Source organism: Lithobates pipiens, unplaced genomic scaffold (assembly GCF_037356315.1).
Source record: "Lithobates pipiens isolate NorthernLeopardFrog02 unplaced genomic scaffold, aLitPip1_a1.2 Scaffold_8, whole genome shotgun sequence".
Taxonomy (NCBI): Eukaryota; Metazoa; Chordata; class Amphibia; order Anura; family Ranidae; genus Lithobates; species Lithobates pipiens.
The window spans coordinates 608,260,665-608,332,753 of record NW_027507903.1 but is presented as its reverse complement, the minus strand read 5'-3'; the positions used below and the strand labels follow the sequence as shown (position 1 = coordinate 608,332,753).

Below are 72,089 nucleotides of genomic sequence, written 5' to 3'. Positions count from 1 at the left end.
TTGGAGGACTCCATTCAACACTCTGTAACAATTGGTATTGTGGTTCATGCATATGGACTCACTGTTTAACCACTTCAATACAGGGCACTTTCACCCCCTTCCTTCCCAGCCCAATTTTCAGCTTTCAGCGCTCTAGCGCTTTCAGTGACAATTGCGCGGTCATGCTACACTGTACCCAAATGAAATTGTTATCATTTTGTTCGCACAAATAGAGCTTTATTTTGGTGTTATTTATTCACGACTCCGGTTTTTTTTTTTTGCGATATAAGCGCAAAAAAAGCGGAAATTTGGGAAAAAAACAATATTTTCTTTTTTCTATTTGAAAAGAAATCCAATAAAATCAAATTTTGTCATAAATTTAAGCCAAAATGTATTCTGCTACATGTTTTTGGTAAAAAAAATTCCGTTAAGTGTATAATAATTGGTTTGTGTGATCACGGACATATGTACGCAAATGATCATGTACATATGTGTGCAGGTGATCACGTACATATGTGTGCAGATAATCATTGGGACATGTGATTTTAGTGGGACATATGTGGGGGACATGTTTTTATTATTAGGGACATGTGTTTTTATTATTTGGGGACATGTATGTTTTGGGGACATGTGTGTTTTGGGGACATATGTGGGGACTGTGTTTTCACTGTGTGGTGTGTTGTGTGCTTACACTACACTGATGATCAGTGAGTAAAAAGCTGTGAAAAGCAGCCCATACTCACTGATCATCAGCCGGCTGCAGCGTTCTGCTCTCCTCTTCTCAGCGGTGACTTCCGTGTGAGGAGAGGAGAGCCGATTGCCTAGCAACCGGCTGTTTGTTTACATCACATGACGGCCGTGATTGGACACGGCCGTCATGTGATCAGGAGGGCCAATCACAGAGCCCTCCTGCCGATCTGAGATGTGCCGTGTCCGGGTGACACGAGCACATCGGGATCGCGCCGCTGCGCGGGCGCGCGCGCGCGCGATCCCGCTGCTCCTGAATGACGTTCCTGAACGTCCTATCAGGAGCAGGCGGCTCCCACCCGGCCGTATATATACATTGGCCGGGTGGGAAGTGGTTAAATACTGGGTGTTTTTGTTTTATCCTCTTTTATGCTGATAGAGGTTTATATAACGGAAATTTATATTGTAAGGGTTAATGTTTATGTTTCAAGTCTTCTATATGTGCTTTACACTATGCACACTATAAATGTACACTAATTTACATATGGTTATTATACTGTGTTTACAATTTCAATTTTGTGCACAATTAGTTGTTTGTATAAGTTAAGCGCGGCTTAGTAGTATTTTTTTCATTTTTTCTGTATTTATGTGACACAGTGAAGCCGCAGCTAAACGTTCATTCTCAAAGGTATCACCTTAGAGTACATATAACTTACACTTTTTCTTTTACCTTAGCGCAGTTTTTTCACATTTTTCTTCTCTGATTTTTTTGGTGGACAGTGCTGATCCAGAGAGGTTTGATGAAGCCAGGACTGAACTCAGTGCTATGCTGGGGGATGAAGAAACGAGAGGTGCACCCTTGCTATTGATGGCCAATAAGCAAGATCTCCCAGGTGCCAGGAAACCTATGGAGGTGGCAGATGCGTTTGGACTGGCGAAGATAAAAGGACATCCATGGCACATCCAGGGGTGCTGTGCAACCAATGGAGAAGGACTGGTGGAGGGGCTAGAGGTCTTCACCAACTTTGTGAAGCGGTTTCAAAAGAACAAGACTTACCAAGAGGGCTAAATTCATGTCTATCCATCTTGTCTTTTCTTGTCTAAGGAGCTGGAAGAGTGTACAGTATAATTACACTGTTATCAACTTGTTCTTTGTAAGCCAAGGAGTGGAGGAACCGTGCAACCCAAAGATTTTCACACTTGTCATCCAGCTCCCCCTGTTGTCTCTACCATTTAAGACCAAAGGAAAGGTTTTGTGACTTCTGACTATCTGGTACTGTGGAAAACCCCGTTTAAAGGACTAGTTGTAGGTTCTGAAACAAATTGTAGTGCAAAAATGTAAACGTTAGTGATTTTGCTGACAAATTTGACAATAGAGGGTCTTACTGAGTAAGTAGAAAATTATTTCTGCTATATTTGCATGTAAAAAAATGTCTATTGTTTTAGACATTTTGTTTATACACTGTATTTCAATAAATATATATATATATTTTTTTAAATAAAACAAGATATTTCTTGAGCAAATATTTGCTGTATTATCCATCCATACTCCACAAATTTTTTGGGGCTCCATGTCTGACAGGCATTCCAGAGCTACATTTGCTACTCAACAGAGTGTTACCAGGGTCTGCTGTTAAAATATTTACACCTGCACTCATGTACTAGGCCAATTTAGGCAGTAGCCAAATAACCTATGGCATATCTTTAGAATGCCGAGTACAAAGAGAACATACAAACTCCATGAAGATAGTGTCCTGGCCTATATTTGAACCATTGCCACAAGCCACTGTGGTTAAGATATCTAAACCCAATATAAAAATATTATATAGTTCAATGTGTGATCACAGATTTTTTTTTTAATTACTGTATACAGGAACACACATATTTAAAAAAAAAATATATATAATATAGGAACTTACATACTAGATTACATAGACCGAGAAAAGCAAGGACGCCACCAGGTGTGTAGGGTGCTGTGGCTTAGTTGGTTAAAGCGCCTGTTTAGTAAACAGGAGATCCTGAGTTCAAATCTCAGCAGTGCCTGCCTTTTCTTAAACCCTTGGCGCCGGCCATATGCAATTATGTGGCCTCTTGGTGCCTGGTCCTTAGCGCAGAGGGGCCGCATATTTGCGTGAATTGTTGCCAAAACACCTTAGCCGAGAGAGTGCACCCTCCCGAAATAGTTACCGTCATCTAACCCAAAGCTTGTGATGTATTTGGATCACGTGACGTGACAGCCAATCATGGTGGTCACATGATATTAAGCCGCGATCCTCCTCCCGGTGTCATAAAACTCTCAAAGGGCCAGGAGGTGCTGGTGCTATGAGGTTAAAAAGTTGGTTCACCACTGCAGATAAAAACAAACTGTGACCCTATGAACAATAGCTAACAATTTACCTGTTACTGTTGTAGGTTGTTTTCACCCCTCATCCAGTGTTCCCTACATCATTACTGAGCTCTGCTGTACAGAAAATCTGGTGCAGCTGTGCCAATCAACCAATCAGCTTCTAACTTCAGTTTGTTCTATGAAGCTTTGACAATAAAACCTGGAAGCTGATTGGTTACTATGCGTGACTGCACCAGATTCTGAGTGCCCCAGTTTTAGTACATCTCCACGAGTCCTATACCAAATGAGGATCTTCGCGTTGGAAGGTCAGCGTTCATCGTTATTGATGATGGATTCGCATTGCTGAATGATGTAACTGACATTGGAATTACATTGGAGCCTCCTTGGTAGGAATACCAACCTTTTTCTTTAAGCCAAACCTGAACACTTTAGCGGCTGCATTTTTTGTGGGGGGGGGGGGGGTATACGCTATAAGATTGTAAAAGATCCAGGACACTTTTGGTAGCCCGAAAGAGAGTAGTAATATGGCGCATAGCGCCGTGGCGAACAGAGTGCATGGCTTAATTGTGAGCATTATGCATGGAATGCAGGGGTCAGAAATATTTAATGTACAAAATGCAGGGGTCCGATATGTCCTGGGGAGAGGTCTAATGCTAGCAGAGGGTGGGGGAGTCTTTGGGAGGGGAGAGGGCTAGTGCTTGTAGGGGTGTTTGGATGTGTGCTCGAGGGATGCTTTGGGAGGGGAGAGGGCTAGAGCTAGCAAAGGGGTGTGTGGAGGGCTTGAATATGTGCTGGGGGTGCTATAGGAGGGGAGAGGACTTGTGCTAGCTGAGGGGGGTCAGATAAGTGCTAGGGGGATGCTTTGGGAAATGAGAGAGCTAGCGGGGGGGTCAGATAGGAGGAAGCTTTGATTCACTGACACTCTGCTGTGCTGAACCAGGCTGCCATCGGGGAGACTGTGACATCAGATGTCACTCTCAGTGCAGTCTGGTGTGAATAATGTGTCCGGGTTTCGGGCAGATGAAAACACGAAGACATCATTTAAAAACCGGACTGTCCAGGAGAAAACCAGACAGGTGGCAACCCTACTCCATGGGCAAGGTACTCTCCTACTGTTGATGGTATGTGGCCCCTTATGGTTCAGGAGGGGATGGTGTGGATGCTCACTGTCCCTCCTTTTCCTGGGCAGCCAGGCTGCATGGCTGGATAAGGGCCTGGTATAGATTTTTTGGACACCCACATCATTTTTTTGTGTTTTTGTCTATAGCAGAATGATGTCCAGGCGGTGGCTTTACCATTCTAAGTGGACATCATCTGAAGTCCTCTCAGGAAGCGTGGCCTGGCAGCGTCACGATCTGTCACTGGCTGTGTCCACGAGACACAGACAGTGACTGATCAATGTACAAGCTTACTGTCGGTACCATGTGAACGCTGTGACCAATCACAGCAGATCACATGACAGTTGTAAACAATGGATGGCTTCCTTTAATTAATTTCATTTATTTTTTTATTCGCAAATTTTTTTTCCCCCACAAAAGTGGAGTCACCTTTAAAGTGGTATGAAATCTAAAAGAAAATGCATAATATATCTTAGCTTACTAATTCTTGAATGTGATGGCTGAATTTATTTTCTTTTTTAGGCTTTCTTTCTTATAGTTTCATCTGGTGTTCTGGCCAGTAAGTCAGTTTTTCAAGAAAACAGATTGTATCAGTTACAGCGATGAGACAAGCCATTCAACAATAGCAGGGGTGCTTAGAGTGATCAATTTTATTTATTTATGTGAAACCTTTATCCTAAAAGGAAAAAAAACAGTTAGCTGTAACTGCTTATAAATAGGGATGGTCCCAATGTTCGAACCAAACGGAAGTTCGACTCGAACATCGGGTGTTCGTTTGTCCGCAGACGAACCAAACATATGGTGCCTTTGACCCATCATGGCTCGGGGGGGTTGAGTGAGCGCCCCCACCCTCCTGAACCATACCAGGCCGCTTGCCCTGAACCTGTCTAGGGTGCTTTGGGATCCCGGCCCCCCTATTTGAATGTGTATCGGGTACATTGTACCCCTACGCATTCACCACAAAAAGTGTCAAAAAGTAAAAACCACAACAGACAGTTTTTGACAATTTCTTTATTAAAAAAGAAAAAAAAAGCGTCCATCCATCTTCAATTACGCCGCCTGACGGACCCGAAAAATAGAAAAAAAAAACTCTGCCTTGATGGGAGGCCTCCCGGCGTCTGCTGTCTCTTGGCTGTTCCAGCTGTTATATAGGCAAGGTGACGTAACCAAATGACCCAGCCTCCTTCTGACATCATGTCGATGTCATCCAGAGCTTTTTCATTTTTTTTCTATTTTTTGGGTCCATCAGGGGCGACGTGATTGACGATGCATATTCATCAATTGTCAAAAACTGTCTGTTGTGGTTTTTACTTTTTGATACTTTTTTGGTGAATGAGTAGGGGTACAATCTACCTGACACCCATTCACATGGGGGAGCGGGATCTGGGGGCCCCCTTGTTAAAGGGGGATTTCAGATTCCAATAAGCCTTGGGGGGACACTATGCTGTTTTCTTCCTTGATTTATCATCTATATTGCCAGGAGCTGGCTATACATTACAGACACGAAAAGGTTTACTGAAATGTTTTCCATTGGGAATGTTATTTTGCTGTGGCACTGTTCTACACATTGTACAGATGTGCCACTTTATAGGCAACTAAGGGGACCCCCCAGGCACAATATTTAAAGGAATATTTCATTTTTATTATCTCACTTTAAGCATTATTAATATTTGTGTCATTCTCAAAACGTTTGGCCACGGCTGTATAGCTCCCCCTGCGTGGTTCCTGGGCTCTCCTGCAACATTTATAATCTGAAAACATTTCAAACCTTTTACCATTTAAAAAAAAAATGGTTGAATAACACATCTAATAAAATGCTGAAATGAATTTTATTCATAATACAATGAAATCTGTTTTACCTAAATATGTATTGTACTTGGTCTTTGCAAACAATATTGTTTCACGCTCTTGTATATGTCAATGGTTGCTTTGCTTATTACTTAAAGTACTTCTTTACAATAAAGTTGTTTCTGGTTTGAATGCTGTGCTAACAACATCACTTCACGTGCTGCTGTCAGTTTTGTCACTGTCATAATGACTTCAGAGGAATCTTCCAACGTAGTACGGAACTGAAGAGCAACCAGGAAATTGCTGGACAACTTGGGTTTGGCTAGATAAGAGATCTTGTGTATATATACGGCAATCATGCTTACTCTGAGTATGCAAAGCTACAGACACCAGAGTAGACAGATTTCAGAAGGGACAGTTAATCTACATCTGCAAATATGGGTGCCCTCCTCAGCAGCCTTTACCAAGTTCTTATGAGCTTCTCTGGCACCAAGGCTTGGATCTTGATGTTGGGTCTGGATGGAGCTGGAACCACCACCATCCTCTACAGGCTGAAGTTAAATGAAACAGTATGTACAATCCCAACCATCGGATTTAACGTTGAGACTGTGGAGCCCATCCGTAATGTGACCTTTACTGTCTGGGATGTAGCCTGTCATAGCAAAATTCGACCCCTGTGGAGGCATTACTATGCCAATACAGATGGGTTGATTTTTGTGGTGGACAGTGCTGATCCAGAGAGGTTTGATGAAGCCAGGACTGACCTCAGTGCTATACTGGGGGATGATGAAATGAAAGGTTCGCCGTTGCTATTACTGGCCAATAAGCAAGATCTCCCAGGTGCCAGGAAATCTATGGAGGTGGCGGATGCGTTTGGACTGGCGAAGATAAAAGGACATCCATGGCACATCCAGGGGTGCTGTGCAACCAATGGGGAAGGACTGCTGGAGGGACTGGAAGTCTTCACCAACTTTGTGAAGCGGTTTCAAAAGAACAAGACTTGCTAAGAGGGCTAAATTCATGTCTATCCATATTATCTTGTCTTTTCTTGTCTAAGGAGCTGGAAGAGTGTACAGTATTATTACACTGTTATCAACTTGTTCTTCATAAGCCAAGGAGTGGAGGAACCGTGCAAGCCAAAGACTTTCACACTAGTCATCCAGCTCCCCCTGTTGTCTCTACCATGTAAAGCCTCATACACACGATAGGACTTTGTACAAACTTTCCCTTGGATTTTTGTACGAAGGGCGTCGGCCGAGAACTTGTATTGCATACACACAGCAGGACTTTTTCAGCCAACTTTCACCAAATCACGTGTTTTTTTCTGCTCTTTACCGCCACCTTTGGTCAACTTCTGTATTGTTGTCTGATCTTTTGCATTGGTTCTGAGCATGCCTGTTTGTACTTTGTACAAAAGTCCTATGGTTTTCTGTACACACGATCAGACTTTGCTGCATCAGACTTTTGTTGCCAGAAAGTTTGTCCGTTCGCACAGCCAACAAAAGTCCGATGAAAACCCAAAAAGTTTGTCCGATGGAGCGTACGCACGGTCGGATGTTGCTCCAAAACAGCTAATTTGCATGTTTGTTGTCAAAAAGTCTGATCGTGTGTACAGGCCTTTAGACTACCAAAGGAAAGGTTTTGTGGCTGTGTTTAAGAGATCGAGTACTGTGGAAATCTCAATTTAAAGAACTGGTTGTAGGATCTGAAACAAATTGTAGTGCAAAAATGTAAAAATTTGTGATTTCGCTGACAGATTTGACGATAGAGGGTTTTACTGACTAAGTAGAAAATTATTTCTGCTATATTTGCATGTAAAATCATGTCTATTGTTTTAGACATTTTGTTTATACACTATATTTCAATAGATATATATATTTTTTAAATAAAACAAGATATTTCTTGAGCAAATATTTGCTGTATTATCCATCCTTTCCCCACAACCTTTTTGGGGCTCCATGTCTGACATGCATTCCAGAGCTGCATTAGCCACTCAATAAAGTGTTACCAGGGTCTGCTGTTATCATTTTCAGACCTGCACTCATGTACTAGGCCAGTGATGGTGAACCTTGGCACCCCAGATGTTTTGGAACTACATTTCCCATGATGCTCTGGCACTCTGCAGTGTAGCTGAGCATCTTGGTGAATGTAGTTTCAAAACATCTGGGGTGCCAAGGTTCGCCATCACTGTACTAGGCCAATTTAGTCAGTAGCCAAATAACCTACTGGCATATCTTTGGAATGGCGAGTACAAAGAGAACATACAAACTCCATGAAGATAGTGTCCTGGCCTATATTTGAACCATTGCCACAAGCCACTGTGGTTAAGGTATCTAAACCCAATATAAAAATATTATATAGTTCAATATGTGATCACAGATATACAAAAAAAAAAAAAGTATTGTATACAGGAACACACAAATAAAAAAAAATAGCAACTTACATGCTAGATCACTTAGACAGAGAAACGCAAGAAAGTTGCTATTCTCATAGGGTGCTGTGGCTTAGTTGGTTAAAGCGCCTGTCTAGTAAACAGGAGATCCTGAGTTCGAATCTCAGCAGTGTCTGCTTTTTCTTGACCCCTTGGCACCAGCCATATGCAATTATGTGGCCTCTTGGCACCTGGTCCTCAGCGCAGAGGGGCCGCATATTTGCGTGAATTGCTGCCAATACACCTGTGCCGAGAGCATGCGCGCTCCTGAAACAGTTACCATCGTCTAGCTGAAAGCTTGTGATCAGAAGCATTTGGACCATGTGACAGCCAATCATGGTGGTCACATGATATTAAGCCGCGCTTCACCTCCCGGTGTCATAAAACTCTTAGCCCCTGTACACACGGTCGGAGATTCTGCCAACCAAATCCGTCGGATTTAGTCCGACGGATTGTGTCTGAAACTGTTGCATACACACGGTCGGGCCAAGTTGGCGAAAAATCTGATCTTTCAGAACGTGATGACGTAATTTCGTTACGATGGGACTACATTCAGGCTAGTAGCCAATAGCTTTGATGTGGGAATTTGATCTGAGCATGCGTGGCACTTGGTCCGATGAAAATTCTCTACACATGATCGGATTAGGTCCGTCCGGCCCAGTTGGTCGGGAAATATTTCCAACATGTTGGAAAATTGGGTCGGACGGAGATTCGGACGGAATCAGTCAGATGCATACCACACACAGTCGGATTATCTGACGACACGGTCCAATAAGACACATTCCGACAGATTCTCCGACCGTGTGTACAAGGGCTTAAAGGGCCAGGAGGCGCCGGTGCTATAAGGTTAAAGAGTTGGTTCACCACTGAAGTAAAACTGGAGTTTGAAAAATCTTATGCAGCTGTGCCAATCAACCAATCATTTTCTAACTTCATTTTGTTCAATGAAGCTTTGACAATAAAACCTGGAAGCTGATGGTTACTATGGACGATTGCACCAGATTCGATGTGCATCAGTTTTAGTACATCTCCACGAGCAGTGGTGGCTGGTGACATCTTAGAATGGGGGGGGCGCCAGACCCCGCTCTTCTTTTTTAAGCCCTCCCACTTCCGCATAAGCCCCGCCCCTTATATAATCAACCCACTCCGTTCCCTGTATTCAACCCATAGTGTCAGGAGTATACAGCTCAGCATCACAGGACAGAGTATACAGCTCAGCATCACAGGACAGAGTATACAGCTCAGCATCACAGGACAGAGTATGCAGCCCTAACATCACAGGACAGGAGTATACAGCTCAGCATCACAGGACAGGGTATACAGCCCTAACATCACAGGACAGGAGTATACAGCCCTAGCATCACAGGACAGAGTATACAGCCCTAACATCACAGGGCAGGAGTATACAGCCCTAGCATAACAGGACAGAGTATGCAGCCCTAACATCACAGGACAGAGTATACAGCTCAGCATCACAGGACAGAGTATACAGCCCTAGCATCACAGGACAGAGTATACAGCTCAGCATCACAGGACAGAGTATACAGCCCTGGCATCACAGGACAGAATATGCAGCCCTAACATCACAGGACAGGAGTATACAGCTCAGCATCACAGGACACAGTATACAGCCCTAACATCACAGGACAGGAGTATAAAGCCCTAGCATCAGAGGACAGAGTATACAGCCCTAGCATCACAGGACAGGAGAATACTGCTCAGCCTCACAGATCAGGGTATATAGCTCAGCCTCACAGATCAGGTTAGGTAGGTATACATCATCTGTCCTCTATACAGCTAGCTATATACACCCACCTTCTTTTCTGTAAATAGAGAGCTTCCTCCATCATCACTGACTGCAGATATACATCATCTGTCCTGTATACAGCTATGTATGCAGTAACAGGACATGCTGGTAGGGTAATTGGATCCTGTCTAAACTGGCCCTAGTATTAATGTGTGTTAGGGACCTTAGACTGTAAGCTCCTTGAGGGAAGAGACTAATGTGACTGTACTATGTATATGTAAAACTCTGCGTACATTGACGACGCTATATAAGTAACTGACATGAAATAAATAAAGTAATAATGATGTATATCTGCACAGTCAGTGATGATGGAGGATGGTCTCTATATACAGGAAGGGTAAAGGTGGGTGTATATAGCTGTATACATTACAGGACAGATGTACTCACAATTTTTGACTATTATTTAGTGTAATGTAGTCAGTACATGGCATGGCAGAAATCCCCAAAATCATGTATTGCAAAGCAGCCAGTGAGACATGATGTGGCACTCGCTGACACTGTCTGACACCCTCCAGTCATTGTATAATACACCCATCATCATCATCCCCATATTATACACCCGTCATCACTGTCCTTCTCCCTATATTATACACCCATCATCATCATATTATACACCCCTCATCACTATCCTTCTCCCCATATTATACACCCGTCATCACAATCCTTATCCCCATATTATACACCCTTCATCACTATCCTTACCTCCATATTATACACCCGTCATCACTATCCTTACCCCCATATTATACACCCGTCATCACTATCCTTACCCCCATATTATACACCCGTCATCACTATCCTTACCCCCATATTATACACCCGTCATCACTATCCTTCTCCCCATATTATACACCCGTCATCACTATCCTTATCCCCTTATTATACACCCTTCATCACTATCCTTACCCCCATATTATACACCCGTCATCACTATCCTTCTCCCCATATTATATACCCATCATCATCATATTATACACCCGTCATCACTATCCTTCTCCCCATATTATACACCCGTCATCACTATCCTTATCCCCTTATTATACACCCATCCTCACTATCCTTACCCCCATATTATACACCCGTCATCACTATCCTTATCCCCTTATTATACACCCATCATCACTATCCTTACCCCTATATTATACACCCGTCATCACTATCCTTCTCCCCATATTATACACCCGTCATCACTATCCTTATCCCCATATTATACACCCGTCATCACTATCCTTATCCCCTTATTATACACCCATCATCACTATCCTTACCCGCATATTATACACCCGTCATCACTATCCTTATCCCCATATTATACACCCATCATCACTATCCTTACCCCCATATTATACACCCGTCATCACTATCCTTATCCCCATATTATACACCCATCATCACTATCCTTACCCCCATATTATACACCCGTCATCACTATCCTTATCCCCATATTATACACCCATCATCATCATATTATACACCCATCATCACTATCCTTACCCCCATATTATACACCCATCATCACTATCCTTACCCCCATATTATACACCCGTCATCACTATCCTTACCCCCATATTATACACCCGTCATCACTATCCTTACCCCCATATTATACACCCGTCGTCGTCATCATCATCATCACACTCCTAATCATTGTATAATACACCCATCATCATCATCGTGATATTATACACCCATCATCCTTATCCTTATCCCCATATTATCTGTCATCATCATCATCATCATCATCATTGTATAATACACCCATCATCTTCATCCCCATATTATACACTCATCATCACTATTCTCCCCATATTATACCACCATCATCATCATCCTTATCATTGTATAATACACCCATTATCATCATCCCCATATTATACATCCATCATCACTATCCTTATGCCCATATTATACACCCATCATTATCATCATACTCCTCATCATTGAATAATACACCCATCATCGTCATCCCCTTATTATACACCCATCATCACTATCCTTATCCCCATATTATACACCAATCATCATCATCATCATACTCCTCATCAAACCCATATTATACACCGTCAATGGCATCCCCATCAATATTGAGTTGGCCCACTCTTCTAGGAAGGCTGTCTACAAGTTTTAGGAGTGTGTCTATGGGAATGTTTGACCATTCTTCCAGAAGAGCATTTGTGAAGTCAGGCACTGATGTTGGACGAGAAGGCCTGGCTCGCAATCTCCGCTCTAATCCCGTTAATGAAGACAGAAGGGCTTCAGATGCCCACAGCTAACATGGAACCTGCCTGCTTCCGAGATCAGTAAGTAAAAAAATATTTTTTAAAGAAAGTAAAATTGCAACACATACAGTGGGTATGAAATGTTGTAAATGTTAATGTACACAATTTGGAAAAATGCAAAGCAGTTTTTTTAAAAAAAAGTGTTTGGGGGGCTGGAACTCCGCTTTAACCACTTAAGGACCAAGCCTCTATCTGAGATTTGTTGTTTACAAGTTAAAAACAGTTTTTTTTTTTTTGCTATAAAATTACTTAGGAAAAAAATGTATAATGTTTGGGGGTTCTAACCCCCTAGAGCAGGGGTGCTCAACCTGTGGCTCTCCAGCTGTTGCAGAACTACAAGTCCCATGAGGCATTGCAAGGCTGACAGTTACACAAGCATGACTCCCGAAAGCAGAAGCATGATGGGACTTGTAGTTCTGCAACAGCTGGAGAGCCACAGGTTGAGCACCCCTGCCCTAGAGAATAAAATGGCGGTCCTTGCAGTACTTTCTGTCACACCGTATTTGCGCAACGGTATTTGGAAAAAAATACATATTTTTTCATTAAAAAATAAGAAAACAGTAAAGTTAGCCCATTTTTTTTATATTGTGAAAGATAATGATACGCCGAGTAAATTGATACCCAACATGTCACGCTTCAAAATTGCGGCCCCTCGTGGAATGGCGACTTTTACCCTTAAAAATCTTTATTGGCGATGTTTAAAACATTCACCAGGTTGCATGTTTTAAGTTACAGAGGAGGTCTAGGACTAGAATTATTGCTCTCGCTCTACCGATCGCAGCGATTCCTCACATGTGTGGTTTAAAACACCGTTTTCATATATGTGTTCGCTTCTGCACGCGAGCTCAACATATTTTTCTTATTTATTTTATTTTTATTTTTTATTTTTTTGTAAAATCCCTTGTAATAGAAAAAAGCATGACAGGACTTCTTAAATATGAGATCTGGGGTCAAAAAGACGTCAGATCTCACATTTACACAAAAATGCAATAAAAAAAAAATTTGACATTAAAAAAGACAAAAAAAAAGGTCCTTTAAGAGCTATGGGCAAAAGTGATATTTTGACGTCACTTCCGCCCTGCAATGATATGGACATGGGTGGGTAGACATGGGCAATTCGTTTAGTTCCAAATTATTTTTTTTAACTAATTTTGACAAATTCGTTAATTCCGAATTTCCGAATTTTTCAATTTCCGAAATTTCCGAATTTCAAAATTTCCGAAATTACGAATTTCCGAAATGTCAGAATTTTCGGATTTTTGAATTTCCGGATTTCCGAATTTCCAAATTTTTGAATTTCCGAATTTCGAATTTTCGGATTTCCGAATTTCTGAATTTCGGATTTCTGAATTTTGGATTTTCGGAATTCCGAAATTTTCGGAAATTCGGAAATTCGAAAGTCACAAAAAAAAGAAAGACAATCTGTTTAATTCTAAATAATAACTATTAAATTATAGGTATTGGAATTCCCTTTCAAATTTGTTAGTGAACATAACGAGTACGAATTTATTCGAAGTTACAAATTAAATTATCTGAAATAATGAATGCCACTTCTAACCAAATGGAACGTAACGACCTAATAATAATAAAACCTTTTTATTATTATTAATTATTTATTATTAATTATTTATTATTAATTTGTTCCATTCCATTTGTTTAGATACGCCATTTGTTATTTCAGATAATTCGTAACTTCGGATAAATTCGTACTCGTCTATTTAATAGTTAGTTATTAATTAAACTGATTTTCTTTCGTTTTTTCAGATTTAAACATTTTTGGACTTTCAAATCTTTAAATTCCCGAATTTTTGGAGTTCCAAAAATCCGAAAATTTGGAACTCCGAAAATGCGAAATTTGGAAATTCGGAAAATTGAAAATTCGTAAATTCGTAAATCTAGAAATTCGTAAATCCAGATATTCGTAAATTCGTAAATCCGAAAATCCAAAATTCGTAAATTTGGACAATTTGAAAATTCGAAAATTTGTAAATCCAAAAATTCGGAAATCCGAAAATTCGAAATTCGGAAATCCGAAAATTAGAAATTCAGAAATCCGAAAATTTGAAATTTGGAAATTCGGAAATCCGAAAAAACGAAATGTGTAAAATTCCAGAAATTTTTTAATTCCGAATTTTCCCATTTCCGAATTTCAGAATTTTCGATTTTCTGAAAAAATCAAAAAAACGAATGAAATGAAAACGAAAATGAACAAATTTTTTGTCAGTGCACATGTCTATGGGTGGGGGCCATCTTCCCCTCACTCATCTCCATACCAAGCCAGGAGAAGGATCCGACCACTTCCGCCGCTACTGACGGCTCTGGTAAGTGGCGGAGGGCACCGGAGTGAGGTGGGAGGGAGGGGCCCTCTCCCAACGCCAATAAAAGTGATCTTGCGGCGAATCCGCTGCAGAGACCACTTTTATCTTGAAGCGGACCGCCCGCTGAAGAAGAAGATACTGGGGTTATGGCAGCTAGCTTCTACCAAAACAAAGATATTCCTCTTCAAAGTAGTGACGTAAAACTGCGACGGGCGGTCTGTAAGTGAAGTGATTAATATAGTATATACATAATTTTTTTTTAATGTATAGTATAAATATAGTATAAAGAGAAAAGCAATGACCATTACACCATTGCAGGGCGCTGTGGCTTAGTTGGTTAAAGCGCCTGTCTAGTAAACAGGAGATCCTGAGTTCGAATCTCAGCAGTGCCTGCCTTTTCTTAAAGGGTTAATTCACCGTTGCATTAAAAAGTGCCTATAGTACAGTTATAGGGGCCACAAGATGAAACAAAACTGTGCTGCTATTTTCACTCTTCTAGAAGCCTGCCAGAGAAAGTGCCATAGCCGGCGTTTTCCTTTCCTGTCCATAATGCTTCAACCGATGCTCCAGCCATTAAACTGTTCAGATGCAAATGACGGCTACAGCGCGGATCTGCTTTGCCAGTGTTCTGCCGTATAGTGTCCGGCCATCATAAAGTGTCCGCCCCGTACTGCGCATGCGCAGTACGGAGCAGATAAAGCTTCGGAAAATCCGAAGCTGAACGGCGCCTGCGCCGTGAGTGGAGGTGGTAGCCCCACCATCCAAGCGGACATAGGGTTGTGAGTATTAAAGGGCCCCTCGCGGGCGAGCTTCGCTCGGCCTCGCTGCGCTCGGCTCTTTTTTATTCCAACTCTATGTCCACTTGGATAGTGGGGATAGAACCTGGACTCACGGCGCAGGCGCCGTTCATCCTCGGCAATTTTCGGAATCTGTGTTGCTGTGTACTGCGCATGCGCAGTACACAGCGGACACTATCCAATGGAGGACGTTATTAGACAAGACACCGGGAGGCATTCTATTGATGTCCTCCCCTTTCAAAGCTGGCCACACCCCCCCTGAAGGGGTCGTGCGGCGCGTGCTGTGATCCCCCGAGTCCATGAGCCGCGGTTGACCACCGATCCGAGTAAGTGGCTGATCCCGGCCCCTTACCATGTGATCAGCTGTCAGCCAATGACAGCTGATCGCGTGATCTAAACAAAAGCTTGGTAATCGTTTTTTTTTTTTTTCTTCTCAAACTGTAGGGTGAGAAGAAAAAAAGCCGTCCGCCAGTACCATCTGCCAATGCCAGCAATCAGTGCCCACCAATCAGTGCCCACAATACATCAGTGCCACCTATCAATGCCCACCAGCAGGGTTGCCAACCTCCCGCAAGCATTTTTTACTGACAAAACATGGAAAATTTACTGGCGGGGCACATTTTTTACTGGCAGCCTGAGAAATTACAGAACTCATATTGAAAACTAAAACAGTGAATATTTGAACAGTATAAACATATTATGGAAACACTGACAATACCTAGAACAAAGTCATTTGCTTGATTTAAAAAGTCAACACTGGCTGACATTATTAGCCCCTGATATTTACTGGCAGTTGTAAAACAATCACTGATTTTTTACAAACTGTCAGTAAATTTACTGGCGGTTGGCAGCCCTGTCCACCAGTGGTGCCAATCAGTGCCACCTAGCAATGCTGCCTATCAGTGTTACCTATCAGTGCCCATCACTGCCACCCATCAGTGCACATCAGTGCCAGCTATTAGTGTCCTTCAGTGCCACCTATCAATGCCCTTCAGTGCCGCCCATCAGTGCCACCCATCAGTGCCCTCCAGTGCCGCCTATTAGTGCCCATCAGTGCAGCCTATCGGTGCCCATCAATGTAGCCTCATCAGCGTAAATCAATGGAGGAGAAAAATTACTTGTTTGCAAAATGTATTAACAAAATATAAAATGGTTTTGTATTTTTATTTTTTTTAACCACTTCAATACCAGGCACTTTCGCCCCTTCCTGCCCAGGACAATTTTCAGCTTTCAGCGCTGTCGCACTTTGAATGACAATTACGAAGTTATACAACACTGTACACAAACTAAATTTTTATCATTTTCTTCCCACAAATAGAGCTTTCTTTTGGTGGTATTTGATCGTCTCTACGGTTTTTATTTTTTAGTAACTGCGCAATTGTCATTCAAAGAGTGACAGCGCTAAAAGCTGAAAATTGGTCTGGCAGGAGGGGGGGGGGGGGGGGGGGGGTTAGGTGCCCGGTAAGCAAGTAGTTAATGCTCACCTCCGTAACACAAGAACAGGTGATCGGGTCCTGTCTCCTGTCCTGTCTCTGCCCATACCTCTTAAAGGCACATTTTTTCTAAATACAATTTTATTTTTTTATTGCATTTTAGTCAAAATATGAGATCTGAGGACTTTTTGACCCCAGATCTCATATTTAAGAGGACCTGCCATGCTTTTTTTTTTATTACAAGAGATGTTTACATTCCTTGTAATAGGAATAAAAGTGACCCAAATTAGTTTTTTGTAAAAATAAATAAAATCAAGTAAAATAAAAAAGAATTGTTTATTTTTTTTAAACGCCCGTCCAGATGAGCTCGCATGCAGAAGCGACCGCATATTAAAATGGTGATCAAACCACAAATGTGACATATCACCGGAATTGGTAGAGTAGGAGCAATAATTCTAGCCCTAGACCTCCTGTGTAACTCAAAAAATGCAACCTGTAGACGTTTTTAAACGTCGCCTATGGACATTTTTGAAGGTAAAAGCTTGACGCCATTCCACGAGCGGGCACAATTTTGAAGCGTGACATGTTGGGCATCAATTTACTCGGCGTAACATTATCTTTCACAATATAAAAAAATTTTGCTAATTTTACTGTTGTCTTATTTTTTTATTCAAAAAAGTGAATTTTTTCCAAAAATAGTGCGCTTGTAAGACCGCTGCGCAAGTACGGTGTGAAAAAAAGTATTGCAATGACCGCCATTTTATTCTCCAGGGTGTTAGAAAAAAACAATATATAATGTTTGGGGGTTCTAAGTAATTTTCTAGCAAAAAAAAAAAAGTTTTAAACTTGTAAACACCAAAATCTCAAAATGAGCCTGGTCTTTAAGTGGTTAAAAATATGTAGATACATACTGTATGTACTAGATTACTTAGACAGAGGAAAACAATGATACCCCTGCCTGTGTAGGATGCCATGGTGTAATAGGTGGAAGCACCTGTCTAGTCAATAGGAGAGGCAGGGCCTCATATTAATTTACTCTAGTTATTTACTCCAGCAATATTTACCTCAGGTCCCACTTCATGGCTGGTGAAAGGCCTTTAAAAAAAAAATTGAGGCCCATCAGTAGGCTCCTTGCAAGGTCCCCTTAATTGTTAAAGAGGAAGTAAACCCTTACAAACGACTTTGACCTACAGGTAAGCCTAGATTAAGGCTTACCTGTAGGTCCAAGAAATATCTCCTAAACCTATATGGTTTAGGAGATATTTGCCCGAAAACGGGCACCGCTGTCTACGGCGCATGCGCCGTAGACAGCGGCGCGCAGGCGCACTAAACGCGGCAGTTCCAAGAATGGAGCTGCCGCATTTGTCGACTCCCGCGCGCATGCGCGGGAGTGACGTCATCGCGGCTTTGCCGAATGACAGCGGCGGAGCTGCGAGACGCCACTCCCGTGCGCATGCGCGGGAGTGACGCCATCGCGGCTTCGCCGCTGTCATTCGGTGGAGCTGCGAGACGCCACAAGCAAGATGGATGCGGCGGACTACAGGGGACAGCGGCGACTTCGCTGGCTCCTGTGTCAGGTAAGTGACACATAATGGGCTACTATGCGATGCATAGTAGTCCATTATGCTTTACCTTTGCAGGGAAAAAAAGAGGAAGTAAACTCATGAGGGTTTACTTCCTCTTTAAGTGCCCCATCCCCTATGTTAAACTTCTGTAAAAAAAAACAAAAAATAAAAAACGGAAAAAGTTAAAATAAATACCTCCCCACTCAGTTTCTGTATTGCAGGGTGGTGGTGTCAGCATCCTTTGAGAAATATCATGGTGAATTCTGAGTAGTCCAAATCCACATTTACACCATGGGACATGTTTTATTATTTTTAATTTTTTTTTTTAAAGGATTTTGTCAAGTTGGTTGTGTGTTTATTTACTACTTTTTCATTTGCCCATGCCCTCTTCACAGGTTGCCACTGAAGTCCTCTTCCACTTCTCCATGATGACATCACAGAGCTGGTGGATGTTGGAGACCTTGCGCTCCTCCACCTTCCATTTGAGGATGAGCCACAGATGATCAATAGGATTTAGATCTGGAGACATGCTTGGCCAGTCCATCACCTTTACCTTCAGCTTCTTTAGTGAGGCATTGGTCATCTTGGAGGTGTGTTTGGGGTCGTTATCTAGTTAGAATAATGGCCTGCAGCCCAGTCTCTGAAGGGAAGGGATCATGCTCTGCTTCAGTATGTCACAGTACATGTTGGCATTCATGGTTCCCTCAATGAACTGTAGCTCTGCACTGCCGGAAGCACTCATGCAGCCCCAGACCATGACACTCCCATCACCATGCTTGACTGTAGGCAAGACACACTTGTCTTTGTACTCGTCACCTGGGTGCCGCCACACACGCTTGAACTGGGCCAACATGCTGCAGCTCAGTTTCAGGGTCTTGGCAATCTTCTTATAGCCTTCACCATCTTTATGTAGAGCAAAAATTATTTTTTCAGATCCTCAGAGAGTTCTTTGCCATGAGGTGCCATGTTGAACTTCCAGTGACCAGTATGAGAGAGTGAGAGCGATAACACCAAATTTAACACACCTGCTCCCCATTCACACCTGAGACCTTGTAACACTAACGAGTCACATGACACCGGGGGAGGGACAATGATTAATTGGGCCCAATTTGGACATTTTCACTTAGGGGTGTACTCACTTTTGTTGCCAGCGGTTTAGACATCAATGGCTGTGTGTTGAGTTTTTTTGAGGGGACATCAAATTTACACTGTTATACAAGCTGTACACTCACTACTTTACATTGTAGCAAAGTGTCATTTCTTCAGTGTTGTCACATGAAAAGATAGCATAAAATATCTACAAACATGTGAGGGGTGTACTCACTTTTGTGAGATACTGTAGGTATTTATCAAAAGGGTTTCCCGTCTGTATTTCTCTTCCACCAATCGGGCCAGGGTTGTGAGGAAGTCTTTCGACATCATCAACATGAGGACAAGGTGCTTTGCCAGGGGGGTTCCTGGCAGGGTTTCCTCACCATGTTGATGGCATGGGCCTTGTGGCATTTAATATAGGTTTTAGGTGGCCCCTCACTTTTTTTGTTTGGTCCCCCCAAATCCAAAGCAGTCCTCAATTTAGATTAAGGGTCTGGTATACATTTTGGGAGGAACCCATGTCATTTTTCAGGTGCCATAAATTTTTATCTGCGTGTTAACCAGTGACTGTGCTGCCACTGACACCCTAACAACCAATGATGTCATTGATTGTTAGGATATAGGTTGTTGGCCCTCATTGCACCTTTGGTTTCTAGGACGCAGGTGGCTGTCAGTGCCCCAGCAACCAATGATGCTTGTGATCCTCACAATGCGATTTAGCCATTTAGTGCTGGTGGTGATACCAATAAATGACATTGATAATGAAGGGCATTGTGAGATGAAATCTTGCAAGTTATATGCACATATATTTTCAAAAACAATAAATAGAGACACAAATACTAGATTACGTAAACAGTGTAAGCAAGCAGTCACCAGTGCAAGGCGCTGTGGCTTAGTTGGTTAAAGCGCCTGTCTAGTAAACAGGAGATCCTGAGTTCAAATCTCAGCAGTGCCTGCATTTTCTTGAATGGTTAGTTTGCAGAAGAAAAACTGGCTATATAGTTCTAGGGAACCAGCAGATAAAAACTAATGTGTTGATAATTATTGAATGATGTACTTGCTTTAGATGTAGGCCATTTTTCGTCTTCATGAAAAACTCCCATAGTTGGTGTTCTCACATCCTGTAACATTGCTAGAATGTTATTATGATGCTTCAGAAGACCCTCCATCTATTGATGGTCCCCTCTGACATCACAAGAGCACGCTCTCTTTCTCTCGGGTGGTAACGGCATGCATAGTAGTGGTAGAAATATAGCTACTATACACAACGGCTTTCTTGCTGTCAATTGGTGCTAAGGAAGCAGCAGGTGCCAACCTTTTTAGCAACCAGTGTTGTCACCCAATTCCATTAATTTATTTGCCAACAACCATGTTAAGAAACTGGTGGGATTAGTGTGACAATACTGACCAAATATGGCCGCATGATCAAGGAGCTTCTCAAAGGTGGTAAGGGTGTATCCGTCATCGTTACCCAGCTGAGGGTGTTCTTTGCCCGCAACTGCATCAGCAGGACTGCCACGTACCTTACAGCGGAGTCCGAATGCTGGGGGTGGCCTCTTGCGCGGTTCCGGTCTCAACACCCCTGGAAGTGAGGACAGGGAGTGCTGAGGCAGCGAAAGGGTGCAGGTGCCTGCAGATTGAAGATAGAGGAATAAAGACACGGGACCCTCATGGAGGAAGAAGTGTAGACTGGTCACCGGAGGTGTTCAGCGGAAGCCAAGCAGGTATTTGGAAACACTGCACGTCAGGAACAGGCAAAGTTGGCAACTGGCTGGCAACGAGGCACAGGAACGGAAGGCAGGTTCGTAGTCAAGGACAGGCAGAGGTCTGGCAGCGAGGTACAAAGTCAGGAAGCAAGCGGAAGTAGAGAGTCCAAGCCGAGGTCAGTATAATAAATCCAGGAAGTAGTAAGCAGGGGTGATCCAGAAGAGTAGTCAAGCAAGCCGGGTAATCAGGAACAAGGTAACGGGTACAACTGCAGTCAGGTATCTCAGGAACGAGCTGAAGACGATCCAGCACTGGTATCAGGTCAGGACCCTGTTTATATATGGTGACACGTGCCAGGATTGGTGGACGTGGTCGTGCGTGCGTGCGTGCGTGCATACACATGTTCGGTTTTGGCGCGCGAGTGCGTCCACGTGTTCGTATTGGCGTGTGCGTGCGTCCGTTCATTCCGGAACTCGTTCGCCTCTGACGGGGACACAGCGCATGGCCCTTGGAACGAAAATAAGTTGCTGCTATACGGGGACGGACATTCACACGGTGAGTTCTCTGACAAGGACTTTGATCAAATAGTAGACTGTGGTGGAAGCTCCATGTCCTGTTTTTCCTTCTGCCTTCTTAGAAGTCCTTTTGTATGGGTCAATTTTGACAGCTCCATTCCCTTATAATTGGGATACTCTTGGTATTAATTGGGGTTACATGAGGTTAAGCCAGACTTGTCTAAGCCAAAGACTGTCCACAAGTTGATTAGAGACAAGGGCACCGTGAAGTCTGTTCCTGGCCTACCTCTAGCCACTTGCAAGGTGGTCTGGATGAATGTGTCATCAAAGAGTCTCACCAACAGTCACAAAGATCTGACATTGTCAGCGGCGGGGGGGGGGGGGACCCCCGTGCTGATCGGGACCCCCGTGAGTCCAGTCGCGGGACCCGCGGACTCGATCGCCGTGGGCATCCCCGCGATCGTCTCACGGGACGGCTGAATGGAGGAAATGCTGTGTAAACAGCATTTCTCCATTCTGCCTAGCAACTAGTGACGCTGATCTCTGCTCCATGTGATTGGAGCAGAGATCAGTGTTCACTAAATGAAAGCCCAACCCCCCCACAGTTAGTAACACACCCCTAGGAACACTTAACCCCTACACTGCCACCCACTGGTTAACCCCTTCACTGCCAGTGTCATTTACACAGGAATCACTGCATTTATATAGCAGTGATTACTGTATAAATGACAATGGTCCCAAAAATGTGTCAAAAATGTCCGATGTGTCCCCCACAATGTCGCAGTCACAATAAAAATCGCTGATCGCCGCCATTACTAGTAAAAAAAAAAATAATAAAAAAATTATTAATAAAAATGCTATAAAACTATCCCTATTTTGTAAACGCTATAACTTTTGCGCAAACCAATCAATAATCGCTTATTTGCGATTTTTTTTACCAAAAATATGTAGAAGAATACGTATCGGCCTAAATTGAGGGAAAAAAATTTTTTATATATATTTTTGGGGGATATTTATTATAACAAAAATTAAAAAATAATGCGTTTTTTTCAAAATTGTCGCTCTATTTTTGTTTATAGCACAAAAAATAAAAACCGCAGGGGTGATCAAATACCACCAAAAGAAAGCTCTATTTGTGGGAAAAAAAGGACGTCAATTTTGTTTGGGAGCCACGTCGCACGACCGCGCAATTGTCAGTTAAAGCGACGCAGTGTCGAATCGCAAAAAGTGGTCTGGTCTTTGACCAGCAAAATGGTCCGGTCTGTAAGTGGTTAACAAGACACGTGGCCACTCAATAAAATTAGAAGAAAAGAGGTTTAACCTTAAACTATGTAGAGGGTTCTTTACTGTAAGAGCGGCAAGGATGTGGAATTCCCTTCCACAGGCGGTGGTCTCAGCAGGGGGGCATTGATAGTTTCAAGAAACTATTAGATAAGCACCTGAACGACCGCAACATACAAGGATATACAATGTAATACTGACATATAATCACACACATAGGTTGGACTTGTGTCTTTTTTCAACCTCACCTACTATGTAAATAAGACTTTGTACCACAGACCATGGGGTGCCTTTGAAAAGAAAGACATGAATGGCGCCTGGCATTTAATGTGTTTCTTTAACCACTTCAATACCGGGCACTTTCAACTTCCTGCCCAGGCCAATTTTCAGCTTTTAGTTCTGTCGCTATTGCACTTTGAATGACAACTGCACGGTCGTGCAACACTGTACCCATATGACATTTTTATTATTTTTTGAGACAGATAGAGCTTTCTTTTGGTGGTATTTATTCTCAACAGGGTTTTTAATTTTTTCCTAAACAAACAAAAAAGACTGAAAACTTTGACAAAAAAAGTTTTTCTTAGTTTCTCTTAATTATTTTTTTTTCAATGTAATGAGGTCCCGGACCTCTAAAGTCAGGGAGAGCTGACATCCTTCTTGGTAGAATGGGTCACAAGGCATGGTGGGTGTAATATAAGCTGAAGTGATGGGCGCCAGACACTTTTTGAATGCAAAGACATTTATTGTCTCTTGAACAAGGACTGTGGAAGAGAGGGTTAGGGCCAGACCCTTAAGTAGATGCAATGATAATTGGCAGACTCTGAGACTTTTATAGGTGGACAGTTATACAGTGAAAGGTTTCCAGCCAGACACCACTTCTGTATAGGTAGGACCAATGTCTCCTATGGCAACAAATCTTGTAACAGTCACTAACGATAATGGTACTTAACTATTGGTAACACAGAATAGTTCTCCTTTCATGCTATAGTCGCTCACTGTAGGGTTTCTGGTGTCGCATTAGACTCTTAGAGCCGATTGCCACTGGATCCCCTGAGCTCTTTCACTACTCAGTATCTTCCTCAAGCCTCACCCCCACTTCCCTGCTGGGTCCCTGACTTGGCACTCACAGATTTTCTTCAAGTGTCACCCCTGCTGACCCACTAGATCCCTGGCTTGGCATTCACTGATGCGCTTCAAGCATCACCTCTGCTGTCCCGCTGGGTCCCTGGCTTGGAACTTTTAGAAGTTTTCCGACTTCTTCAACATCACCAGTTGGTGAGAAGACTGCTCTGGTACTGGCTCCAGCTTACTTACAGTGGTCTCCAGGAACAAGGTGGATGGTCCCTTAGTGGCGACAGATTCCCCTCTACCTCCGACCACAACTGGTTCCCCATCCAGCAGAACCTTTACTCTCGGTTGGACTCCAATCCTGCAGTCCCAATCCTAAGCTGCTTCTCCTGCATCTGGATAGGCCTCATACAGCCTAGCAGCCAGATGTCCCTAGGATAGGCCTCAGGCTTCTGGCCTAGAAGCCTGGGGCAGCATAACACGCGTCCACCCAGACAGCCATCCAGGTGGCACAGAACCCGATTACCTGACTCCACCTAAATAAATAGGCTCTCCCAGCAGGCCAAAGGACTAAAGAAACCCCCACCAATTGGCTGAGACACCCCATCCATTCATGAACTTGTTCCATTTTTGATATCTATTTGGGGTGAGCAGCACCCTCCAAGCCCCTTTGGGGCAGTGTGTTCTTTTTTAGTGTGAAATATTACTGGGTGGATAAACACCCCTCTTCTTTTCTTTCCCTTTTTCCTTTTTTCCCCCGTTTCTGAACACAGGAGGGTTTAAACATGAGCTCGGCCTAGGAAAGTCTTACATAGAAATTGTGACTTCTTTGTATATTTTTATGCAATATACTTACAATGAACATGTTTCAGGGTAATGACTGGGATGCTTTGATGCTAGGTTATGAAACTGAGTTTGAGAAGGGTGACCGAATAGACACAGAAATTACTACTCTGACTTCCAAATTGATGAGAGTACTTGAGAAGAAATCAGCACTATTCTGGCACATAAAATCATTTGATAGGTACAGCAAGGAAAAGATCAATCCTTTGGGCCTTCGGGTCCAAATCTTTCCCAACTTAGAATCGATTAGCAATGATGCAAAATGGAATGGGAGGCAAACTTGAATTCTTGCGCTCAACAAATGATGGTTATCCTGACTAAGGAATACAATAGGCAAATTGCACTCCTAGATAAGGAAATTCTTACTTTAGAAACGGCCCTACAACCTTTTGCGCTACATACTCTATTTGTGGAATCTCGGACTAAACTCCATGATGATCTATCAATCCACAATAAGAGTATTTTGCGCAAAACGGAGTCAAAATACTGGAGGGATAAATTTGCCTTCTGAGAAGGGCATGCATATAAATGGAATACTAATACACAATCCCAGAAAAACATCAATGGGAAACAGTACTCCACCATTAGAAATATAGTCAAATCTAAGACCATGCCTAACTCCAATGTAAAAATCTACCCAGGCGCAGAAACCGCGGGGGAAGTATAAAAGAAACCGTACCAACAAGGACTCCCCAGAGGGCAATATTAAGAAACGTATTATTGACAACGATATAGCAGAGAGACCAGATACTCATAGGGATTTGCAGTTAGATCCACATGGCACGATCATATCGGAGGAGTCTTCGAATAGGCACTTTGATGAGATGGCCAGTGCCACCCCTGGGAAGGGTACATCTATGGATACAGATAAGGAAAGTGTAGTCCCTCTATTGGAAACCTGTCAAAACTCTTTAAACCAGAGGCAGGGACTCCCCTCACCCCGATCGAACAGGGGAATGGGGAATTTAGACACATATGTCACACGGATTCAAGTGAATCCTTCAGTGTGATCAACCTTTTCGTCCTATTCCTTGTCCCCAGCCGAAACTAAGGTCCTGGCACGCGGCCTAACATTTTGTCCACAGGAGAACTTTGATGCCTTTAGGGTAATTACAGATATACAACTTTTTGCACGCAGGCTCCTGCTAAAGAGCCTGCATGCAAGAAATACCAATGACATTCATGCCACCGATTGGTCCAGATTCAGTATGAGAGAATTCAAGGCTCTGCGGGATCCAACACTCCTGTATGAAGAAAATAACACCTTAGACCTGATAGATCAGATTAATTTGGAGGTGCTATTGGATAATGTAAACAAATCCACATGCATTTCTTCTTCTAATTTCAAAAAACCTTCTGGTAAATTTCCACCCTTAAGTCTTAATTCAAATATTGAAATGTTTGTAAAACAAGTCTCGAGGGACATTCGCCCAAGATCACATTCACCGCCCTGGATCGAGTACATATTCCTGAACGGGGAGGTGACTGGAATAAGACCTTACTCCAACACGAACAGAGGTGGATACACAAACTGAATGCCACCTCTTTTCCAGGACTCAATGAGTCGGTCTCCTTTCCTCCTTTCCTAAAGGGGTTTACCTCTGGAAGGACACAGTAGAGACCACAGGTTGAGCCTGCCCCCATTTTGCTGTTTGTTTATCCCCTCATTTTCAAATGCTCCCCTAGCCAAACCTCCCGGTCATGCCCCTTTAAATTAAATTATTGGAAACACTTTAGCCATTGTTACTACATTTGGGTTCTAGATAGTGCACCCCGTATGGCTAATGTTTTATGAATATTAGTCACCTTGCTGTTACATGTTCATTGTGGTCATGCTCTATGTAATGCATACATTTGTATGCTAATAATATGTATGATATATATATATATGTGAATTAATGTGATCAATATAAAATAACACGATAGGATCGGTTAAGTAAATTCGTGTCAATGTGGTATTATGTGGTATTGTGTCTAGGCGCACCGCTTGTGCCCCCTCCCCCCAATGCCCTCTCCCCTTTCTTCCTTTTTTTTTTTCTCCCTTCTTCTTCCTGTTCCTCTTCTTTCCCTCACTCCTACACTCCTTGTCCCATTCAACCTTTTTCTGGGCTTTTGGGGGGGCGTGGACCGATACGGTGGGCCGTGGTCACGGTACCACATGCCCCCTTTCCCCTCTAGGGGGATGCCATTTCCTCACTATCATGATCCCGTCGCCACTTGCCTTGGAGGAAAGGGGCGTCCTACCGTGACTTCCCGGCAAGGGTAGGAGGGGTTCTGTTTAGCAATATGAGCCCCTCCCTGTGTTTCCTCTTATGATATGGGCGGGTCCTTTACCGCCCATTCACGGGGAACATTCACTCCCTTGCCGGCGGCATCCTTGGACACTTCCGGACTCATGCCTCATGTGCACCCGCGACATAGCGGGTGCGCACGACGTATTGACGTCACACAGTTGCGACAGAAGTGATGTCAGTTCGGGGCCGCTTGCGGCCTTCCGGGACGCCAGGGTGGCCACACGTGGTCCACCTATTCAGGTGGCCATACGGAACTGGGCGGTTATCGGCCGTTAGGCTTGTGGAGGACACCTGTGAGGGACTCCTGGGTTCAGTATAAATGTTCCCCTAAATAGGAAAGGCTCATTCACTGCCTATCTCTACATGAGGAAGGATCTAGGAACTTTTCAACTCTCGGGCGGTATGTGTGGTTAACTTCCCCCTACTTGCGCCTATCTACTTTTTTTATACTTATGTACTATCTATTACCATTTGGTATAATAACACTTTAAGTTATTTATTTATTTATTTATTTATTAATTTATAGATTGGGTGGCTTTAGAGTCAGTGACTGCGTCCACTACCTATCCCGGGCTAGGTCCCTGTTCACAGTCTCCCCTTTTCGTATAGGGGAACCCTCTTATTAATATCATCTATTCAGGTAATACAGGCAGCAGCCTTTGACCTTTTACGTTTTCATTTATCTTGCTAGGCGTACATGTTCATTATGGTTTTCGTTGCTGTGTGGTGTTTTTTTTTTTTCCTTCACACATACATCAGTTTGCACCAGCTCATCCACACACATTTGATTTTATTCATGCACCCTTATTATTATGTTCCTCACATCACTTGTATCTTGTTCACAGTTTTTACCCCAACACACACACACACACAATTTCCTTGTCCCTACACACAACACGCACCATATCACTCACACATTTTCGCACACAGTTCATACACACTTCACAATAAAAGAAATTACACATATTTTAACATCCATTTTTCCTTTTTTTTTTTTTTCTGTTTTCCTTCCTATTTGTTCTTATGTTTTTCACTTTTTTTTCCCTTTTTTATGTGCACAGTGTGGGTTTTGTGTGTCCTTTTTTTTTTCCTGACACCAACTAAGAACCTGAGTCCGTGAGTTTTTCTTCTTCCTCTCCTTCCTCCTTTTTTCTTCCCTTTAAATTAATATACAGACATATCTAAACACCTAGGTGTGGTTATTTTCTATATATATATAGATCTGAGGTATGACAATAGTTTCATGCCCCACACACACCTAATGACTATGTTCAAATGATATGTCCCTAACTCGATATATATATATATATATATATATATATATATATATATATATATATATATATATATATATATATATATGGAATTCTATCACAGGTGCGACCTGCTATACTGTCGGGACTACCAATGTCCGCACCCACTCCCCATGTTTATGGGGGATGAGATATGCGTGTGACCTCTCACAAGCCACGACGTTCGACCCCTATTCTCTTTCCTTTTGGCACTTGGCGACACTTTTGGATCTGGTGACATTCTTGATAGGCGAAAGGAAATTGAGGCATTCATCCGGAGGGGATACTCCACTGAAAGTACTTCATTTTATCTAACTGGACGTGCACTATTGGGTAAATTATACTAAAATATCAGGTATTCCCAATATAAACAATTAATATTTTGATATATTTATTTATTTCATTTTTGTTTTGTAACAGACCTTTTCTCTGAAGAAGACCCCTTGAGTGGGTTGAAACGCGTTAGGACTATATCTCCACTGTTGTTATATTGTACAGTGTTAGTAATAGTTGTGTCTGTTTTTGCACATCCATCATTATTATTGTACTTTGTGTATAGCTCTTATGTTATATTATTTTTTTGTTTGGAGCTTTTCAATTGTTCAGGTGGAGCTCATGTTTTTACCTTTGTTCCATGTGGTTGTTTCTTTATGGTAATTAATATATTAAAATACTTTTTTACGATACTCTGTCATACTATTAGTGTTTTTGCTGCCTAAAAACCCCGCTTGTGGGGGAACTTGTTCCATTTTTGATATCCATTCATGACCTGACCTTGCTAAGCCCTTGTCTATCTAATGTCACCAGCATAACGCCGCCTAGCAACAGAAGAGAGAAGGTGCAGCAAGTCCAGAACCAGAGAGGAATCAGTGGATCTACCAACAATTAATCAGGGAAACTACTGCCTGGCAAACTAAACTTATTTAGCAACCCTGCCTAAACACCAGGGTGCAACACAAATAAGTATTTTTTTCTAATTCAATGATGTGCACTGATAGGCTGCACTGATGGGTACTGATGAGGCTGCATTGATGAAGCAGCACTGACAAGGCTGCATTGATGAGGTGGCACTGAAGAGCACTGATAGGTGGCACGGGTGAGGCTGCATTGATGAGGCAGCACTGATGGGCACTGATGATGAAGCTGCACTGGTAATCAGTGTAAAAAATGTGCTGACATCTTTTCCGGTTATCTGCACGCCTTTCCTCTCACAGACACAGCGAGAGAGGAAAGGACTGCTGATAACCAGCAAGTCTGTTTATATGTGATCTGCTGTGATTCGACACAGCTGATCACATGGTAAAGGGCTGCTTTGATTGGCCCATTACTCTGATTTGTGATCAGCTACTGTATGTTCAAAGCGCAGCCCAGCGGGTGGGGTTCTGGGAGGTTGTCTATGGATGCTCTCCCAGAACTATAGTACTATTTTGTAACCCTCGTTTGGCTATAGCACAGTACTAAAGTGGTTCTGGGCACTTTGTGGTGGGTGAGAAAGCATCTCATCAGAGGGGGACATACCTCCCAACTTTTTTGAGATGGGAGCAAGGGACACCTATTAGCAAAAATATACATGGGACATCCAAAACCATCATCCAAATCCCAAATAACAACTAACTAATAATAATAACTATTCATAACTATTAAATTATAGGTATTATAATTTCCTTTCAAATTTGCCTGTTTATGAAAGTAACAAATACAAATTTATCCAAAGTTTCAAATTATCCAAAATAACGAATGCTGCATCTAAATAAATGTAACGTAAGAAATTAATAATAATAAATAATAATAATAATAAAACTTTTTTATTTTTAGAATTAGCCTGCCTATGTTACGCCCCTTGTTACCATAAAAGTACTACACTTGTAATATTAATGTGATACCTACGTAATCATGTGTATAAAAACCTTCAATTGCGTCAAAATAAAGCAGATCAGTTATTTAAAAAGATGCGGAGCATATCTTTTGTGTCTGTTCCCTACTGCAGTAGTTATTATTAATTTGGAACCATTAATCAATATGAGGGTAGGATTTGCCTATCTATAAATTTCCACTTCATATTATTATCATTTATTATTGTTATTTGTTACTTTCCATTCGTTTAGATGCAAAATTTGTTATTTCGGGTAATTGGTAACGTCAGATAAATTCATATTCGTTATGTTCACTAACAGCCAAATTTGAAAGGAAATTACAATACCTAGAATTTAATAGTTATTATTATTAAATGTCTAAAAGGATTGCCGTGATATTTAAATGATATAAACGCCGTTTATACAGAAGTGGATGAATAAAGTGTCAATAGTGCAATATAATACTATAATGCATAGATTACTCACATGCAAAATCACATAAATAATAAATATAAATTGACAGGATTAAAACTTAAATTCATTATAGTGAATCATGAATAATATAAAGTGACAAATTGTGAAAGTAAAGTGCTATAGTGTAAAAAAAATATGATACACTGACCATATGTCTCATGGGTCAGTGTAACATAAATATCATAAAGTCCTTATCAAACATAAAATAGATCCTTTGTTAAGGTGATCCAAGCATGTTGAAGTATCCAGACTCTGGTGATCCCCCCCCCCCATAGGTAATAGCCGCTCTGAACTTGTAACCTCACATTTAATTTCGGTCAAACCACGCATGTGAACGCACTCTGGGTTCTAGCGCTGTCTCCTCATACACATATAGTAAGAAAGAAGGCTAGATTGTGTGATATTGTTTTTAAACCACAAATGTATTGAACAGAAAAGCCCCAATGCGGGGTACTCACCTGGACCTGGTGCTTCAGTGCACCAGTCTATCAGAAGCATAAACGCTCAAATTGTACTGAGGTTGTAGGTTCCTCCGCTCTGAGGCAAGCTGTCCCCCCCCCCCCAACGCGTGTCGATACAGAGATATGACATATCTTCCTCAGGGGGATGTTGATTAGATGGTTAGTCTATTAACTAAATAGCTGGTGGACATTTTCTTGTGGCCTGAGGACATTCTATTGCCCATAGGCTTAAAGTGTTTGTAAAGGATCGTTTTTTTAACCACTTGACCACTGGGCACTTAAACACCCTTAATAACCAGACCAATTTTCAGCTTTTGGTGCTCTCACATTTTGAATGACAATTACTCAGTCATGCAACACTGGACCTATATGAAATTTTTGTCCTTTTTTTCACACAAATGGAGCTTTCTTTTGGTGGTATTTAATCACCACTCGGTTTTTTATTTTTTGTGCTATAAAAGAAAAAAGACCGAAAATTCTGTAAAAAAAATGAATTTTTCTTAGTTTCTGTTATAAAATTTAGCAGATTAGTAATTTTTTCTTCATAAATTTTGGCCAAAATTTATACTACTACATATCTTTGGTAAAAATAAGTACAAATTGGTGGATATTATTTGGTCTTTGTGAAAGTTATAGAGTCCACAAGCTATGGTGCCAATATCTGAAAATTGATCAAACCTGAAGTACTGACGGCCTATTTCAAGTCTTGAGACCCTAACATGCCAGAAAAGTACAAATACCCCCCAAATGACCCCTTTTTGGAAAGAAGACATTCCAAGGTATTTAGTAAGAGGCATGATGAGTTTTTTGAAGTTGTCATTTTTTCCACAATTCTTTGCAAATTCAAGATTTTTTTTACTTTTTTTTTTCACAAAATTGTCATATTATCAGTTTATTTCTCACACACAACATATGCATACCACAAATTACACCCCAAAACACATTCTGCTATTACTCCCGAGAACGGTGATACCACATGTGTGAGACTTTTACACAGCGTGGCCACATACAGAGGCCCAACATGCAGGGAGCGCCATCAGGCGTTCTGGAGCACCCAGGACAATTCTGACATTTCTCTCCTACATGTAAAAATCATCATTTATTTGCTAGAAAATTACATAGAACCCCAAAACATTATATATGTTTTTTTAGCAAACACCCTGGAGAATACAATGGTGGTCGTTGCAACTTTTTATCTTGCACGGTATTTGCACAGCAATTTTTCGAATGCTTTTTTTTTTTTTTTTTAAAACAGTTTTGTGCTTAAAAAAAATAACACAGTAAAGTTAGCCCAATTTTTGCATAATGTGAAAGATGAAGTTACGCTGAGTAAATCGATACCTAACTTGTCACTCTTCAAAATTGCACACGCTCGTGGAATGGCGCCAAACGTCGCTACTTAAAAATCCCCATAGGCGACGCTTTAAATTTTTTTTACTGGTTATATGTTTTGAGTTACAGAGGAGGTCTAGAATTATTGCTCTCGCTCTAACGTTCGCAGCGATACCTCACATGTGTGGTTTGAACGCCGTTTTCATATGTGGGCGGGACTTACGTATGCGTTCGCTTCTGCATGCGAGCACATGGGGACAGGGGCGCTTTAAAAAAAAAAAAAATTTTTATTGTTCATTTTACTTTATTTATTTTAGTTTGAATTTTTTTTTCCCCCCCAAAAATTTTTTTGATCACTTTTATTCCTATTACAAGGAATTTAAACATCCCTTGTAATAGGAATATGGCATGACAGGTCCTCTTTACAGTGAGATATGGGGTCAATAAGACCCCGCATCTCACCTCTAAGCTGGGAAGCCTGAAATAAAAAATAAAAAAAGATTCTGGCTTTGATCGTATTGGCGAGCCGGTAGAAGCACCGGAGGGCGGCGGGGGGGGGGTGTCTATGGCTGGGTATCACCGACTATGGCTGGGTATTGCAGGGTATCTCCGAGTATGGCTGGGTATCTCTGAGTATGGCTGGGTATCTCCGGGTATGACAATTTATGGCAGGGTATTGCAGAGTATTGGCTGGAATTGTACTGCAGAGTATTGGAGGGTAGTGCAGAGTATTGGAGGGTATTGCAGAGTATTAGTGGGTATTGCAGAGTATTGGCGGGTGTTGCAGAGTATTGGCAGGTGTTGCAGAGTATTGGGGGGTGTTGCAGAGTATTTTCGGGTGCTGCAGAGTATTTGTGGGTATTGCAGAGTGATTGCGGGTGTTGCAGAGTATTGACTGGTGTTGCAGAGTATTTGCGGGTATTGCAGAGTATTTGTGGGTGTTGCAGAGTATTTGTGGGTATTGCAGAGTATTTGCGGATATTGCAGAGTATTGGGGGGTATTGCAGAGTATTGGGGGGTATTGCAGAGTATTTGTGGGTATTGCAGAGTATTTGCGGGTATTGCAGAGTATTTGCTGGTACTGTAGAGTATTGGGGGGTATTACAGAGTATTGGCAGTGAATTGAGGGGTTAAATTTCGGTGAGCAGCGATGTGGGCACTGCAGATGCAGCCCACATCGCTGCTGACACCGATCTCTTCCCCCTCCGCTGTACCGATCGGTACAGAGAGGGGAGGGAGGAACCGGCGTCATAACATGACGTCGGTTTGTTTACAAGTGATCACTCCGTCATTTGACGGAGCGATCATGTGGTAAATGGCCGCGATGAGCGGCCGTTTACCGTGATCCGTGATGCGCCGGGTCCTGTGGACCCGGCGCTCACGGATGCTCTCGAGTGCGTGCCCCAGGGGGCGCACGAGAGCGGAATTCCGGGAGGACGTCATATGACGGCCTCCCAGAGTTAAACAACCGCCCTGTAGCCGTCATTCGGCTATGGGCCGGTTGTTAAGTGGTTAAAAATAACAAACATATCATACTTACCTCCACTGTGCAGCTCATTTTGCATCGAGTGGCCCCCGAACATCTTCTTCTGGGGTCAGCTATCGCAGGCCCTCCCCGCATTAGATAACCCCCTAGGAGAAGCGCTCTCCCGAGTGGGTTACCTTGCGGACGCGCTCCCGAGTCCAGCATTTGCGTCCACAGACACGAATGCCGGACTCGGTCCCGCCCCCCCAGTCATTAGATTTGATTGACAGCAGCAGGAGACAATGGCTGTGCTGCTATCAATCTATCCAATCAAGAGCCGGGACCCCATGGGGAGAGGCACAGCACGTCCCCACCGAAGAGAGGAAGGGGCTCAGGTAAGTGAAATGGGGGGGGGGGGGTGCCGGGTGACTGCCAAGTGTTTTTTCACCTTAATTCATAGGATGCATTAAGGTGAAAAAAAACACAAGGGTTTACAACCCCTTTAATGTAATCAGATAGCAGTGCTGATGTCCACAGCTAGACACCTTACGCCCCCCCCCCCCCCCGACTTGCTACATGGGCCTAGTAACGATTCCATGTTGCCGTAGTCTCATATATACAATGTATATATCTAAAGATATGCCACAATGCTATATTAGCAATTGATCTCAAGACGATGCTGTGGATCGGACCTACTACCTCATCCCAGCTATAAAAACCAACATAAGCTAAACAAATTAGTCTAAAGCAGCGGTCTTCAAACTATGACCCCCCAGTTGTTCAGGAGCTACAATTCCCATCATGCCTAGTCATGGCTGTGAATGTCAGAGTTCTACAGTGCCTCATGGGACATGTAGTTCCGCAACAGCTGGAAGGCCGTAGTTTGGTGATCCCTGGTCTAAAGAATTCATGAATGGTAACAAGTATATTATGCTAATCAAATATCAATTTAATGACATACCTAATAAAAATTCCTGAATATTACACATGTATATAGCACATATGCTAACCCAATAAAGGTAAATACCGTATAAAATTACAGAAATGAATTCATTTATGTGATTTTGCATGTGAGTAATCTATACACTATAGCAGTGATGGCTAACCTTGGCAGCCCAGATGTTTTGGAACTACATTTCCCATGATATTAATGCACTCTGCAGTGTACTGGAGCATCATGGGAAATGTAGTTTCAAAGCATCTGGGGTGCCAAGGTTCACCATCACTGCACTATAGTATTATATTGGTCGGACATTCCGACAACAAAATCCCTCTGATTTTTTCCAACGGATTTTGTCCGAAACTGGTGTTGCATACACACGGTCGAACAAAGTTGTCGGAAAATCCGATCGTTCGGAACGTGATGACGTTTGTATGTTACGACGGGACTACGTTCAGGCTAGTAGCCAATAGGTCTCCTAATTTGATCTGAGCATGCGTGGCACTTTGTCCGATCGGAATTCTCTACAAACAATCGGACAAAGTCGGATCGGATCATGTTGTCGGAAAATTTTATATCCAGCTCTCAAACTTTGTTGGTCGGACATTCCGACGGAAAAATTCCAATGGAGCCCACACACGGTCGGATTATCTGACAACGCGATCCGATCGGATATTTTCCGTCTGAATTTCTGACCGTGTGTACAAGGGCTAAGACACCTATGCACTACACACACACGTGTATATGGGAACGTGGTTATTGCCAGCAGCTGTCCGTATAGTTTTATTTACAAGTGGTAGCTCGCAAGATTTTCTCTAATTTTAGTTATTATTATTATTATTATGTTAGCTAGTTATTATTTCGGATTTTCAGGTTTTCAAATTTTCGTTCTTATTTTCGAATTTTCGCTCTTTTGAATTTTTTTCGGATTTTCATTCTTATTTTCAGATTTTTATTCTATTTTTCGGATTGTCGAATTTTCGGAAAAAAAAAATCTGTTAACCGCTTATCTACCGGGCACTTTCTTCCCCTTCCTGCCCAGGCCATTTTTTAGCTTTCAGCGCTGTTACACTTTGAATGACAATTGCGCGGTCATGCTACACTGTAACCATGTGAAATTTTTATCATTTTTTTTTGTTCACGCAAAAAGAGTTTTTTGTTTTGGTGGTAGTTAATCACTGCTGAGATTTTTTATTTTTTTCTTACAAAAAAAAAAGACCGAAAATGTTGAAAAAAAGTTTTTCTTAGTTTCTCTCAGTAAAGTTTGTAAATAAGTAATTTTTCTCCTTCACTGATGTGGCGACACTGATGGTCACTAATAGGCTGCATTGATGGGTGCTGATAAGGCGGCACTGCTGGGCACTAATAGGCTGCACTGATTAGGTGGCACTGATGAGGAGGCACTAGTATTCTGCACTTATGGGCTCTGATTAGGTGGCACTGATATTCTGCACTGATGAGGCGGCACTTATGGGCACTGATTAGGTGGCACTGATGAGGAGGCACTAGTATTCTGCACTTATGGGCACTGATAGTTGGCACTTATAAGCACTGATGAGGCGGCACTCATGGGCACTGATTAGATGGCACTGATGAGGAGGCACTAATATTCTGCACTTATGGGCACTGATGAGTGGCACTGGTGGGCACTGATACATACCTCCCAACATTATGAGATGGGAATGAGGGACACCTACTAGCAAACATATGTAGGCATAGGGCACGCCCCCTGCCACACCCCCTTAAAGGAGAATTAACCAAAATAAAAGGTTAATTAAGTCCACATTGGGTTATGTTTACCACTAATATTCCTTTATATTGGCTTTTAAAATGTACAAATGCCGCAATTTAGAATTTGGATGAAAGGTTTAGCGCTGGGAAACACTTTTTGATAGTGCATTTTATATACAACTATATAGATCAGACCAAAATGAGGGACAAATGAGGAGCAAAGAGGGACTCCAAATCAGGGACAGTTGGGAGCTATGTCTGATAGGTGCCACTGACGAGCCCTGATAGCCGGCACTGGTGAGCACTGATAGGCAGCATGGATAAGAAGCATTGATGGGCACTGCTGGGCAGCACTAATGGGCACTGATGGGCATTAATGGGTGGCACTTATGGGCGTTGATGGGCTTTACTGATGGGTAAGTGGTTAAATGGGCTTTCGTTTACTCAAATATTTTTGAATTAATAAAATTTGTTGGAATTTCTAAAAAAAAAAAAAAAAAAAAGATTTTTTGAACAAAACAAATTGCACATGTCTAAAAATAAAACAAAAATAGTCACTTTTATATCGCTATCATACAACTTTGACTATCATTGCTATTATTGCTGGTCTTCCGGTGCCACCTGCTGACAGTTCATGTTACACTGCAGGGCTCCCTGGCTTGTATTGCTTATTAACGTAATGTTCATTTTTAATAAAGAAATTACTGGGGTAGCTTTGTGACTTTCTACACAAATGTCAGTAAAAAAAAAACACACACACACAATCGTGCTCTGATGTCAAATGATACATAACTTTGTAATCTTCCCGTCTGGGGAAAAAAAATAAAAAAGTCACTCTGCCAATTACTAAGATGGCCACCACTGCAGTGAGACGAGCGACGCTGGTCGCCTCCTCCGCCATGTCACTTCCTGTATGCAAATATCACACGGGAATCATGGGAAAGGGTTATTTTTATATTTTTATTTTTTTAGCCTGTGTCCTTTATATTAGATCAGTTTGAATTGTTTTAAAAGGAATAGACTCAAAACAAATGTAAAAAGTGGGGAATTTGTCATTTTGGAAAATAAAATAAATAGTAGAGCCGAAAAGTAATAATGTCTCCCTGAGCTGTGTGATGATGTCATAATATTGGGTCATATGTGAGAACTGTTAAATGGTATTGTCAGTGAGGTCAATCCTTACCTGTTCCTCCTTTATGGAGAAACAGAAATGATGAATGGAGGATGATGAGTGCTGATTACACAAATCTCCCCCACTGCTCTGAATGACAACTCAGGGTGGTGCGATTCTGAACACTTATCGCTGACAATCCTTTTTAATGGTCTAAGAATAGAACGTGTATAATGATTAATAGGGAAAAGCCTGGTTCACACTGATACAAGTACGAATCAATGGCTGTCCGTGTGTAGTTTTCTATGAGCTTCTGTGTCAATTTAAAATTAGTGATACCCCAAAATCAGTTCGCAGAACGCCGTGCGATCCATGGAATCGATTCCAATCACGAGTCTAAAAATCCGACAAAAAAAGGCTCTTGCACCATTTTGATGCGATCTGAAAACCCTATTGCTGAATTCGCATCGCACTGACATCGCATGTGATGTGCTGCGAACCACATGCGATGTCCGGCAATGCTATCTCTGCTGTTTTGGGGGGGGGGGTGGGGCGGATTTGCCTTCCTGTTGTCTTACCATGCGACTTGACGGTTTTAAAGTCGCACCACGCGACAATTTGCACCCCATTTGTGGCAATGGAACCAGTCAAATTGCTGCAACCTTTCAAAAAGGTTCCTGCTCTATTTTCTGTGTGGGTTCAGTGCGTCTGTGCCTTGACACCCGTTATGTGAAGCCGACACAGATATCAGCAAGGTGCACATGAAATCACGCTGATTTGAAGTCGCGCTGAAGTACCTTCAAAACCGCACTGATGTGAACCAGGGCTAAGGGCTGGTTCACGCTACAAACCCCCCCCCCCCCAAAAAAAACGCACTCTGGATCTGTTCCAGATGTGTTTCTGCATGTACATTCTCAGCAAGTTGCGCATGAAATCGCACCGATTTGAATTTGCGCTGAAGTACCTTCAAAACCGCACTGATGGGAACCAGGGCTAAGGGCTGGTTCACACTACAAACCCCCCCCCCCCCCCCCCCAAAACGCACTCTGGATCTACATCTCTGTATGTACATTCTGGTGCGTTTTTTATGCATTTACGGGTACATTCTTTTTTCTTTTCTTTTTTTATTTACTGTACTGAGGTCCGGTGCATTATTTGATGCATTTTTGATGCGTTCCAGTGCATTCCGCTACGTTTTTGATTGTGTTTTACTGCGTTCCAGTACGGTCCAGGGCAGGTAAAATACTTTGTTTTCTGGAACTGACCACACTGGTGTGAACTACGCCATCGGAAACCATATCACCTACCATACATGCGTTTTTGATGCAGAGAAAAAAAAACACACACACTGGACTGTGGTGTGGACCGGCCCTAACAGAGGAGGTGAGGGACTCCATGTCAATTGAGCTGGTGTCCCCATTGGAAGATTTCTCCTCTATTCCTGCTCTGGGGACAACTCAAAATGTGTTATTGGTAAACAGGACCTATAGAGAGGGAAAATCTCTTAACACCGAATCCCCACTCTATCCAAAAATGTAAAAAAAAAAAATTATATATATATATATATATATATATATATATATATATATATATATATACACACACACACACATATATATATATAATATTAGTAATATCGTTGCAATTTCTTTCTACTATAAGTATATGTTTGTTGTATATACTATATCAATTGCAATAAAGAAAAACACCCAACAGTAAAATGGCTTTTTCAAATGAACACATACCCACATGAACACATACCCACATGAACACATACCCACATCTTCATCACTGGCCGGTTAGCTCAGTTGGTTAGAGCGTGGTGCTAATAACGCCAAGGTCGCGGGTTCGATCCCCGTACGGGCCAAGTTTTTCGTACAGTCCTTCACTTTCAGTAACCCCTGGGGACTTATATATAACAATATGTTCACCTTCACTGTACATTCCAATGCATTTGTAGTATATATTTTTTATATTACCTTAATTACCTTCTTTACATTAACCCCTTCCCGACTGCCGCACGCCGATATACGTCGGCAGAATGGCACGGGTGGGCAAAAGGGCATACAGTTACGTCCACTTTAAGATGTGGCATTGTGGGAGCTCGCGCCCGCCGCGTGCTCCGTGATGGCGGGTCCCGCAGACTCGATGTCCGCCGGGTGCCCGCGATCGCGTCACGGGGGGATGGCCATGTAAATAAGGCATTTCCCCTTTCTGTCTTGTGACATGCCAGGGATCTACTGCTCCCTGTCATAGGGAGCAGTGATCGCTGTCATGTCAGTGGTAGCCCATCCCCCCACAGTTAGAATCGCTCCCTAGGACACACTTAACCCCTTGATCGCCCCCTAGTGCTTAACCCCCCTTCCCTGCCAGTGTTATTTAAACAGTAATCAGTTCCTTTTTTTTATTGCTGATACAATCAATCCATCTCACTGAGGAATTTCAAATTCCCCGAACAAAGTGCCTCCCATGGAAACACAACCAGTCCAGATCCCTAAATTTAAGGGGGACTCTATCCAAATGAATCATTCTTAACCCTGCCCTCAAAATTGGGCCTGGTCAATCCCTTAAGGCCAGTGGGTCATGAAAGACTTCGCTCAAGACTCGGCTCATAAGGGCTTTCCTCGGAACCGATCTGAGATCTCCAGCCAACAATCGCCACTGCTGCAGTAACTTCAGGCACAGAGCGACATAGGCTCGTAGCTGACCACAATGACCCCTTAGATTCTTCACTTGGCCACCTTCTTCCTAAAGTCGTAGAAAAGGCCTAAACCAAGATCTAAATATGCCTATCCATCCAGGAGGTTCCACTACAAGCATATTACCAATGTTAAACTTGAGAAAAAGCAGCAAAAAGAAAAAAACTGGGTTGACCATACCTAAGCCACCCTCCCTCCTGGATAGATAGGTGACATTCCTCTTGATGGGGTCAGTCTGTTCCCCCACAGCATCTGGAAGAACACACTACTGACCCTAGAGAGACACTGGCAAGATGTACACAAAGCTGACATAGAAGAAGATCGAAATCAGGTAAGTCTTAATCAGATCAACCCTTTCCCTCAGGGATAACTTTCATCTTTTCCAGCTGACCACCTTAGTATTGGCAATTTCCAATCTGCCTTCCCAGTTTTTGAGGCCATAATCGCTGGGTCCATTCAATGCCTAGTATCTTAATTTGTTCCTGGGTCACTGGAAAGGTGTCTGGGAGATCAAAACCATCACCTTCCTTTCCCATCCAGAAAACTTCACTCTTTTCCTGATTGATCTTGGAGCCTGATGATTGAGTACTGTGATGTCAGAGAGACCACCTCCTCCACTTCATCCATCCCAGCGATAATCACAAGCCAACACAACATGCTGCTCTCTAGCCTCCTGATGAATGAAGGGTCCGATTGCAAACACATAGAGCAGGGGACTCGGGACAACCCTGGAGAACCCCGGAGCCAACCTCAAAGGACTGCCAGACCCAACAATTAACAAGAGGAAAGCCTATACAAGACTTTAAACCAATCGACAAAACCACCCAGCAGACTGTACTTATTAAGGAGCACAAGCACAAGCCTTTGCCTGATCCAATGTTAGCAATACTTTCCTCAGCCTGCAGCCCTGCACTGCTCCAAGGCCTCTTGGACAGCTAAAACATCTGTGAAGGTGCTCCTACCCTGGACCGAACAGTGCTAATGGGGGAGCTAATTCTCAATCATCGAAGCATCTTTACCCTTTGAAAGAAGAATCACAGCCGAGTGCCTCATGGAAGGGGAAAGCACCCCCCCCCCCCCCCCAGCACGACAACTGTTAAAAACCTCTACCATATGTAGGGCCAGAATAGACTTAAAGGCTTTATAAAACTCAGCCATCAAGCCAATTAATCCAGATGACTGTTGGATGGCAAGCTGTTCAATTGCCCTTATCACCTCTTCAACTCTGATCTTCTCCGTCAAATTCATCAATGGGACATGTAGACCTGGATTAGAGTCCAAAAAGCTTTCGATCCTGTTCCATCCAAGCTCTTTCCTCCCAAGAAGGTCAGCATAAAAGGACCTCATAACCTCCAGGATCCCTGACCTCGACTTTGTCAAGAAACCTGTACTATCCTTAAGGCCAACAACCGTTTTAACAGCTACACCTTGTTTGCAGTTCTGGTAAGGGTCAGGCGAGTGGTACTTCCCATGGTCCCTCTCCAGAACCAAAGAGGCATGCCGGTCATATTGACACTTCCTGAGAAGGAGTTTCACTGTGGAATTTGCCCCAGGATCTCCTCCTCTCGAGACAAGAATAGCCAGCTTCCTCCGAAACCGTTGGAAGGTCTTGTATTTATTAAACTGTTTTCTATTGGCTAGGCCCCTGAAGAATCCAATGATCCTCTTTTTGGTCAGCTCTCACCACTCAGCCATGCTGCTACAAAAGTCCAAAATGGTCACCTGTGCCTGAAATAATTCCTTAAAGGATTGTCTAACATGTTCTTTCTTGAGAAGTGTTGAATTCAATCTTCAGATGCCCTTGCCCCTCTGAGGGCCATCTGAAGCATTCAGGACAACAGATAGCAAACAGTGATCAGAGAACTCTACTGTCTGCACCACTGGGGGCGAGAAAGCAGAGGTCTCCTTAAAATGAAAACTATCTATCCTACTCACCTACTACTTTGATGAAAGGTGGACCCGGTGTCATCTGGGAGGTGCTTAATGTACACATCTACAAGACCAGCATCCCTAACCATATTATTTTAAAAAACACTATCATATCCCAGTTTGTCCTTGAAGTCCTTCCTGTCCTTGGGCCTAGTTACTGTATTAAAGTCACCTCCCAAGACCACTTGTCGGGATGTAAAAAGAAATCGCTCGATCCTTGTAAAAAGACATTTCCTGTCCCACTTTGTGTGCGGTCCATAAACATTAATTAGGCGCAGGTCCTGCCCTCACACAAGGATATCTAAGACCATACAACTCCCAATTTCCCCCTCAATAACCCGCTGGACAGTTGCCATGCTGGTTTTTAACAACACCGCCACAAGGCTCGGCCGCAAGAGACCAGTAAGATGGACCATACCTCCACTCTCTCTTGGCCACATGAATATCTGCCAAGGAGCTGAGCCTAGTCTCTTGCAAAAATAAAATTTCAGCATCTAATTAGCTGAACAAAAGGAAGGCCATAGAAAGAGCTCTTACTGCCTTATTGTTGGCGACATTTATTGTCACCACTTTTAACAGAGGGGGAACCACCATTTGGGTTATTTGCTGGATTGCTTCTTAGCTCCCCTCTGCTGCTCATCACCAGAAGCCTCTCTCTTTCTTGAGGCCGCCTCCAACTCCATTTCTGAATCTGAACTTTGCTCCTAAGAAGCTCCAGATGAGGAAATATCTAACTTAGAGGCCCTATGATGGTTGGAGACAGGCATTGGAGCTTTCCGACCCCATTCTGTCTGCACCCACTGCCTGCCTCTTCCGCTGCCCAACCTTCCTTATCTCCAGGTACTGCAGGTCAGCTTCAGAGATGCTCTCATCTCTTGCTTTTTTCCTTGAAGTCTTCACAGAAGACTCCTTTACAGAGAAAGAAGACCCACCATTTTTAGTACTCGCTACCACTCCTGGTGGGGGGGCTTCCTTTAAGTTAGACTTAGGAGGGGAAGACTCATGGGGGCTGACTGACTCAGGGGGCACAGGCTTGGAAGGTTCTGACACAAGAGGAGCAGGTACAGTAGTCTGAGGGACACAGAGACAGATACAGAAGGAATACTTACAGACACAGTTGGGATGGCCACAGGAATTTGGGAGGGATCCTGAACAGGACCAGGGGAGTCGGTCACCACAGAGGAGGATGGTAAACCAGGGGCCTCACCCTCCAACCTGTTCAGCCTCAACAGGCCTCAGGACATCAGCTATAGGGGTGACCAAGGTGCTGGCACAGGTTGCACCTTATCCTCTAGGTGCAGTCCTTAGCCCCATGATCCTGACCCTGACACACTGAACATATCAAGGCTGAATCAGAGGAGCTCAAATCCCCCTTTTCTCCAGAGCGGTGACACAGCTTCGGCTGACCAGGCCAATCTGTTGGATTTCTCCTTCCACTTAGTGCTGTTTAGGGAAAGGGCCCCCTTTTCCCAAAGTGATGGCCTGTATGGGAAGAAGCTGAAAAAGAAGAATTAGAGCAGGGCTCAAGTCCTACGGAACGCATGGGAACGGAGTTCCTGTACTTTTTCCACAACAGGAACTCAGTTCCCGTTAGCAGCCATGTCCTGCAAGACTTTGAAGTATGCGAGCTGTGTGGCAGGTGCTACACCAGCAGCCGCCGACGCAGCTCGCAATAGTAAGTAGGAAGCCCCCCACACCAGGGGTGGGCTGACCATTCAGGCATTGCCAGTAGGGGGCCCGATGACAGCTTCCTCTTCAATCTACCTGTCAATCTGATGGGTAGATCAGATCCCTGCTGCTAAGAGATTGTATTTAGTCAGACCTCTCGTGATGCGCTCCCCCCAGTCTCCTACATACTTGCTCTGTGTGTTCCACTGAATCCCCCCTACTCTATCTTCAGTGCCATATGATGAGAGAACCCAGAGGAGGAGCACAGCTATTCTGCTCACAGGACATGCAGGGAGAGAGGTGAGCTGAGGGAGGAACATCAGTTTGGGGTGGTAAGCTGAGCACAATACCTGGCAAAGTTTAATGCCAGGAGGGAAGTTTATGTGGAAATATGTGAAGGGTTGGAATAGCAGCGAGTGTTTGTTAGAGCCCTGCAGAGTTTGCAGCCCCCCAAGCTAACATACATCTCCTAAGCAGGAACACATCACTATCTCCCCAAGAATTCTGTCCAGATAATGTGCAGTTCATTTATGACCTTTCCGTTTAACCCTGTGTTATCCAAACTCTGTTCAATGAAAAGTGTAAACTCCCCACATAAACACTCTATATACAAAATAAAATTCCCCAATAAAGATCAGAACATGATGTTCACATTTGCATGGAAGCACAATTGAATGAATGCTGATTATTCAGAGAATTACCATATTGTATTTTCAGAAGTGGTATAATTTCCTGATGAAGATTCTGCTTATGCAATCTTAATTCGAAACGCGTTGGCTATCCCTCTACTCGTTACCATCTGGTTTCTACTGGTGGCTACATAGTAGTTGGGAAATACCACTTTCAACTTCATTTAATACATTATGCATTGTTTTTAACTTTTGTACAATTTATGCAATATGTTGAATTCTTCTACTCAGTTTGTCTTTTTTATATGTCCAAATAAATTTCTTATATATAGAATTTCTTTCTAAAATATTTTTTCATTGACTTCCCAAATTAGAGGTTTTTAACAATTTGGGAAAATAGTCATACTATCCCTCCCTATAAAAGCTGAGGAGGGCAGGTGACGGACAACATTCACCCCCTGGCCAACCTGACTGTTATTGACCAACCCCCCAGTCCAGGTGTTACGTTCATCAAGGATTTAATCGAGCTTGATCAAAATCTCATCATAATTCTTTAACCAGATCTCTAGATCCCAAGCAGGAACGCTCTCATTAGTGAGAATAATTGTGATCTTTTTTCAATGTTGACCTCTGTGAAACTGCAACTGGGACCAGACCTTCCCATTCGGGTCTTGACCTGCACCGAGCCTCATATTGCTCCCAGAACAGGTCAAGACCCTCTGGCCTGGTGAAGCTAAGCTAAGCTAGTATATTCCCATGTCCCAGCTATGTGTATAAGGGCATACAGATCGTTTGCCCCAAAACCCATTTCCAAAATCATGTCCACCACCGCATGCCATGTTGGAGGGATTGCACCACCTTCCCATTTAAGAATGGCTACATTTCATCTCGGACCCCCCGCAGAAGCCAGGGACCCAAGATCAGATCCTGGGGTGTGTAAAGCGGTATCTTATAGGGGGAAAGCCCATTTGGGAGTGGAGTTGGCAGGAGCACAGCATACCACCTGGGCAAAAGTAGGCTTATCAGGGCCAAGGCCCCACACTGATGTCACAGTAGTCTGTATATTATCATTAGTTGCTTGGACGGAGCTGGGGTGATTGTCCATCACACTTGTACTGGGACAATTGCTATCAGTCACACACACATTAAAATTCCCATCCTGAATAGTCACAGTTTCTGCTGCAATACCAGTTGTCTCCTGAAGCTGCGCTGTAGAGTCTTCAGCAGCTGTGGGGCAAACAGCTTTGGACTCAGCTAAAGGAGGGTTAATAGGTTCGGCTGATACTTGTCGTTCCTCTACAGAAATTACATTTTTTTAAATGTAACTTTTGATGCACTGCAGCATCAGCAGGCACAGCATTGCTCACAGGATTGGCAACTTGATTGTCACTGGGCACAGCATTTCAGCATTACTCATGGTGTTAAATGGCACAAATGCCCTGCTTGAGGCTTGACATTATCAGGCACATCTTCAGTAATGTCCTCATTACCAAATGCCAACTGATCCACCCCCCCGCATAGGAGACTCCATTGCCTGCAAAAGAGCATCTGCGGGCTCTGATTGGTGAAGGTGGAGAGGCAGGGTGGATAACATCATGATCTACACATTGCCCAATCAGAGCCCAGTATTAATTGACAGAAATACAAGGCAGTTCCTTAGAGGCAGAGGGATCGGAGCACAGACACTCTATTGCAGTGATGACGAACCTTGGCACCCCAGATGTTTTGGAACTACATTTTCCATGATGCCCAACTACACTGCAGAGTGAATGAGCATCATGGGAAATGTAGTTCCAAAACATCCGGGGTGCAAAGGTTCGCCATCACTGCTCTATTGTTAACCTTTGCAGTGGGTGGGGCACGGAAAGGGTATTTTTTTTTTTTTTTTTTTAGTTCTGGACATCAGATTTAAATATATAAAAGCAGAGATTTGTGTAGTAAGTAAAATTAATACAATTTTTTTTTTAAATAATGTTTTTAAAGCATGACTGTAGTCAAGATGCCACACGATCAAAGTCTCAGCTGACGTTATATTGCATTGTTATGAGATGAACAAATCTACCTCAATTTGATTAGTCTTGGGAATCTCAAATGTAGGAATCTACTGTATGTATAAAATATTCACATATGAAGAGCAAAAATTGCTGTATTGTCTCTGATGCCCATAGTTCCTATATCATCAGCGCCATCTAGTGGCCATATTGCTTTTTTCATCCCAGAAATTAGGCAAACAGTAGAAAAACACATTAAAGGCACTAGATGGCGCCGATGATAGTGGAGCAAATCATATTAGGGAAAATACAGAAAATTTTGATTCTCTCTGTGTGGAGTTTTTATACATAGACTCCTTAATGTCAAATTTTATTGGGGGGGGGGGGGGGGGGATGATGGCTATTTTCAGGGGTGAAAGTGATATAACAAGCAATTTGGCCGCATCCTCTTACGTGTCACTTCCTGTATTTAAATATCACACAGGGATCATGGGAAAGGAATTCTGGGTCATTTATATTAGATCGGTTTGAATTGTATTAAAAGGAACCAAGTAAAAAGGGGGTATTTGTAATTTTGAAAAATAAAATAAATAATAGAGCCTGGCAGTAATAATTTCTCCCTGAGCTGAGTGATGATGTCATAATATTGGGTCTTATGTGAGATTGTTACATGGTATTGTCAGTGAGGTCAATCCTTACCTGTTCCTCCTTATGGAGAAACAGAAATGATGAATGGAGGATGATGAGTGCTGATTACACAAATCTCCCCCACTGCTCTGAATGACAACTCAGGGTGGTGCGATTCTGAACACCAATCACTGACAATCACAATTTTCATTGGTTTAAAAGCAGAATAATTTTTCTAATTAATAAATAGAATAAGGCTGGCTTCACACTTGTATGATGGCAATTCTTGTGTGGCTTCCCAAAATGATTTTTTGATCAATAGACTAAATTCGATTAATTATAACGCACATAAAGATCCAACTACTTTTAGCTGATCTCCTTGCATTGCATAAACACTGACATTAGTCAGTGGTAAATGTGGTATACACTATATACAATCACCTGACACTAGTTTGTTTCCACAATCCATGACTTAACTTCACAGTTCACATAAATACGTTTTCAATTCAAACTGTAGCACTGACTTAAGTAATTACTTTTTTTTTTTTCCACAGTAGCGTGACAATCCCTCCACCTCCGATCTAACTAATCTCTCTCACCTTATGGCATGGACCCCTGTGCACCATAAACTTCTCTGACCAAGGGATTGTTCCAATCGCCCTCAAGCAAGGCATCGTCAAACCACTCCACCCCAAAGATCCTAACCATCGCAGACTGGTAACAAGCCTTAACACCAGCTCCAAGATTATGGAGAAAGCAGTAGAACAACAGCTTCAACTCCACCTGGACACACATAAACTCTTGGACCCACTGCAATCATTCTTCCACCCAGGTCATGGCACAGAAACTGCACTTCTAAAAATATGGGATGACGCCTTTGACGACGGAGAATCTTGTCTCTTGGTACTGCTGGGGAGTGCAGCGTTCGACACAGTGGACCACAACACTTCTCTCATCCGCCTCAAAGAAGACGGCAAGAGTTACAGATTCAGATCTTCCATGGTTCACTTCCTTCTTAGAAAATCAGTCGCAGACAGTGAAACTAGGAGCCTTCACTTCTGAAACTCGGGCAATTTCTTATGAAGTCCCTCAAGGATCACCCTTGTCACCAGTACTCTTCAACATTTACATCCGTCCACTGTCCAAAATCATCAGCAAATCGGATCTCTGACGACACTCAACTTTTTCCGCATTACCGGACAAAAAGACCAATATCAGAAACTCGAAAAATGTCTCACATTGATAGATGACTGGATGACCACTAGCTTCCTCAAACTCAATGGATCAAAACAGAGCTTCTGCTCCTCAACGCAAACCAAAGTAAAAAAAAAACTAAGACCCCATGGACAGCATCCACCATCCTTGGACAGACCATCCTTCCAAGCACCAAAGCCAAAAGTCTCGGAGTCATCTTTGACTCAGAGATGACAATGGATGCACAAATAGGATCAGTAGTCAGTGGATCCCACCATCTTCTCCGCCTGCTACGCACACTCACCCCCTTCATTTCAGAAAAGGAGAAAGCGGTAGTAGTTGGAACAATCATCAATTAGCGACTCGACTACGCAAACTCCCTCTACATAGGACTAACTAATTACCAGATTGCACGCCTACAAGTCGTCCAAAACACAGCAGCAAGACTAGTCATGGGAAAGAAACCCTGGGAATCCATCTCCCCATCCCTAAGGACCCTACATTGGCTAACGGTAAAGGATAGGATCACATTCAAGACCCTCTGCCTCTGCAGAGGGTCTTGTCCTGAATCCCCTGGGGCGTTAGGCTCCTGACAGGGACAAGGACAATTAAAACTTGGTCTTTCCGGCCGAAACCAGGCAGACCCTGTTCTTTGGAAGGTCTGCCAAAACAGACCCACCCAAATACTAGGTGAGGCTCCCCCTAAGGAAGAAGGCGAATTAAGCTAGAAGGTCATGTCCACCCCCTCCCCAGACTTTCAGGATAGGCCCTAGAACCTGTGACCCTACTCATCACAGCAAACAGTGAAAGTGACAAACAAAGACATGACACACACAATAAAATAAATAAAGTGGGGAAGGGATAATGGAGAGGAGAGTGAAAAGGTGGCCATTGTGTAAAACAATGACCAGGAATAAAAAAAAAATCCCCTTGTCCCAGCCAAAAGGCACAGACCAAGAGGCAGGTGCTTAACAAAAATAAAAAAAATAAAAATAAAAGCAGGCTATTGGTGCAGTGACCATGGTGCCCAAAATCAATGTGACCCTCACTCACAGTGAGCTTAAAGTGGTTGTAAACCCTTACAAACCACTTTGACCTACAGGTAAGCCTAGATTAAGGCTTACCTGTAGGTCCAAGAAATATCTCCCAAACCAATACGGTTTAGGAGATATTTGCCCGAAGACGGGCACCGCTATCTACAGCGCATGCACCGTGTAGACAGCGGCGTGCAGGCGCACTGAGCGGGGCATCGTCGATGACGGCAATGCCGCGAGTCTCGGCTCCCGTGCGCATGCGCGGGAGTGACGTCATCGCTGCTCCGGCGAATTACAGCGCCGGAGCAGCAAGACCCACGGAGACCCACCAAGAAGATGGACGCTCGGAACTACAGGGGATAGTGGTGACTTCGCTGGCTCCTGTGTCAGGTAAGTGACACATAATGGACTACTATGCGATGCATAGTAGTCCATTATGCTTTGCCTTTACAGGGAATGAAAGAGGAAGTAAACTCATCAGGGTTTACTTCCTCTTTAAGGCACCCCTGGACTGCCTTTTTTGAAAAAGCCTATGGCGTGCAAAACACACCCAAAAACTTCCACCCGGTGCCAAAAAAAGTGGGCACACATCAAGAGTGACACACAAAACCGTGCAACAGGTGTGTGCTGTCCTCCACAAGGAAGGACCTTACCCTGATCCCCTGGGGTGTTAAGCTCCAGACGGGGGACTGAGGTACCAAATACATGGCCCATCCAGCCGAAGCCGGACGACCGTCTTTCTCCGGAAGGTCTGCCGAAACAGACCCACCCAGGAACTAGGGTAGGGGCTCCCCCGAAGGGAGACCCCCCCAAAGAGAGGGCAAACCAAGCCAGAAGGCTTATGTCCACCCTCCCACAAGACGTTCAGGGTTGGTCCAAGGACCGACACCCTACTAGTCAAACATGCAGGTGAAAAACATAAAACATGACAAACCACACAAATAAAAAGTGGGGAAGGGATAGTGAAAAAGCGGTCATGGTGTAATACAATGACCAGGCCCTCCGGCCAGGAATCAAAACTTCCCCTGGTCCTAGCTAAAAGGCCCAGCCATAGAGACAGGTATGAAAAAGCATGTTTTATAGTGACATCACCAAGGTGCCATGAAAAAAAAAAAGTGAATGAAAGACACCCCCTAAGCTGCCACTCCAGGTACACATCCTCCACAGACTTTCAAGACCATCCTAACCCACAGTCCAGACCGCAGCAGCCCCCACCCCAGGCAGGAAGGCATGAAGATCAGGAAGCTTGGTGAGAGCCCTTTGCCATCAGGCTCCACCGTCGCTCCCCTCCCTCCTACCTAATTACATTTGTGATGTACTGACCGCTCCTCCCCACCCATCAAGGAGGAGCAAGCGTTCCAATTCCCGAAAAACTGTCCAGGGCTAGAACTACCCCAATCCAGCCAGAAGGCCAGGTACTCGACCCTCTGGGTCAGACCAATAGCAGCACCCATCCTCACCAGGAGCACCCTTCCAGACGGCTCAGACTCGACCATGCATCGGCCCCCAGTTTACTGTCGGGTGGCATGACGTGACCCCTACCGAAACCGTCCTTCCAGATGCTAATTACGCCATCGGAGAGTGCTGACCAAACCCTCTCTATTAGGGATGGAACAGCGCATCCCTTGGCAACTGATAAGAACAGATACTACACTTGATCTTAGCCAAAAGGGGTAATAATGTCTCCCTGAGCTGAGTGATGATGTCATAATATTGGATTTTATGTGAAATTGTTACATTGTATTGTCAGTGAGGTTGATCCTTACCTGTTCCTCCTGATGGAGAAACAGAAATGATGAATGGAGGACGATGAGTGCTGATTATACTGATCTCCTCCACTGCTCTGAATGACAACTCAGGGTGGTGCCATTCTGATACCAATCACAATTTTCATTGGTTTAAGAAAGAATAGTTGCATAAAATCATAAGGTGGAGCTAAAGGGAGATTTTTCTTCTCTTTCATATTTCTTAGCTGAAAGAAGAAGAGAGGGACCCCCTGCTTATCACATGAGCTGGTGTCCCCATTGGAAGGTTATACCTGTTCTGGGGACAACTTTACATTTTTCTGTCTTTAATCCGTCTTCACTATACTATCCCCCAAAAAAAATACCTTTTATTAAAAATACCTTTTATTAATTATAATTAAAACTAAAATCAAAAAGTATAAAATAGCAGCCTTTTCACACTAATATTGACATTGAAGAAAATGTGCTCTATGGCCGGTTAGCTCAGTTGGTTAGAGCGTGGTGCTAATAACGCCAAGGTCGCGGGTTCGATCCCCGTACGGGCCAGTTGTTTTGACACAGTCCTTTGCTTTCAGTAACTTCTACCAACTGATAACAATGCTTCCGACTACACAATGTGCATTTAAATACGTTTGCAAGGTTTTTTTTTGCCTTAACCACTTCAGCCCCGGAAGATTTTTCCCCCTTAACCACTTGCTTACTGGGCACTTAAACCCCCCTCAGTCCCAGACCAATTTTCAGCTTTCAGCGCTGATGCACTTTGAATGACAATTGCGCGGGCATACAACACTGTACCCAAATTAAATTTTTATCATTTTTTTCCCACAAATAGAGCTTTCTTTTGGTGGTATTTAGTTACAGCTCGGAGTTTTATTTTTTGCTCAACAAACAAAAAAAGATGCAAAAAATAAATAAATAAATAAATCATGTTTTAATAGTTTGTTATAAAATTTTGCAAACGGGTCATTTTTCTCCTTCATTGAAGTGCGCTGATTAGGCGGCACTGATGGCTGCATTGGTGGGCACTGATGGGCTGCATTGGTGGGCACTGATGGGCTGCATTGGTGGGCACTGATGGGCTGCACTGGTGGGCACTGATAGGCATAGTTAAGGCGGCACTAATAGGCACAGATAAGGCGGCACCGATGGGCACAGATAAGGCGGCACTGATGGGCAAAGATGGGCACAGATAAGATGGCATGGATGGGTGGCACGGATAAGTGGCACGGATGGGTGGCACGGATGGGCACTGATAGGTACCACTGATAGATGGGACTGATGGGCACTGATAGGTGGCACTGATAGGTGGCTCTGATAGGTGGCACTGCTGGGCACTGATGGGCGGCACTGCTGGGCACTGATGGGCGGCACTGCTGGGCACTGATGGGCGGCACTGGGTCGCAGCACCTTTGAGGCAGATTGTGGGCACTGTGGGTGGCACTGTTGGTGGCACTGCTGGATGGCACTGTGGGTGGCATTGTGGGTGGCACTGTAGGTGGCACTGTGGGCACTATGGGCACTGATGGGGGGCACTGATGGGGGGCACTTACTTTTATTCAGGATGGCACGGCGGTGGGCAGGTGGGCACTGGCAGGGGGCAGGTGGTCAGCTGTATTGCTGGCCGTGATCGGGACTGATGTCCCGATCACGGCCGCCGGTGATCAGCTTTTTTTTTCTCTCCTCGCGCTGTCAGCGCGAGGAGGAATAATAGCCGATTACCGGCTCCGTCCTATCACATGATCAGCTGTCATTGGCTGACAGCTGATCACGTGATAAGGGGTCGGGATCGACCCCTTGCACGGATCGGTGATCAGGCGAGTCTCATGGACTCGCCGATCACAGAGCGCGCCGCGCGCGCCCCTCAGGGGGCGCGCAGGCCGCTCGTATCCGGGACGACGTCAATAGACGTAGTCCCGGAAATGTAGGTCCGCGCTGATGCCGTCATTTGGCAATAGCGCGGATCTGTAGTGGTTAATGACCAGGGTATTTTTTGCGATACGGCACTGCATCGCTTTAACTCACAATTGCATGGTTGTGCGATGTTGTACCCAATCAAAAGTGACGTCCCTTTTTACCCACAAATAGAGCTTTCTTTTGGTGGTATTTGATCTGCTCTGCGTTTTTTTTTTTTTTTTTTTGCGCTATAAACAAAAAACAGTTACAATTTGGAAAACAACAATATTTTTTACTTTTTGCTATAATAAATATCCAAAAAAAGTAAAAAAACAAACGAATTTCTACATCAGTTTAGGGCAATATGTATTCAACATATTTTTGGTAAAAAAAATGGCAATAAGCGAATATTGATTGGGGATCTATAAAATAGGGGATAGATTTATGGCATTTTTTTTACTAGTAATGGCGGTGATCAGCGATCACAGCGGGCCTGTGACATTGCAGGACGCCTTTGACACTTTTTTGGGAACCGGTGACAATATTACAGTGAACAGTGCTAAAAAATATAAAAAATATGCACTGTTACTGTACTAATGACACTGACAGGAAAGGGGCGATCAAAGGGTTAGAGTGTCCCTAGGAGGTTCTTGCTTACTGTGTGGGGGATGGACTCACTGGATGAACACAGAGATCCGTGTTCACGCTTAGCAGGAACAGAAGATCTCTGTGTCCTTCCCTGTCAGAATGGAGATCTGCCTTGTTTACATTGAAATATCCCTGTTCTGCCTCTCTGTGGAGCGATCGTGGGTGGCCAGCGGACATCGCTGATTGGCTCCCCCTCTGGCCAAGCAGCGCGCGCCTCTGGCGGTGCACGTGTGGCCCACTGTCTATTGCACGAAACTATTTACAGGTACGTCGTTTTGCGCAATAGAGCCGACCTCCTGCAGTATATATACCCGGTAGGCAAGTAGTTAACTTAAAATGTTATTAACCACCTCAATACAGGGCACTTTCACCCCCTTCCTGCCCAGGCAATTTTTCAGCTTTCAGCGCTGTCACCCTTTGAATGACAATTGCGCGGTCATGCTACACTGTACCCATGTGAAATTGTTATCATTTTGTATACACAAATAGAGCTTTCTTTTGGTGGTATTTAATCACTCCTGGGTTTTTAATTTTTTCCTAATTTTGAAAAAAAAAAATGTTTTTCTTAGTTTTTGTCAGTAAATTTTGTAAATTAGTAATTTTTCTCCTTCACTGATGGGCGCTGATGAGGTGGCACTTATGGGCACTGATAAGGAATAGTGTCCAATCATTAATATGAGTGGGAGGAATAGTGCCCATCATGGATGTCAGTGGAAGGGCACTGTCACTTATGGGCACTGATTAGGTGGCACTGATGAGGAGGCACGAATATGCTGCACTTAGGGGCACTCATATGGGGCACTGATGAGCACTGATAGGTAGCAATGATGGGTGACACTGGTGGGCACTGGGCACAGATAGGTGGCACAGGTGGGCACAGATAGGCGGCACTGGTGGGCACATTAGTGCCGCCTATAACCCGGCAAGTGGTTAAAGTGATATTAAGGCAAGTAGTGCAAAGAATGCATTAACCGCTTGCCGACCAGCTGCTGTCAATATACTGTGGCAGGTCGGCCCGTTCCCATGAATCGCTGTACCGGTACATCAGCTCCTTTAAGAGCTATAGTGCACACGCGCGCCCTGCACGGCAGACGAGCTGATGCACGTGGGTGGCGGCTGCGATGTCCGCTGGCCACCCGCGATTGCTCCACAGAGAGCCAGAATAGGGATCTGTCAATGTAAAGAAACAGATCCCTGTTTTGACAGGGAAGTACAGAGTGATCGTCTGTTCCTAGTGATCAGGAACAGTGATCTCTCTCAGTACTCCCAATCAGTCCCATCCCCCCACAGTTAGAAACACCTTCCAGGGAACACAGTTAACCCCTTGATCGATCCCTAGTGTTAACCTCTTCCCTGCCAGTGACATTTACATAGTAATCAGTGCATTTTTATAGCACTGATCATTGTATAAATGTCACTGGTTCCAAGACGCTGTTGCCTCTTTCTCCTTTTCCACAGAAATGTTAATAATAACTATTCCGAAGCCGGGGAAGGATCCATCTGCTCCTCAAAATTATAGACTGATATCACTTCTCAACAATAATTTAAAACTATACTCTAAACTTATAGCACAACGACTATCAGATATACTCCCAGACCTCATACACCCGGACCAATCGGGATTTACTAAGGGGCGCCAGACATCAGACGCCACCAGACGACTGATTAATATCATTCACAATGCAAACGTGACGGGAACGCCTTCTCTGCTCCTGTCTCTGGATGATCGTATCCACTGGGTATACCTGGCCAAGGTGCTAACCACTTTTGGATTCAAAGGCCCTATTTTCTCTGCAATCATGGCCCTCTATACTAAACCGACAGCTCAGGTGTTCACATCTGGAGCTATCTCAACTCCCTTTTCTATAACTAATGGGACGTGCCAGGGCTGTCCACTATCGCCTCTAATATTCAACCTGTTGATGGAACCCCTGGCGTGTCACGTTCTTAACCATCCCCATATTACAGGGTTCAAAACTCAAAATTCCTCACACTCTATTCGTTTATTTGCTGATGATGTTATTTTAATGGTTATGGACGTGGAGAATTCCCTGGCTTCGATACATCATACCCTGCAAATGTTTAGCCATGTGTCCTATTATAAGGTGAATGATTCTAAGTCTTACATCTTGGGTTTGAACATCCCTCCAGCACTGCAACAGAAGCTAGAGACTGCATATCCATATACATGGGAAAATGTGGGCATAAAATACCTTGGTACCATTTTGACACCCAAAGTAGATAACCTATATAAGGCAAATTATGTCCCATTCTTAGCCCTTGTACACACGGTTGGAGATTCCGACAACCAAATTCGTCAGAGTAATTCTGACTGATTAATTCTGGAAGAGGCCTGGAAGTGATGTTGTATACACACGGTCGGACTAAGTTGTCGGAAAATCCGATTGTACATAACGTGATGACGTTATTTCGTTACGACGGGACTACGTTCAGGCTAGTAGCCAATAGCTTTGGCCTAGGAATTTGATCTGAGCATGCGTGGCACTTTGTCTGTCGGAGTAGGCTACACATGATCGGAGTATGTCCGATCGGAGCATTTTGTCTGAAAATTTTACCGGCAAGTTGGAAAACTTGGTCCGTCGGATATTACGACGGAAACAGTCCGATGGAGACCACACACAGTCGGAATATCCGACAAAACGGTCTGATAGGAAACATTCCGACGGAATCTCCGACCGTGTGTACAAGGGCCCGGACAAACTAAAACTGCAACTTGACAACTTAGCTAGAACAGAGCTCTCATGGACAGGCAGGCTAGCGGCCTTTAAGATGATGATTGTACCCCAGCTAATAGGGATGAGCCGAACACCCCCCGGTTCGGTTCGCACCAGAACTTTCGAACGGACCCCAAATTCGAACGAACTTTAGAACCCCATTGAAGTCTATGGGACTCGAACGTTCGAAATGAAAAGTGCTAATTTTAACGGCTAATATGCAAGATACTGTCCTAAAAAGGGTTTGGGGACCTGGCTCCTGCCCCAGGGGACATGGGTCAATGCCTAAAATGTTTTTAAAAATGGCCGTTTTGGCGGGAGCACTGATTTTAATGACGATAAAAGTGAAAAAAAAAAGTGAAATATTCCTTTAAATATGGTGCCTGGGAGGTGTCTGTAGTATGCCTGTGAAGTGCCATGTGTTTCCCGTGTTTAGAACAGTCCCTGCACAAAATGACATTAAACGGAAATAACACCATTTAAAACTGCTTGCGGTTTTAATGTTATATCTGGTTCCTGCAATATGGTTGAAAATGATTGAGAAAAATGGCATGGGTAGCCCTCCCTGCCCATTACCAGCCTATTTGGGTCTTGTACGCATATTAAGGGGAACCCTGTACCCATAAAAAAAAAAGGAAATGCGTGTGGCCCCCAGGCCCTATATACTCAGAACAGCAGTATACAGGCGGTGCAAACAAGACAGGGACTGTGTAGGTTTGTTGTGTTAAGTTGAATCTGTTTGTAATTTTCAACTGGTACATTTTTAAAGTGTAGCTCCAGTCAAAAAAACTATTTTTAAGCTTTTTGGAAAACATAGGGAAGGGTTATCACCCCTGTATAATTTGTTTTGTCGTCCATCTTTTTTCATCTCACTTGCTGTTGTCTCCTTCCGTTTGCAAGTAGGAGATGTTTGTAAATTGGATGTTTGAAAGTAGGGGCCTGCCCTATATGCTCTGCAGAAATGGCGGAACAAGGTGTTGGTTTTGCCACAACATTGTAAGCCCTCAACGTGACTCTTGGTGGGCGCTGGAGCGCCCTGCTGTGAACGATTATATCAAGAATTGGAATTACATGCCATTGTTGAACAGTGGTAGAAAAATTGACCTTTGGTGGTTGTGGTGCTGGTGCCACAACACTATAAGTCCTCAGTTACTCTGGGTGGGCACAGGAAGGGGCCCTCCTGTGAAATATTATATCAAGAATTGTAATTACATGTCCCTGTTAAACAGGGGCAGAAAAATTTGGCCTTAGGCACTGCTGCTGGTGCCACCACACTGCAACTTCTCCCATATACTCTAGTTTTATTGCAGGAATTAGCCCTGCTGCAAAGCATTGCATCAAAAATTGTAATTAAACGCCCCTGTTAAACAGGGGCAGAAAAATTGGGCCTTAGGCACTGGTGCTGGTGCCACCACACTGCAACCTCTGCCATATACTCTAGTTTTATTGCAGGAATTAGCCCTGCTGCAAAGCATTGCATAAAAAATTGTACTTAAACGCCCCTGTTAAACAGGGGCAGAAAAATTGGGCCTTAGGCACTGGTGCTGGTGCCACCACACTGCAACCTCTGCCATATACTCTAGTTTTATTGCAGGAATTAGCCCTGCTGCAAAGCATTGCATCAAAAATTGTACTTAAACGCCCCTGTTAAACAGGGGCAGAAAAATTGGGCTGATGGCATCAACCAGAACCAGAAATGTTCTTCCAACATATCAGCGGAGGAGGAAGAGGATAGATAATCAACATAACAGGACAGTCACTCAGCATCAGCATAGGCAGTCTTGAAGGGATGTGATATTTCCAAAAAAATTATTCTGTTACATCAGCTTCAGGTGCTTGGTAGCTGTGGGTGATCCAAGACTGATTCATCTTGATGAAGGTCAGTCGATCAACTGATTCGGTGGACAGGCGCACCCTGTGATCGGTAACAAAGCCACCAGCAGCACTGAAGGTGCGTTCCGAAAGAACGCTGGATGCAGGACAGGCCAGTAGCTCAATTGCATACTGTGCAAGCTCTGGCCAGTGATCCATCCTCAAGACCCAGTAAGCCAGAGGATTTTCGGTGGGAAAGGTGTCCAAGTCTGACCTTGCCCCTAGGTATTCCTGCACCATGTAAATCAGACGCTGGCGATGGGTGCTGGAACCGATCATACCTTGGGGCTGCGGACTAAAAAATTGTCTGAAAGCATCAGTCAGATGGCCACCTTCTCCACCGCTCCTTCTGACCAATGCCTCAGCAACACGTTGTCCAGGACCAGGAGTTTGTAACCTCCCAGTCTCTGGGAACGCATTGCACAGACCTTTCTGCAAGGCCTCCCGGAGATGTCTCATCCTCTGCTCCCTCTGCAATGGCAAGATAAGGTCGGCAACCTTACCCTTGTACCGTGGATCAAGGAGAGTGGCCAGCCAGTAATGGTCCCCCTCCTTGATCCGAAGAATACGAGGATCCTTCCGCAGGCTTTGCAGGATCAGGGAGGCCATGCAGCGTAGGTTAGCTGAGGCATTCGGTCCGGAGTCCTCTGGGTCACTAAGGACAACATGATCCGCAGCTACCTCCTCCCAGCCACGTACAAGTCCACGTGTTTCTTGGGACTGTAAATCATCCCTACAAGACTGCTGCTGCTGATGCTGATGCTGAGTGCCAGCCTCCACCTCCATGCTGACACAATCATCCTCCTCCTCCTCTTCCTCCTCCTCATCCTCTTCCTGTGTGATGGGTGGCACAGCAGGAACACTGTCTGGATAAAGGGGGCCTTGAGAGGCAAGGAAGTCCTCCTCTTCCTGCCTCTGTTCTGCCTCAAGTGCCCTGTCCATTATTCCACGCAGCGTATGCTCCAAGAGGTGGACAAGAGGTACAGTGTCACTGATGCATGCACTGTCAATGCTCACCATCCTTGTGGCCTCCTCAAATGGTGACAGGACAGTGCATGCATCCCTGATCATGTCCCACTGGCGTGGTGAGAAAAAACCAAGCTCCCCTGACCCTGTCCTGGTGCCGTAGTCGCACAGGTACTCATTGATGGCCCTCTGCTGCGTGTGCAGCCGCTGCAGCATGGCCAATGTTGAGTTCCATCTGGTGGGCATGTCACATATAAGGCGGTTCTTGGGCAGGTTCAACTCCTTTTGGAGCTCAGCCAGCCGAGCACAGGCATTAAATGATCGGCGGAAATGCACACAGACTTTCCTGGCCTGCTTCAGGACATCCTGTAAGCCGGGGTACCTGCCCAAGAACCGCTGCACCACCAGGTTAAGGACGTGAGCTACACAGGGCACATGGGTCAGTTGTCCCTGTCGGAGGGCGGAGAGGAGGTTGGTGCCATTGTCACAAACCACCATTCCTGGCTTAAGCTGGCATGGCGTCAACCACCTCTCGGCCTGCCCCTGCAGAGCTGCCAAAACATCCGCCCCAGTGTGGCTCCTGTCCCCCAAACAAACCAGCGCAAGCACGGCATGGCATAGTTTTGCCTGCGTACTTGCGTAGCCCCTGGAACGCCTACGAAGCACCGCTGGTTCTGAGGACAGAGCACTGGAAGAGGCCATGGAGGAAGAAGAAGAGGAGGGGGGTGGAGGAGAGAGGTGTGTCACAACCAATAGTAGCATTTTGGAGGCGTGGTGGCGGAACAACCTCCAACACTACTGCACCTTGTCCTGCATCCTTCCCAGCTGCCAGAAGAGTGACCCAATGGGCCGTGAAAGACAGGTAACGTCCCTGTCCATGCCTGCTGGACCATGAGTCATCGGTAATATGCACCTTACCGCTGACCGCCCTGTCCAGCGAGGCAAGGACATTGCCTTCCACATGCCGGTAGAGAGCCGGAATCGCCTTCCGTGAGAAAAAGTGGCGTTTGGGGACCTGCCACTGAGGAACCGCACATTGTACAAACTCACGGAAGGGGGCCGAGTCTACCAACTGAAAAGGCAGCAGTTGAAGTGCTAGCAATTTAGCCAAGCTAGCATTCAACCGCTGGGCATGTGGATGGCTGGGAGTGAACTTCTTTCGCCGGTCCAGCAGCTGGGGCAGGGACATTTGCCTGCTATAATCGGACGTGGGTGTACCGCTAGCAGAGTTCCCGGAAGCACTTGGCTGTGACACACCTAATTCTACACCTTCATTCCTCTCAGAGCAGGTTTCAGAGAGGACTGAAGGTCTAGTGGCGTTGGAGATGCCAGCTGATGAGGAGCAAGGAGAGGTCCGCTTTGTTCTTTGGTGTGGGTCTTTGAAGTACGCTTGCCAACGAGCTGCATGGCAGGTCAACATATGTCTGGTCAAGCATGTGGTGCCCAAGCCGCTGATGTTTTGGCCACGTGAGATACGCTTGAGACATATGTTGCAAATAGCAGCGGTGCGATCTGATGCACTCGTCTCAAAAAAGGCCCACACCAAAGAACTTTTAGAATAACGCGCAGAGGCAGCGCCCTGCACAGGCGGAGCTCTGCGGTGTGATTCAGTCGGTGTGCTGCCCCTAAGCTGGCCCCCGGAGGGCATCCTGCCTTGTTGGACATGTGCCTCCTCCTCCTCCTCCTCCTCATCTCTCCTACCAGGCACCCACGTGGAGTCAGTGCCCTCATCATCCCCTCCCTCTTCATCGCTGTAGCAAACCTGGCAGTATGCTGCAGCTTGTGGAACATGACTGCCAGATTGCTGTCCTTCTTGAGCATCCCCACTCTCTGCGCTCACGCTACTGCCTTCCTCTAGCTGAGTGTCATCATCAGAGCCCACAAAACACTGGGCATCCTCCTGGAGCATGTACCCAACACTGTGCTCAAAGAGTTCAGGAGGACGTGGTGGGTCTAGGGAAGGAGTCACTGATGATGACATTGAGAGGAGGGAAGACGATGCGTTGGCAGCTGCTTTGCTAGTACCCTGAGACTGGGTGAGAGAGGATGAGGAGGATGAAGAGGGCTTGGTCATCCACTCTACCAAGTCGTTGGCATGTTGCGGTTCAACATGTCCAGCTGCCGAAAAGAAGGACAAGCGTGTCCCATGGCCACGTGCTGATGACAATGCACTGCGTCCACGACCAGCACTGTTGTCTCTGGACACAGAGCCTGCTTGCCCTCTTTTATCGGCTCGCGCCTGTCTGCCTCTCCTTGCTGGCCTTCCAGACATGGTAATGGCCTGAAGGGAGTTGGGTAAAAAAGCAGTTGGGTAGTGTATATTGTGTAATCTATAATTAGCCAATATATTTAGCAGGGGAAGAGAGCGAGATGCGCTTTCTCGCAACTGGTCACGACTCGGAGAGTAGGTATGATAAACTTGAAGGACTATTACATAGCCAACTTATTAACTTAGCTCAAGGCATGGTTCCCAGGATCCAACAAACACAGATGGTTGGACTTAAAGAGCTCCCAAACTCACGGCCATAATCTACATCACCTATTGCTGACAAGTCGATATTGCATCCCAAAGTCCAAAACTCTGTCCCCTACGGTCCTAGCATCCTTAAAAGCATGGGAAATATTGGTCACCTCCCCATATCAGAATACCAAAAAAGTAACAATCCCTCTGCCAATACAAAGTTTGTCCACTGTAATACCTGACTTGAATGTAAAGAGGTGGGCTGTAAAAGGACTTAGGGTCGTGGATGACATGATGGTAGGCCTGACTCTTAAAACTTTTAGGGCCATTCAAATAGAATTTGATTTAACCTCTAGTGACTACTACACCTACCTGCAAATTGCCCACTTTCTTCGCTCACGTTCAGATACTGCCATATCCTTACCATGGAATATAGTGCAGTTCTACTCTAGTCTCACTGCCAAAACCAAAGTTTTATAGGATGCTGAATAATAAAGATGTGTAAAACGTCTGCTATGTTAGCATGGGAAGAGGATGTAGGGATCTCCTTCACTTCTGTACAATGGCAAAAGGCTTACAGCATAACATATGTGGCCACAAAAAGTACCAATCTGTGGGAATTAACCCAAAAAGTGTCACTCGGGTGGTACTTGACCCCGTGCAGGATAGCAAAATTCATCCCGCACGCCTCTGCACTATGCTGGAGACGGTGCAGGATGGTAGGAACCCTCTATCATATCTTATGGTCCTGCCCTGTAATAGCTACATACTGGAAAGAGGTCTTCCAACTACTAGGCCAAATTCTGAAAGTTCACATACGCAGGTCTCTAGAACTGGCTCTCCTTTCTCTAACTATTGAGACACTCCCAGCAGAAATCAGAACAGTAGCTATCAATATACTGCTTAGTGCCAGGCTGGTCCTGGCCTGTCACTGGAAAGACCACACTGCCCCCTCCCTAAAAGAAATAATCACAACGACCCACACCCATGCCACATATGAATTGCTGTTTGCCTCGTCACAAAATCGCTATGGAGCTGCCGCCATGCAATGGAAGCTGTGGTCAGATTGGTATAGGATCTACGCTGCACAATGATAATACCCAATTTGTTATTAAGGGAATCTGTTCCTACTTATCCTGCTTGGTGCTGAGTGCGGTGAATAGTTAGTATGTTTCGTTTGTTCAACTGGTTTATTTTGCTTATTCAAGCCACGAATTTAAAAACAATAAATGTTTGGGGGAGGATATAAATAATTTGAGTTAGGAAATGTATTTCTGGAAGTTGATATGTAACGACACTGTAGACGACTGTTTGTTGTAAACTGCCAAAGAAACCTCTTAGCCCTTGTACACACGGTCGGAGATTCCGACAACCAAATCCGCCGGATTTTGTCTGACGGATTTTGTCCGACGGATCTTGTCCGAAACTGTTGCATACACACGGTCGGACAAAGTTGTCGGAAAATCCGATCTTTCAGAACGTGATGACGCAATTTCGTTACGATGGGACTATGTTCACGCTAGTAGCCAATAGCTTTGATGTAGGAATTTGATCTGAGCATGCGTGGCACTTTGTCCGATCGGAATTCTCTACACATGATCGGAGTATGTCCGATCGGAGCATTTTGTCGGAAAATATTTCCGGCAAGTTGGAAAATTTGGTCCGACGGAAACAGTCCGATGCATACCACACACAGTAGGAATATCCGACAAAGTGCTCCGATCAGACACATTCCGTCGGAATCTCCGACCGTGTGTACAAGGGCTAACCCTTACATGATGACCACTATTGTATCAATGCTACTTTTTGTTATGCTAATTTGTGAAAATCAAGAAAAAATACTGAAACAAAAAATCCCAAATTAGAGGTTTTTCACAATTTTCTGAAAATAGTCATCCTATCCCTCCCTATAAAAGCTGAGGAGGGCAGGCGACGGACAACATTCCCATCCCTGGCCAACCTGCCTGTTATTGACCAACCTCCAGTCCAGATGTTATGTTCATCAAGGATTTTATCGAGCTTGTTGTGCTTTTTAACCACTTCAGCCTCGGACCAATAAACACCTTAAGGACCAGAGGTCTTTTTGCAATTTCGCACTGCGCTGCTTTAACTGGTAATTGCGCGGTCATGCAATATTGCACCCAAACGAAATTTGCGTCCTTTTCTTCCCACAAATAGAGCTTTCTTTTGATGGTATTTGATTGCCTCTGCGATTTTTTTTTTTTGCGATATAAATGGAAAAAGAGCGAAAATTTTGAAAAAAAAAGATATTTTCTTCTTTTTGTTATAAGAAAAATCGAATAAACTAAATTTTAGTCATACATTGAGGGCAAAATGTATTCAGCCACATGTCTTTAGTAAAAAAAATGTCAATAAGCGTATATTTTTTGGTTTGCGCAAAAGTTATAGCGTCTACAAACTAGAGTACATTTTCTGGAATTTACACAGCTTTTAATTTATGACTGCCGATCTCATTTCTTGAGGTGCTAAAATGGCAGGGCAGTACAAATCCCCCCCAAATGACCCCATTTTGGAAAGTAGACACCCCAAGGAAATTGCTGATGGGTATGTTGAGCCCATTGAATATTTATTTTTTTTGTCCTAAGGGATTGAATAATGCCATGGTTATATGTGGAATTGCACCCCAAAATATATTCCGCTACTTCTCCCGAGTATGGGGATACCACATGTGTGGGACTTTTTGGGAGTCTAGTCGCGCACGGCACCCCGAAATCCAATCACCACCTTCAGGATTTCTAAGGGTGCAAATTTTTGATTTAACTCCTCACTACCTATCACAGTTTCGAAGGCCATAAAATGCCAAAATAGCACAAAACCCCCCAAAATGACCCCATTTTGGAAAGTAGACACCCCAAGCTATTTACTGAGAGGCATGTTGAGTCCATGGAATATTTTATATTTTGCCACAAGTTGCGGGAATATTACAAACTTTTTTTTTTTTGCACCAAGTTGTCACTAAATGATATATTGCTCACACATGCTATGGGCATATGTGAAATGACACCCCAAAATACATTCTGCTGCTTCTCCTGAGTACGGGGATACCACATGTGTGGGACTTTTTGGGAGTCTAGTCGCGCACGGCACCCCGAAAACCAATCACCACCTTCAGGATTTCTAAGGGTGCAAATTTTTGATTTAACTCCTCACTACCTATCACAGTTTCGAAGTCCATAAAATGCCAAAATAGCACAAAACCCCCCCAAATGACCCCATTTTGGAAAGTAGACACCCCAAGCTATTTACTGAGAGGCATGTTGAGTCCATGGAATATTTTATATTTTGCCAAAAGTTGCGGGAATATTACAAACTTTTTTTTTTTTTGCACAAAGTTGTCACTAAATGATATATTGCTCACACATGCTATGGGCAGAAGTCAAATTACACCCCAAAATAAATTCTGCTGCTTCTCCCGAGTACGGGGATACCACATGTGGGGGACTTTTTGGGAGCCTAGCCACGTACGGGACCCCGAAAACCAAGCACTGCCTTCCGGATTTGAATATAAAATGCTACCAAAAAACCTGTTAGCGATGGCAGGGATCAGGCCTGACTCTGCGATCGCTGCAGTTATGTGTTTAGTGTTTTGTAAGTGACAGTGATCGATCGATACTACACTTGGGTGGGCTGGGCAGAGGGGCAAAACGCAGGTCCCAGCAGGTATTTGGGCTGATCCCGCTAACAATGCGTTTTTTTGGAACCCTAAACTGCTGGGGACGCTAGTATAGATCTGATCAGATCAGATATTGATCTGTTCAGATTCTATACCACTACGGGAGGTGTATGCTTTGTGTGTGGGTGTTAGCGGTACTGGCACTAACCTAGCGCTGCCTGGGGCGACGCAGACCCTGACCCTAAAACCTAATTGATATCACCCGTCGGGTGATCAGGGGGTTAAACCTTTATTGGGTAATAAATGGTGGGTGCCCTGATGCTATAAAAAACAAACTAACCAGAGTCACCCGTAACACTTATACGGTGATCAGTGGTGAAAGGGTTATCTAGGAGCAATCAGGGGGTTCAAATTTTTATTAGGTAGTATATGGGGGTCCCTGGCGCTATATAAAAACCTGACGGGGAACCTAAATAACTAACTGGCTAACCAGCGTCACCAGTGACACTTATACTGTGATCGCTGGTGAAAGGGGGTGAAAGGGTTAACTAGCAGCAATCAGGGGGTTAAAACCATTATTGGGTAGTATATCGGGGTACCTAGCGCTATAAAAACCTGGCGGTGAACCTAAAAAAATAACTAGCTACCTAGCGACACTAGCGACACTGATGCAGCGTTCAGAAAAATTATCGCTTAGTGACACTGGCAAAAGGGGGTGAAAGGGTTAACTAGCAGAAATCAGGGGGTTAAAACCATTATTGGGTAGTATATCGGGGTACCTAGCGCTATAAAAACCTGGCGGTGAACCTAAAAAAATAACTAGCTACCTAGCGACTGTAGCGACACTAATGCAGCGATCAGAAAAACGATCGCTTAGTGACACTGGCAAAAGGGGGTGAAAGGGTTAACTAGCGGCAATCAGGGGGTTAAAAACATTATTGGGTAGTATATCGGGGTACCTAGCGATATAAAAACCTGGCGGTGAACCTAAAAAAATAACTAGCTACCTAGCGACACATGCAGCGATCAGAAAAATGATCGCTTAGTGACACTGGCAAAAGGGGGTGAAAGGGTTAACTCTAGGGGCAATCAGGGGGTTAAATCTTTATTGGGGGGTGATAGGGGGCTACCCTGGACCTAACACTAACTGTCCTGACAGTTTTTACTGTCACAACTGACACTGAATGCATTGATCAGTAAAGAAATGATCAATGCAATCAGTGACACTGTGACTGGGGGGGGAGGGGGGGCGGGGGGGGGATCGGGGGGCGATCGGGGGGGGGATCGGGGGGGGGTTTGTGTGCCTGTGTGTACCTACATGTCAGTGTAGTGTTGGTGCACACTTACTTTTACTCTTCTCCTCGTAGTCCGGTCAAAAAGACCGCCCCGAGGAGAATGACATCACTTCCTCCTTCCTGTGTAAACAATACACAGGGGAGGAAGCTTCTCATTGGCCAGGAGCGATCCAGAGGGGGTGGCCGAAAACCAACGGCCATCCCCTCATCACGGAGCGCTCCTGGACCGAATCGGACCGCCGTAACCAGCGGGAGGGGGTCCGATCGGACCCCCCACCCGCTGGAAGGCAATCACGTAGATGTACGTGATTGTGCCTGCCTGTGCCATTGTGCTGACGTACATTGGCAATACGGCGGTCCTCAAGTGGTTAAGGACAGTTTCCCGCACAGTATTTATTTTAAGTAATTTTTAACAAAGATATTTTTAAGATACAAAATCAATCTATATGACACAGTCTATACATGTGAAACTTATTCACGGAGACGAGTGATCATACAAAATAGTTACATTTATTGGTTGACAGAAACAAATATTTACATGAAATTAAAATATCGATTGCATCACATGAACATCTGGACAATTAATGGAAACACCTACAAAACGGGAGTGTAGTACCTTGGACGTAATATTACCATGATAACTTCTCAGTAGAATCAATAACCTTATGATAATTGACAATTAAACAGAACGTCTGTATTTCACACATCCAACCGTTACTATACTGCAGGTAAGTAAGTGGTTAATAATGTGAAATAAATTAGACGTTTGTTTGTCAATAAAAGTGGCAACTATGCAAAACGAAATATATAATGAAAAATTGAATTTAGAGAAAAAATCGAAAAGGCGGTTATTGATTCGGGAGAACGATTATCAATAGTAGAATATTCAATGCATCAATATTTGAGAGAACATACAAGATATAATCAACATGGCATATTTACCCATTCCAAAATGGCTACTAGTCTGGATTGTTCCAAAGAGCAGGAATCTTCATGAATGTATGTTGGATTAAATTCACATGATACTTATGTTATCTGTTTATTGTTGAGGTAACCACTTAGCCTCAAATGAATGAACCACATGAAAGCTTTGTAATCAGAAGAACAATAGCTGGACTCGAACCCCCCCTGCTGTGATGTGTGTGTGGTTGCAGGCTTAAAAGGGAGTAAGAGACAATACAGCATGCTTCCTGAGGAATGGACATACATGTGAAGGAATGCCTCTTGGCGAAATCTATTGGATGGAAGGCAAATGGGGGTGGCTACGAGTGGGTGTGTACGTTTGTATGAAAAAGGCTCACATACAGACAATGTTTCCTGTTTGCTGTAAGACCCTGCCATGTGGTGATTCAGCCTAATTTGGGAGATGGCTCCGGCCTAAACCTCATGGTGAAGGCCCTGTCCTGGTCTGAGCCTAGCTGATGCAGCAAAGCCTCGCAGAGGACCGTGTGATAAGTATCTTTCATATTATTGTATTGTATGTTCTGAATGTAAGCTGCGTGATATTGTAATGTCCTTTTATTAATTTATGTTAGCTTTCCTAATTTAATGGGAAATAAATAAGATAGTGTTTTACTAGCAGCAATGTGTGTGTTTTCATAAGTAACTTTATATCAGTGTGTTTAGTAGGGTTTAATAAATTAGATAACTATGGGAAGAGACAAGGTAGTAGTAGTCTGTAGAGCACAAAATGTCTTTCATTTGGCACCCCAGATAACATGTGGCAATCCTAAAAGCTGCATAGAACTTACAGGACAGAAGTGCTCGGATACAAGGCAGCTGATAATGCCACATTAAGTGTGGTAAATCTGTACTATGGATAGGCAAAATTGAATGGTTTTGAATGATATCAGGTAAAAGTGGTAACGAATTAAGAATAGAGAATGCTAGAAGAGCGATTTGTTTTTGTTTTGTGTGAGTTGTAAGAGATAATGATAATTGAGTTTGATTTAGTACTCAATGCAGTGTTGGTACGTTAGTACAAATAGAAGTGTGTATTGTGTGGATTGTATGGTTGTGAAATGGAACTTGTGTATACATATGTTAAAAAGTATGCCTCTGCCAGTTACCATTCATGTGCAGATGAAACTCTTGAAAGCCAGTATAAGATTCTATTATCTCAGTGTCAGCAACATAATAGCAAAGTATCGGGCAAACAGCTAAAAAAAGTTAAGAAAGAAAAGTTGGCTAATGAAATTGCAGTTTTGCTCAGAATTAAAGTTATATCTGAGCAAATGGGGGGGAAGTGGGAAGTAGAGAGGAGGCATCTGAGTGAGGACATAGCGGAAGTCAGGGAAAACCTTCTAAAGATTGCAACAGCCTCCAGTGATGAGATGGATGAATTGCAGGCAAAAGCAAAAGATTTGTCAGAGAGAAACGGTGAACTACAAGAACAGATCCACAGTTACAGGATGGACTGTAATATGAAGAGCAAAGTTGTAGAGTCATTGCGAATGAAATTGTCAGAGATGGAAGAGTTGGTTATGTCTTTAGAAAGAGAATTAGCAAATGTACGCTCCCAGCTTCTTACTACAGAGAAAGTTATGGTATCGCTCAATGAGCACAAAGGAACATGCCAATTGGCCGATATCTGCACGATCAATGAGGAGAAGGGCCGTGATGAAACACAGTCTGCTATGGCACCTATAGCTTCAAGGCAGAATGAGAGTTTGATTACAATCCAAGAGAGACTTACTTTGTGCCAGATGTTGGGTGAATTTAATGCCCTGGAATCACCAATGAGTCTGTCCAATAAATTTGAAGCTCTAGTAGTTAAATTCCATTTGAGTAATGAGGATGCATGCTCTCTTCTGAAAGCATGGCTACCAGGACCTTTGGTAGGCCAGTTATCGGCACAAGTTAATGATAACGTAGCAGATGCAGAGGTGCGGAGGAAAGAGTTGCAGCGTATTGTGGACAGTCGTGATAATGGTATGAGTGATTTGCAACGAATGAAATTTAGGAGAGGAGATGACCCAATTTTGTTCTGCAGTGAGTATCTTGCATTGTATATGAAAGTGTTCAACTGTCCTGACTTATTGGAGGACGATGCAAGTTTCATATACTCAATGGCCAATAAGTGTTATGTAAGCTATCCCACTAGAATGGCTCTGAGGAATGCTAGATCCTACCAAAATTTTGTCAATATTCTCAGAGACTTCTGTCAAGAGTCCAGGGAAAGGGAGTATGGGTCAAAGGCAGATGTGTCCGTAATAAGCAGAGGTACAGGAAGGCAGAGAAAGTTCAGACATAGTAAATGGAAAAGACCTAGATTTCATAAAGTCCTTAAAATTGCTAGCATTGAACAGGAAACCCCAGAAATACAAGTACCTACAATGAAAACCCCCACCCAGGGCAGGGACAGTGTAACTCAAAGGCCTGATATGAAAGATAGCAGCCAGGGCAGATTACACAGTTCTGAAGGAAAGATAAGGAATGACAGTTCACACCCTAAGCACAGCCAGCAACAAGACTGGATGAACATTCCAATATTTGCGCCCTGGGCTAATCTACCATTTTGGCTTGTATGTAATTGGACACAAATGGCATTGACATTTTTCTTGGGTAATATGGCAAAGATTTCCAATACCACTGCGTAGTATAGAAAGGTATGGCAACTATATTGCATTAATGGGAAAGGCTTTGGGGACTTAAAAAGTCAATTGTCATGATAATTGTGTGTAATCACTGTCTTTGTATTTTTTTTCCACAGACCATGAAAGAAGTTAAATGGCTTTAGATACTAACATTTGCATTTGTTTGCAGGTCTGTCAAAGTGAGAACAACAGTGGTAAAATATATGAACATGGGTTAGGTTATTGTAAATGCATAATCGATTATCACATGGTACCATGAGCTCATTAGTTAGTAATTGTTTGCAAACAATGAAAAATAATAGTACTAAAAAGAGTTACAAATGAAGCTAAAATGTTGTGATGATACATATGCTTTGTTTTGTTTTTGTTTTCCCCATTAACGAATTGTATTTCAGATTGGAATAAGCACTCTTTGCAGGAGAAAAATCCATGGATGTTGTCAACTAAAAGTTGAGTGTTTGTCATTGTTGTATGATGGTTGTCTTGTCGTATGATGGTTGTCTTGTCATGTTGTTTGTGTGATCATGGCCAGATTTTTTAAGTTTTTTACATTTTTTTTTAATTTTATTTTTTTTTGATTTTATTTTTATTTTTTTTTATTTTTTTTTTTCTTCTAAATTTTTTTTTGTTGATATTGGTTTAGTCCTCTATGTTAGTTATATTTTTATTCAGGTGGAAAAGTAGTAGGTCTAATCCACCTGAAAGGGGGGGAATTGACAATGCCCTCAGTTAGAACCAGTCACCTGAAAAGGGGTAGTGCATACATCGTAAAGATACAGATAGATGCATTGTTTTTTTTAGTTTGTAAAATTTGAAGTTTTTGAGAAGCAACACTGACGTTCAGTTTTAAACGTTTTTTGATCATACCATGGGGATCCATTTTACAGTGGGTGTAGCCTAAAGAGGTCATGGTTGTTTGGATAGTTTGGTCAGAGTTGCAGAAGCCAGGAATACTGAGGTCCTGGGCTCCAAGGAGGGAACTATAAGTAAACATGATAAGCGAGCAGATATTGTGGATAAGAAGTTGATACTGCTCTTGTTTTTCACTTCCAGAATCCAAGTGGAGCGAGAATTGGAGAGGCTTCTGGAAGATGGATGACAGATGATCATCTGGTTGGCAGTTTGTCTGTGCCACACCATACCACAAATTTGTTCTGATAAACATCAGGAGAGGAAAAAAGGAAAAACTTGAAAGATTCAGATTATGCTTGTTTTTTTTTGGTATGGACAATTTGGTGCTAATGCGGAATCTGAAAGACTGTGCCTAGCAAGAGAACTTGTGAAATATTTTTGCTGAAGTCTCTCCTGATGAATGCAAACATGTTATTTATACATGTGCAATGGGTTGGAGGTTGGGGAAGAGTTATGACACATCCAATCCGTCAAAACATGAAAATGTAAAATATGTGTTTTTTTTGTTGGAAGGAGGAATTGAAAGAAGAAAGGTTTTAATGTATTACATGTA

General features: G+C 43.6%; 6 non-coding genes and 2 pseudogenes across 6 annotated transcripts; all 8 read left to right on the top strand.

The window, feature by feature from the left end:
* The window catches only part of LOC143963809 (uncharacterized), a 3,576-nt pseudogene extending 1,451 nt beyond the window's left edge, over window positions 1-2,125 (top strand).
* A 4,027-nt stretch (window positions 2,126-6,152) lies between these two features.
* On the top strand, window positions 6,153-7,840 carry LOC143961349 (uncharacterized; annotated as a pseudogene).
* Window positions 7,841-15,072: 7,232 nt separating this feature from the next.
* Window positions 15,073-15,146, top strand: TRNAT-AGU (transfer RNA threonine (anticodon AGU)). Its single transcript has one exon. It is a non-coding gene; the product is annotated as a tRNA-Thr (tRNA).
* A 22,911-nt stretch (window positions 15,147-38,057) lies between these two features.
* On the top strand, window positions 38,058-38,191 carry LOC143965176 (U8 small nucleolar RNA). Its single transcript, XR_013271566.1, has one exon. It is a non-coding gene; the product is annotated as a U8 small nucleolar RNA (small nucleolar RNA).
* Window positions 38,192-39,801: 1,610 nt separating this feature from the next.
* Window positions 39,802-39,875, top strand: TRNAI-AAU (transfer RNA isoleucine (anticodon AAU)). Its single transcript has one exon. It is a non-coding gene; the product is annotated as a tRNA-Ile (tRNA).
* Window positions 39,876-47,600: 7,725 nt separating this feature from the next.
* LOC143965173 (U8 small nucleolar RNA) lies at window positions 47,601-47,733 on the top strand. Its single transcript, XR_013271564.1, has one exon. It is a non-coding gene; the product is annotated as a U8 small nucleolar RNA (small nucleolar RNA).
* A 3,789-nt stretch (window positions 47,734-51,522) lies between these two features.
* On the top strand, window positions 51,523-51,655 carry LOC143965171 (U8 small nucleolar RNA). The gene has a single exon (XR_013271562.1). It is a non-coding gene; the product is annotated as a U8 small nucleolar RNA (small nucleolar RNA).
* Window positions 51,656-51,996: 341 nt separating this feature from the next.
* On the top strand, window positions 51,997-52,070 carry TRNAI-AAU (transfer RNA isoleucine (anticodon AAU)). The gene has a single exon. It is a non-coding gene; the product is annotated as a tRNA-Ile (tRNA).
* Window positions 52,071-72,089: the final 20,019 nt, after the last annotated feature.